Raw genomic sequence first — 72,089 nt, 5'->3', positions numbered from 1 at the left:
TCACCGAAAAGCAAAGGTCCTGAACAAATTATTATTTTCCAACTGTGTCTGAAATGTCAGAAATGTTGGGATCTACCAGAGGATTTCAGAGAGGTGGAGACACTGCGTGATGTGAAAGAGGCAGATTCGGTTATTTTGGCCCACAGGGTCAGACTTGACAAAACCACTGGAGTATGCAAGTGCATGTAAACATTCTTCATGGTTGGGAGAGAAAAAAGTTTCCTTTTGTTTTTAAAAGTGACTGCTAATCTCTGGATGCTGTGAAAATGCTTGAAGCCAAAGAGCTCTTAATGTTTTCCTGTAAATATGCAGCAAAACCTGAGGACAAAGAACTTGACATTGAAGTTAAAAGCATGAGAGAAAATATTTCATTGAAGCCAGGAGGCAGGAAAAGGCAGAAGAAAAAATGTGGAAATGGTGAGCCAGGGCAAAGTGGATGAGATGGGTATTTAGCTACATACAGTGCCTAAAAATGGTATCAGTGTGCCACTTCATGCGGTGGGTGACAATGTAAAAGGGCTTTTAGCCAGGATTTCCATGATGACTGACATTACCTAGGCTACAATGAATTATATAATTTAGTAAAAATGAACTGCTAGAAATCCTACTGTGATGGTTATGAGTCAATCTTCTTAAATCCAGTTTTTCTGAAAAAAAAAATGATTAAAATCATTCTTGTCTGTCCATAATAGAATTAACATGCAAGGAAAATTAATTATGCATTGCCATGATTGAGTTTTTGCTTTTAATCACGACAATTTCAGGCTTGACGAAGCTTAGATTGGCCAATTTAAGAAGAGGTTAATGGGTTCTTATTATGGTTAGATTTCTCATTGCAGTGAGAGTGCCTGAACAACAAGGAGAGCCCGAGTGACCATCTCTGATAGAAAGGCTACTGTAATACTTGTTTTTACTGTGAAGAACACTACATTTTCTCCCCAGAAGACTAAGAATGGGAAATGGTTTGAATGGCTAATGGATAGTGTTTAAAAAGTGCTGCTTACGTCAGAGGAAATCCATTATGCTTTGATGCAGCGTTTTTTTTTTATCTTTTGAGAGTTTTACAGACGGTAGGCTATGTTCCTTCAACCCTATGTTCCCTGAGCCCAATTATAAAGAAGGATAAAGAGGAAAAGAATAGCTTAGAAGAAGTGTTATTATTATTATTATTATTATTATTATTAACAGTTTAAAATTGTAAATGGTAAAAGGACTGCACTTACATAGCCATTTTATCCAAAGTGCTTTACACTCCAGACTGCACTCATTCACCCGTTCACACACACATTCATACTGGTGGCGAGGCTATCCTAAACGGTGCCACCTGCCACCGTTGGGAGTTCATTCACATACATGGACGCAGCATCGGGAACCATTTGGGGTTCAGTATCTTGCCCAAGGACACTTTGACATGTAGGCTGCCACGGTCGGGGATCGAACCACCGACCTTCCGATCACTTGGTGACCGCTCTACAAACTGAGCCACAGCCGATCCAGTCATCCTTTCCAAAATGGCTGCTATTCAAGGGAGCTTGACACTTGGAAACTGTGGAGGAAATATTTTGTTTGCTCAGAATTTCTCGCATGCGGCAACAGGCAAGGGGTGACAAAATTCAGTGGCATTGCCCTCACCTATAACTCTAACATACACTGTAAAAAATGTTTGTAGAAATTACAGTAAAACACTGTCAAATTGCATCAGGAATGGGGCGCAAACTTAAAAATTGTGTATCACCGTAGTAGGCACTTTTATTTACCGTAAATCAAGGAATAGCACAATTTTTACTTTAACTGTCATAAACTGTAGGAAACGCCCAGTTTTGCTGTAAAAATATAACATTTTCATGTAAAGTTAATGGAGAATTGCCATGATGTGTGAATGAATGACACAATTACCTTAAAAATAACGAAAATATTCAGTTTAAATTCGTTTTTGCTGATATTTAAATTTACAGTAGAAAACCCACTCACTGTATTTTTTACGGTGAAGTTCTGGCAACCACAGCTGCCGGTAATTTACCGTAAATTTAACAGATTATTTTTTTTACAGTGTAGGGCTGAGGAAAGATAGGATAAGATAGAAATTTGATGAGGAGGAAAACATTTTTTAATTTTATTCATTCTTCTTTTCAAACCGAAAAATAAACAACAACATAAACGACAACAGCGTAGGCTAGATGTGCATTACGTATACATTCACATACTCACATAGACACCATTATACAGATAAGTGTATAAACATATAAACATTTACACACATACAGCATATATAGCCCTATACATATACATGCATCTGCCATGTCTAAGTAATAAGATAGATATAAGAACCAGTTAACTTAATATTCACAACGCATTTCCTTATATCATTTTGGTCCGAAAAAAAGGGAGTAGGCTGAAGTAAAAATTACTTATCTAGACCCTGGTACTCAACACTTCAAATAAGAGATTTTCTCTCTATATATAGCCACTTAATGTCAAATAAATATATATTATATTATAATTTCTCTTATGAATTAGGGAACAAAGGGCTGACCAAGCTACCCTATCTCCTATAGATGTAAGTAAAACAGGAAGTATCCTACTAGAAGTACAAAAGTCACCATTAATGCGTCCACCAATAATGTACTGTAAGAAGTGTACAATTTTCTACTTTTAGAAAAGAGTCCCCAGAGTTAGGACTAAACAAGGAGAAGCAGCGTTTAGTTTTTATGCAACAAATCTCTGGAACAAACTCCCAGAGAACTTGAGGTCTGCTGCAACTCTCAGCTCTTTTAAATCAAGTCTGAAGACTTTTCTGTTTCCATTTTAACCTGTAATTTTTATTCATTCGCTCTTAAATGTTTTATTCATTCCTTTTTTTTATTTTTTTTTATTCGCTTTTAAATGTCTTCTAATGTGTTTTATGTATTTTAATCTTGCCCCTGTAAAGCACTTTGAATGTCCCTGTGTCCGAATTGTGCTATATAAATAAACTTGCCTTGCCTTTAACCTTTACAAGACAACAATGTCTAGAAGTAACATTAGTTAACACTGCTTAGTGATGGTCCTACAGAATTATATAAAACAATTTATCTGTGTGGTGTTTTTGTGGCTATGACTATGACATTTCTCGTTTTGTGCACGATAACCTTTTCTTTATTTTGAAAGTGCAGTACAGTGAGAATGATCTTTTATATACACAAGCTTTTTATTGCAATATTAAACTATTATACAATGGACACATTCTGGGTTCCTTTTGTGCACAATGAGATATTGTTTGAACAAAAAATAGGTAAGAATTGTTCCGTCGTTCATTGTTATAAATTGATCATTTAAATATTGATTTGACACATGGGCCACAGCAGGGGCCAAGGGCTTCTTCACAGGGGCAGTGGCCCCTGGAGGCCCCCCTGTGTAGAACCGCCACTGGAGCAGTCATACTGTTAACCCATTGAGGCCTGAAAAACCGCTGGGCGATTTTAAAATAAGCCTCTAATTTTCTGGAAATTCTGGAAAAATTCTGGGGAAAAAAGGGTCAACTCTTCTACTAAATAATAGATTTTTCAGCCTCTGTAGCAGATCGAAATGATATTCAAAAAGTATTTGAGAGCTTATACGAATACTACAAAACGACGTATCCGCTTTCCAGGCTTCAATGGGTTAACAGGGAAAAAACACATCTGTTACATGGCAATCAATATCTACACTTTATGCCAACAATTGTCATCAATTAGCTGAAAGAATCCATCGTCAATCCAACTTCCCATGCTGCTGTCACCATCAGCAGTCTGCAGTAATGTCTGCACTACTAGATGGCTGAACATGCAAATCAGCCAATTTTTCAGATCTGTAGCATGTTTAATTTTATCATTTTAATCAAAACCAAACTCTGCCTTCTTGTGTTAAAGTCTTATTCTTTGTAAGCCCACAATTCACTCTAACAACCTGCTTCCAACTTGTGTGCAACATAAATATAGCATTTCCTTTAAATCATTGCCACAAAACATCCACGTAGAACTTACTCTCCATTCAAAACAAATTTGGCAAAACAAGTACATTAATATAATTACTTGGAAACAGGTTGTTGTTTGTCTTGCAAGATTAACTTTACCATCTGTTCCACAAATGCAGCAGTAACAGTATTTACATTTGCAATTAAGGTTTGGTCCACTCTTTTTGGTTTGTGTTTTTGTGTGTTATTTTCAGATATAGCCATGAAAGAGCTTCAGAAAGAGTGGCAATGATAAATAACACGAACAGCCATGAGGATAATGAGAAGATTTTTATAGTGCATTCTGGGTGTTGAGTTTCTCTACTGCACGACAACAATTTTGGAATCTGGACACACTAAAATATGTTTGACTCCCTGGGTAGTTTACTTTGTACTGATTTAGGATCCGCCCTGAGGCACCCTGGGAGTCCTAAAGCTGCTAATGGCTACCAGCTGCAGATCTGCTTCCATCGCCCCACCAAGCGGTCTGAACTCAGCGACTTACATCAAAAACTTGGTGCTCTTGGGGCTTATTGCTTGATATCATTTATTTCTTTCACAGTATAAAATATGTAAATTCCCCTTTAGGTGCTTGCAGTTAAAAGATGTTTAAAGTTGCATTTCATTGTCAAATAATTCGACATCTTTTCCAACCCTAAACGCATTCACCATTTAATGCAACAATTTTATTTGCAACTTTATTTTACTTGTTTACTTGTACTTATATCTACTGGCCACACACTGTTTTACTGGTGTCAAAATAAAATGACAAATCTTTTGATACTGTTCGTGTCTTTAACTGTGATCTTGAGTCACTTTCATAGAACCTGGTCTCACAGAAATCCCTGAAATAGCCACGGATTTCGCTTAACTCAAAATCCGTGGAATAGCCACGGAATCGCTCAAATTTCCGTGAAACTGACACGGATTTCGCTACAGTCATATCCCATGGCGATCCCATTGATATTTTTTCCTATTGGTTTGTTCCAAGTCACGTGACTTTCAAGGTCCTGGCGGTCAGAACAAAAAACATGGCGGACAGTTCTCTCATTTTTAGTGAAAAAATTAATATTTTCTGCATAAAAATGGATTTTGATGTGTATATTCACTCAGTGAATGGACATAATCACTTTGTGGTGAAGATCTCGCCAGAAAAATATGACTGTCATTAACTTGCATTGTAGCGAAATCCGTGTCAGTTTCACGGAAATTTGAGCGATTCCGTGGCTATTCCACGGATTTTGAGTTAAGCGAAATCCGTGGCTATTTCACGGATTTCTGTGAGACCAGGTTGCTTTCATATCTATGTTCATTGCTGCACGCACAGAAATAAAGATGCTCGTTTTATTTATTTAATTATCACCATTTTTAAGATATTGAGCTCACATGGCCCACACAGCAAGACATCACGTGGAGTGAAATGATCACTTGTAATAAATGGAGATAACTGCACTCAAGCTATGGGTTTATCAAGATAGTTTCCGCACGCACAACTGGCAAAATATCCACATGGCTTGAATTAATCTGCTATTAAAACCTGACCACATCTGTGGCATTGAAAGCAGGTAGCCTCTCATTTTACTTTTTTAATATGACATCATAGACTTTGCTACATTGGGAAATGACAAATTCTCCAGGCAGAAAAAAAAGTTTTTTTTGCTTGTTCTTTCATTTATTTTTTTGAGAAGTCATTTATTTGTGAAAAATAATGGATGAAATGTGCTGAAGAGTATTTTATTTCTTCTTTGCCTGCTATTAGGTAGAAATTTCTTGACTTTGTCTTCATTTCTTTCTTTTGTGTGAATTTAACATTTCATGTTTAACTCAGTGTTTGTTTGTGTTTTGCACACAGCACTTTAGTCTGATGCCCTTATATGGTTTTATTGGGATTTTTTTTTGTTTTTATTTCTTATGCTCATTGCCAATTGGCTGGCACACACATCCAATTTAAGATAAATAAAGATATAATGCAATTCATCATCGTTATTTTGTGCAAGTTTAATGAATCCCACAGGATTTCATTTAATTAAATTTCCTCTTATTGCTTCATGTAAGAACAAAAAGAAAGAAATGACAAAACATTAATGCATAAAGCCTATTGTGTTCAAGTTTTTCTTAATAAAGTTTCACGTACAATGTCTACTTAAACTTTTGATTTTTAAAATGAGATCAATTTAAATAGATGTTTATTTTGTTCCACCATCAAAAACAATATTCTGTTTCATACTGTTGATTGTGTTGTACAGAAGGCACCATCTTGATGCAAGGACGAGAGAGAAAGAAGAGGAAAATGACGACAATATGCAAAAGAACTCCTATATTGAATATAATAATTTCCACTGGGTTTTCTAGGTACAACTGGCAAAGAATGAAAAGGAACATGTATAGTTTTCACATCACAAAGGTTGTCACGCTGACTACTGAGAGCTCCATAGAAACTGAAACCAAGAGGTAGGACGTCAGCTGTAAGCTTCATTTCAAGGTTCATTATTGTTGTTCAGACATGAACACTGCCGCACTTTAAAACTTGTAAGTGCAGTCATGGTCTAATTGGCAGTAAAGTATTTTGTTCATATTTATTTATCTATTTATTTGCTGACTTTTGGGGTCAGTGGAGCACAAAATTGCTGTGCAAATATATATTATTCACTACATGGCTGTGTTATTGTCTCCATAGAAACTGGTCTCCATTCTGTGTCGTTAAGGCAATTACCAGACAAAAAGGTCAAGAGCAAACATAGGATAAAAGTGTAAAAGAGTCAGGTTTAAATACAAAGACACCAAGTGGTAATGTGTAGGAACATGGCATAAAATGAATCTTCACAAAAAGAGAACGCAGTAAATTTGCCTCACAAATAATGTAAAATCCAGCATAATCCACACACACACAAACACATAATATATTCACAACTGCAGTGGAGAGTCAACACTCAACATCATTGTCTGCTTCGGACTGAACGGCCAGCTAAGCAATAAAGTAATGGGCAGCATGCGCAACTAAAGCAACCAAATAACCACGGTGACATTTCAGCTCCAGCTGTTTTTCTATCAACACAGTCCAGTCAGACAGGTGTACTCTTTTTATTTCATGACTGAGGTTGGAACACGTTGACCTGAAATGCACAACCACATCACAAATGCTTTCCAGAGGAGAGGCCTGCTGGTAACTGGTGATGATTTGTTTCCTGTTTTTGAAGCTTTAATTAAAGCATATTCCGAGAAAAAAGGCTCTGCTAACATCTTTCCGTTTTCATGCCATTTAACCCTTTGATGCACAACATGGGTCTAAAGTGACCCGACAGAGTTTTTATGTTCTATATCTTTGCAATTAATTATTTTCATCATTCAGTATTCCAGGTTTTCCTCAACTAGTTTTTTTTATCATCATACATCCTAATTTTATGTTTTCCTTTATTCATTTTTCAAGAAAATTCCTTTTTGTGTCACTACTCTTGTAATGCACAACATGGGTGAAAAATGACCCATATCCATTTTTAAGCTAAGTAGCTTGCTAAGCTAACTACTTAGCTAACTTCTTGGCTAAGTAGCTTGCTAAGCTAACTACTTAGCTAAATACTTAGCCAAGAAGTTAGCTATGTAATAATACAAAAATTAATCTTTTTTCATAAGGTATGAGAGGCAAAATGGAAATAATGATCTGTTGTTATCAAAAACAAGATATTTAAAGAATACTTGGAATATCCAATCATAAAATAAGTTGATATCAAAAGATAGAGCACAGAAACACAGCAGCATTAAATAACATGGGAAATTAATGAGGGTAATTTTTGACCCATGTCGTGCATTAGAAGGGGGGTCAATATGTTGTGCATCAAAGGGTTAATGTTTAGCTGTGCAGCTCTAACATGACTAAAATGTCTGTCAGGTTAAAAGATTTGCTCCAGACTGAAATAACTCATCATCAATTGGTATGAAAGTTAGTACGGATATTCATGGCCCCCAGAGGAAGAATCCTACTTTCTGGTGATTGTCTTACACCGTTATAAGGTTCACTTTTTTTTTTTTTGATCAAATGACAACCAATGAAGATTAACATTTAAAAATCTCTTATTAGTCCCATAATGGGAAAATTCTCTGCATTTAACCCATCCTTTTTTACACACTAGTAAATACATCATGCTTAGGAGCAGTGGGCAGCATATTTCTGCACGCCCGGGGAGCTGTGTGGCGGGGTTAGGTGCCTTGCTCAAGGGCACTTTAGTCCTTGATCTGTCAATCCAATGCACAAAGAAAAAAAATGCAAATGCAAGTTCACATAAGCAGGGACAATGGAGTTGCTTTTCATCTATTTTTGCTGAAAATTTCAAAACTACCGTCTCATCTATTCAGCTATATTTTTACAGGGTCAAAAGGAATCATTGGTCTTCAAAAATACATTTTCCATCATAATCTATGAAACATGAATATTTCATGATTTCAAAGAAAATAAACCATTTCAGTAATGAAAAAATGTTTCTATTTCATATTTCATTCAAACCCGAGAATGCATTAATTTTAGCATTACAACTTTGGAAATAAAATATATTTTATACTATACTTTGTACAGTTTTCATTTGATTATGTCACAAAGGTTAAGGAAATTATAGCCATTCTGATTTATTACATTTTAGACCATGTGGTTGTATACAGTACATTATTCGTCATTGCAGGGTGTGTGAAAAATGTGGAGATTCACATTTATTGGAATTGGAGAAAAAAATATTTGAAATGCTACCAAGTCCTACTTTTGATCTCTTGGATGCAGCTTGATGGTAAAAAGAAATTGGCAATTAATTCTAACAATAGAGCAGATTAAAAATATGCTCCTGATACTTTCAGTAAAACATAAAAAATAAAACCTGCTGTAATTAGACTTTGAAGTCCCCTTGTAAATTTCCTGTTCAGTTTTCAAGGAAAAGGCTGTTGTGAATTTGTGGATTTTTTTATTTTTTATTTAAATTGACTACAGCATTATTTGAAATATCTTGTATGTAATATAATTGGAGTTTAGTGTTCTGTGCCTCAATCAGACGAGCTTGAGTCATGATGATTGCTCTCTGTACGGGAAAAACATTTTTACAAATATTATTAATCTGTACACTCTGCCGAATGCAACAAAACATAGTTGACGTCAGAGGTGCATATCGTGGAATTACTTTAAAAGCAAAAATACCTTTCTCCAGGCAATGGGTTTCCTGTTTCCCAGAAGCAGCATGTTCAAATGAGAAAAAGTACTTTTCGAAAACTAACAAGCGGAAATCAATTTAATGTGTTCCTTGTTAGTTTCAAAATTTGGAGAAATACAAAAATGTGTTATTTAGAAACCACATATTGAGGAACTAATGGAAGAGAGGAGCAGGATGAATCCTCTTCCACCTCAGTATGTTGAGGTCAGACTCATTCGCTGATCAAGATTGTGAACAGGCAATGGACTGTAGTATATAGAGGCTGTTTTGTTGAAGTTATATTAGATGCTAAGGCCTGAAGATTTACAGAAAACATTATGGATGCATTCATTTATGCAAGGGAAAATAATATGCTTTATTAACACACTAATCTGTTTACTAACAATGGGCCTCATTCACGAACCGTTCTTAAGAACAAATTTGTTCTTAAGTCCTACTTACGAAGATTTTACGAAGATTGTGGCATTCATGAATTTTTTTTCTTATCCAGGATTTTTCTTAGGCAAGAACAAATACTACGAACACTCAGGAGTCTTAAGCACATTTCAGTGCTGACATGTTGGCATGGTTGTGTTGTCTTCTTTTGATAAGTTCAATAAAATACATTACAGTGACATTTCCGTCATATTTATGTATTTATTTATTAATTTCTTTTTTTTTTTTTTTTTTCATTTTAATTAAATTAAATGTGTCAAAGCTTTAACATGAATCAAGTAAATTGGAAATCATGCCGTCCGTTAGTGATAGGCAGTTTGGCCTCTACGGCCAGTTACATATTGTGGTTTCAAGGAATTATTCCAGAAAATAAATTGTTTGTGTTGTTGCAACCTGCACTAAGGCTGCTAATTTTTATTTTTTATTTTTAATCTTTTTACCTGTGCTCCAACGGATTTACGCTTTGCTCTAGGCATTCTGTTGCTGTTTCCTCTGTGTGGCGTCTACACACGGCCCTGCACTCCTTTTTATGGGTCCTTTTATGGGCATTAATGGGCGGTTACCTATAATAATCCTATGTTAATTAGACTCACCTGGCACGCACGCTCAACTTACGAGGAGATGGCATTCATCAATTTAAGAACACGGCTGCGAACAATTCAGCGGCTTAAGAACACGTTGATGAATCTGACGAAGGGTCTTCTTAGAAATCTTCTTAAGAAGGACTTAAGAAAGAATCTAAGAAGATTCTTAAGAAGATATTGGTGAATGAGGCCCAATGTTCTTGTTTGTAGTATGTTCTTATATACACATTTTACATTTATTTGTTTGTTATGTACATAAAAATACACTATTCTGTATTAGCCAATGTTCTATTAGCCAATGCCATTAGCATTGTAGCTTTCTTCAAGAAAACTGTATTATATTTTTTTATTATAATGTTCAGGTAAAAGTCCTATAGCTGGGGTTGTACAGACTGGTGCTTTTTATGTGGTGCAAGTTTAGTGGATTCAGATTCAAGCAAAATCTGACATTTTAGCAAAACAGTGTTCGCTTTAACAACAGCACGATAAAGTAAATTACTAAAATTGCACTTTCTCATCAGATTCCTTGAACTGTGTCTTGTATCACAAGTTAGCTCAGTTTCAAATACAGCAAAAAAAAACTGCTCTCTGTTTCACATTCAATTTCAGACAAACAAACCTTTCTGGGTAATGTTAGAATCAGCATGCTTACAGGGTTGTTGTTTTTTTTATTTCAGCTTGTGTTATTTTTTTTGGAAAATAGGATTTGTTTAATCCTTATAAATTGTTATGAGAGTGTTCTTATTTAACTTTTGGTGGTGCAGATTTTTTCTCCAAACATTTTTTTGACAGATAGTACTTTTAAAAAGGGATGAGGGGAGAAAAAAATTGTGTCCTGTGTGAAAACAAAAGTCAATGACTTTTACATAACTTACATTTTTCACATAACCGACCAACCCTGACCGCCGTAACTACTTCACTTCCAGCATTTATTTACTGTTTGAACTGTCTTTTAAAACGCCTTACCAGGAACTTTTTTGCCCTAACCTTAGGTTTAGCATTTTGCCTTTAGCCTTTTGTAGGCTGAATTCACCAAAACTGTAGCTTGTTTTACAATCGCAAACCTTAGGTGTATGTGTAATGACGTGTATGGTATTTTTTAAACGCTCTACAGCAGTAGTTCTCAACCTTTTTGAGTCGCGACCCCCACTTTAACATGCATGTTGTCCGCGACCCCCGCTCACTGAACAGAATTTCACATGCAGTTCAGATCACCCAACAAAGAAACAAAATTACCAAAAAAAGGAAACAAAATGACCAAAAAGACATAAAATGACCAAAAAAGACACAAAATGACCAGAAAAGACACAAAAAAGCCACAAAATGACCCAAAAAAGAAACAAAATGACCAAAAAAAGCCACAAAATGACCAAGAAAGGAAACAAAATGACCAAAAAAAAAGCACAAAATGACCCAAAAAAAGACACAAAATGACCCAAAAAAAGAAACAAAATGACCAAAAAAAGACACAAAATTACTAAAAAAAAGACACAAAATGACCAAAAAAAGGAAACAAAATGACCAAAAAAGACACAAATTGACCACAAAATGACCAAAAAGACTAAAACACATTAACACATGAACACTTTAACACAGTGGAGACAGAGCTGACTTCCAAAATGATTTGGCGACCCCCAGAAATCATCTCGCGACCCCGAGGTTGAGAATAGCTGCTCTACAGTACCTTGAGCAGTGAATCACTTATTCTGACAAACGCTCATACGTGTTGTTATGGGGGTATCGACAAATGGTCTATATTTCGTTTAGGTTGGATATTTGTTGCATTGTCCCCAGTATAAATGAGACCACCGTCTCACATGAAAACTTTGAAGCTGTTGAGGAATGAATGAGTTCTGTAAGCTGTTATGTCTCACTTGTGGAACACTAAACCTTGAGAAAAAAAAAAATGGAAATCAAAACTGTTGGACTTTCTTTTCTTTTTTTCCTGGAGCTCATCACCATACACGTTTCTAATCACATTATACCTCTGTAAAATGCTTCTGATTAACAGAAATGGGTTCTTGCGTGCTCACTCTTTGCACTTCCTGCTGAGACTCTTTAAACACAGAGGTCACTTTACTGTGGGATATTCATGTCTCCTTCATGTTTTGTAAATCCCATATAACCTTAATCCCTGTGCCTTGTCTTTGTCTGTTCGTCTTGGAAGAGGACATGGAAAAAATATGCCAGTAAATGAACAGTCAGACAAAGAAAAAAACACACACACCAGAAATAAAATAGTGAATGAGGACTGATGATAAAAACTGGTCAGAGAAATCTCTCTGCTCACAAGCCATTCATTTCCCAATCTCAAAACCTTCATATCTGCTCAATCTTCCTCTATTACAGACCAAATGTATTCCCCAGAGTGTGCGGCCCTGGTGTCATTTCCATCTGACACTTTGCTCTTACCTCTGGTGTCACTGGAAAATGACAAAACTGGAACCACAGCAGAACTTTCTGTTCCACACACCACAGGCAGAAAATTGCCCTCTTTTCACTCTTCTGGCTCTTTTTCATCCAGCCGTAACAAGACTGTAGTATATGTGCGTTCATTCGCCGAGATCCGTGCCAGACCTTGACCATTCTTTTCTGCGCTGTATATCCATTATTCAGAATGTGTAAGAAACATGAGGTCAAATAGTCTGCATAAGGAATATGTATATAAATCAACTTGTCCTTGTCTTAATGACACTTAACACAAGTTGTGTGTGTTTTTTTCTTTGAATCAAAATGATCTGTGGCAGGGAGGGATTAGAAATGATTCCCTGACTTTCCTTAAAAACGTCTCTAATCCCACTTAATTCTGTCCTGGCTCCTGTGCTCAGGCTGCTATCCCTGTGTTGTTTATGTAGGTCTACTTTATTCAGATATAGCACCTGCCATCCCATCACACCCACACAAATACACCCAGAAACCACTTTCAGAAATACTTTTTCCTGCTATCTCTTTCATGCAAGTGCTACTATTTATGGGCTTTGTCTTCCTGGCTTGATGTGTGTGAGTGTGTGTGTATTGGTGCACATCACTTTATGCCCGTGTGTCTCGTGTGTCTATATATAAGCTATCACGTGAGAGAGTATTATAACTTGAGTGTTACCTTACTTGGAAATTTAAAATTTATTCCAGCCTTTAAAAAATGAAGCGAGTTTATAGAAAAATAATCAACTACCTCTCAGTCTTCCTTCCAATTTTAGGACACTCTACACTGCAGATTAGTATGAAAATGAGTACCAAATATGACAATTTGGCATTTTACACCATGTGCTACAAATTATGGAACCATTACACACTCTTCTTTCCTGATCAACCACAATTATAGGCACTGTTTTACATTATCAGGTCGTAGCATCAGGAGACTCACTACACTGCAAAAAAAGAAAAGTTGGGTGAACTCAAAATTTCAAGGCAACAAACTTCGATACATTAAATATTTTAAGTTTTGTTTTTGAGTTTGCTCAACTCTGAATTCAGATTTTTGTCAACTCAACTGTAAGTTGTACTAACTTATAATTTTACATTGTAATAACTTTTAATCCTAACTTCTGCAATGTGCTGAATTGGCACGATTGTAACGCCGCTATGAAATGTCAGCTAATGTTGCGACCACAATTTTTAGTTAGCATTGATGCGCTAATGGCTACTCTTGCAGCTGTAACAAGCAGCGCCGCTAGCATCAGTTAGCCACTAGCATCAGTTAGCCGCTAGCTTAGCTAATGACCGAACTTTCCTGCATTTCACAACAAAGAAATAAGAGTTATCAGAACTATTGTCCCTTGTTGTGAACCCCAACTTAAAGATATAAGTAACAACAACTCACCAACTTGTTTTTGAGCAGACAACTGGCTTCCTTTGTTGTGCTAACTTACATTATTGCACTAAATGTCAATAATTCATATTTCCAAGTTAAACCAACTTAAATCACTGTTTTAGGCCAAAAAATACAAGTTGGCTTTTTTGCAGTGTAGTTAAGACACACAGATCCCTTGGTTACATTTCCTGCAACCAGCATCAAACTGTTAAAAAAAAAACACACACAGAGCCACTCGGGTTTATCTACACATCACAGGTGTCTTTTGGTTAATTATTTTATAAAGTCTTCCTTACACATACACAAGCGTTCTGGAGTCATTGAACACTTTACACAGCTCTAGAAAAAATTATAAGTAGCTCCACTTAGAACTCGTGCAGGACCATTTGTTCCTGTCAGTCTTTCACCTGCTGCGTGCATCATATTTTTGTAAACAAATCTGGCCAAAATTTTGCATGCAGCTCCACATTTTTAATTACAGCCTATTCATGTACATGTGTGGCTGTGATGAGCAACATTATGTCATAGAGATAGTTTGGACTCCAAAAGAAACTTTGAAAATTATTTTCTTCCCAGGTATCAATAGTTCCTCTGAGGAAAACTCTCCACAGGAATCCCAAACTGTCAGTGTGTCGTGACGGGGATAGCTCAGTGATTAAAGAGGGTAAAAGTAGTGAATCTGATAAGTCATGATTGTCAAAGCCTTTAATGCGATTATAATGCTTCTGATTCCACTCCGGGCCACAGTGCACCACAGGTGCACTGGGGGAGCCTGGCCATGAAAAGGCATCACCATCATTACCACTTCATTATCATAACACCTGAAAGTGGGACAAAAAGGACTCCTATTCTGGTGCCAGTGCCACAGGCCTTTTGATTGCAGCGTAATGCAACTCTTGAAAGTGTCCTTCAACCCTCTGAAAGGCATCTCAGAGCTGGGGCAGAGTCAAAAAAAGCAGGCCCAGGTCATCTAACCCCATCAGGCAGAAAGATTGTTAGGTCTTGCCAAAGTCTCTTGAAGCCCCAGTACATACATATCAGTGCAGACTAGAACATGTTCACTACACATTTCCCAGAGTCCAGCATCAGCGCGCTGGCTTTCTGCCTCCTTCAGGAAAGAATTCAAGATGTCCTGATTATCCAGTGCACACACTGAAAACCCAACTTACCCTCAAGAAACTTCCAACCACACAAACTTCCCATGAAAACCCTCAGGTCAAACAACATCCTGCTGCTCCGCAGGACTATAGATCCACTTCACTGGGGACTGTACTTCCTGTGTAGCTGCACTCCAACTGTGGAACAAACTACATGACCACCTGAGGATACCAGACACTGGACTCTATTAATCTAAAAAAAATCTATACTTACAGAGCACCATTTCCTGTGCATAAGTACATAGCCTGGGGATTTTCTGTTTCTGTTGTTTTTTAGGTCTGAGATTAATTAAAATAAAATCATTTTTCCTGCAGCTTAAGATGAATAAGAAGTTGTTAGTATTAGCATTATAGTATCATCTTCTTTTAGAGCCTTATAAGGCAACAACCCAGCCTAAAATCTCTCTTCCAATGCAATATCTACTCAAAGCATGATCAAACTTTTGAGAGTTGTGGCACCAAGGATTTCCACCTATCATTGCAAAAGATTTTAAGTTAAATCAACTTGGTTTGTTGTACTTCAAATAGCAATTTAAATGAACTCAAGTTTTCATTATACATTGCTTCAATTTTTTAAGGCAACGGGTTTACTCAAAGTTTTTAAGTAAATTCAACTTTTAAAAAAAATCCTAGTAGTAGTACACTGTAAAAAATGTTTGTAGAAATAACTAAAACTAATTCTGTCGAATACATCAGAAATAGGGCGTAAAATTAAAAATTGTATATCACCGTATTAGACACTTTTAATTACCGTAAATCATGGAATAGCACAAAACTTTTACTTTTTTCTGTCATAAACTTGAAGAAACACACAGTTTCGCTGTAAAAATATAACATTTTCATGCAAAATTTATGGAGAAATACCATGATGTGGGTATGAATGACACAATTACCCTAAAAATAACAGGATTATTCAGTCTCAATGACAGTTTTGATATGTATCTGATATTTACATTTAAATTGAGAATAGAAAATCCACTAACTGTATTTTTTACGGTGAAGTTCTGGTAACCACAGCTGCCGGTAATTTTCCGTAAATGAAACAGATTATTTTTTACAGTGTAGTTACGATGGTGACATGACTATGTTACGTAAAAAAAATACGTAATTTACTTACAAAGTCAATTACTTTTTTGTACGTTAATACGAGTCAAATTTTGCTGCCTGTACAAACACCCCATACTGACGTTTTTGAGGGGAGACTACTGTTCCACACCCAAATGCATCACGACACTAGAAAAGTGTTGGCAGTGAACATAATCCAAGCAGCAGTTTCCCCTCAAAGCATCAATGGTTAAACAAATAAGTAGTATATAAATATAATTTTAAGCAGAGAGTGCAAAGAGACCATGAGCCCACAAGTATAAAGTATGTCACAATGTTTGTGCAATACACTTCTGCACAGCTATTTTTAACTGAAATATTTCCACACTCTGATGATGTACATCTTGCTGTTGGTGAGCTCACCTGGAGCTACGGGGTCTTATCTGCCTCTGCTCCGATTTCAACCCACAAAAGTGAGAGTGCTGCTCAGAAGTGCCCCAGCAAAGCATGCAGTTTTGAGTTACGGCTAGGACGGTAATGGAAACTCCTTCGGGTTATATTGGACGCATGAGTTTTCTCATCAAACCAGTGAGCATGGTAATAAAGTCGGTACAGGCAACCCTGGAGGGGCTGTGGTGATTGTGGGAAATCAGGGGGATGGTCGCTAAGGTTACTTAAGGTTTGAGATGATGATGTAAGAAGCTAGAGAAAACATTATGCGACTGGATGGAGGTACTGCTGAGTCCTCAGTGCACAGTGGAAACTAGAGGCAGGAGGCAACATGGTCTCACAGAAATCTGTGAAATAGCCACGGATTTCGCTTAACTCAAAATCCGTGGAATAGCCACGGAATCGCTCAAATTTCCGTGAAACTGACACGGATTTCGCTAGAATGCAAGTTAATGACAGTCATATCCTGTGGCTATTGGTTTGTTCCAAGTCTGTGTGATTACATGCTACCCAGATACAGTGACTTCAGGGGTTCATAGCTTTAATTTCAGTGTTGACCACATTAACGACAGGTCATTTTAAGAGAGCAGATAAACTCCTTCTCCTCTGAGACAACAGCTTGTGCGAGTTTGCTGCATTTTCTTTTAAATCAAAAGACTTAAGGGGGACATATTAAGAAAAAGTTGTCTTTTTACTGCTTGTGCAGACACATTTGGGTATGTGAAGGGCCTAGCAACCCAAGATATGTGAAATATGACAGGCTGATCAGCCGTATGTCCTGTGATGACATTTTCAGAAAATGTCAAATACTGTATGTGTAACATCATGTTCTCTAACAACCATAAACTCACAAAATAACACAATTTATAATTATAAAAGGACACTTTCCAACAGGTTTCACCATAAGTGAATCTTCCAGGAGATCACAAAACTGAACATACTGTTGTTTATCAACATTATCACCATTTCTTTTCAATTATTACCATTAATAAGATTAAAGTTAAAGTTCTCTCATTTTTAGTGAAAAATCAATATTTTGACTTAGTTTCTGCATAAAAATGGATTTTGATCACATTTCTAGCGAGAAATATATGTTTTATTTTCTAAATATTCACTCAGTGAATGTACATAATCACTTTGTGGTGAAGATCTCGCCAGAAAAATATGACTGTCATTAACTTGCATTGTAGCGAAATCCGTGGCTATTTCACGGATTTCTGTGAGACCATGCTGCAGGAGGAGTTGTCACAGTGTCGTGCTGTATGTGGTGTTTTTGTGTGAATTAGATGTTGTCCAGACTTGTGAGGATTTTCTAATTTCCTGTTGAAAGAATGATGTTGTCTTATGAAATGTTCAGCGTGACACGTTCTGTAAATGCATGACATTCTTGCAAAATTAAATTCTCCCAGAGAAAAGACATGCCAAACAATGGTGTAGCATAGTTCCTATCAAAGCAAGAATAATGCAGGTGGAGATAAGCCGCAGTACATAAACTAGAACAATGGGATAGTGCTCACCTTGGTATTTGTCACGGCGGCATGACTAAAGTTTCTGAGGGGTGGTCAATTCTCACTTAAAGTAAAAAACATCTTGAATATTACTTTTCACGTCTGTATCATCGCAGGCTATTTTTCTCCTTTAACAAAACAACATTCAGCCTAATGTGGCAAAGAGACCGTCTGAGCGATCTGAAAAAGCATTTCAGAGAAAAACGACTGCAGCCTCACCAAGTGTATCAGCCAGCCAAGCATTGATAGCCTTATCAGAACACTCCACAGAGAGCTCACAGCCAAACTTTTCACATCAGTGTGCCGCTTCTGTTGTTTTTATGTTCAGTGGAGAGACAGAAAGTGTGTATGTGTCTGTGTGAAAGGAAGAGACAGACAGACAGACAGGCAGAGATAGATACTCTATAATGAGTTTCCATAAAGCACTCAGTGTGCTATCATTGTCGTGATTTTATGAATTCATCATAAAAGAGTGAGTAAATGTCACCGCTGAAGGTAATAGAACGGGATGCTGCGTTCGAAATGAAAGGTAGAAGAGTAAGAGAATGGAGAGGAAGGGGAAAAAAGGAAATTGTAGGGTCTCCTGTGATGATTCAGCTGATAACAAAAGCCGTGGCTGGTGTTGTTCATGTGTGCCGTCTTTACCCGGGGACTCGCAGAGATAGAGGGGGTTCACTGGGAGAGAGCTGGCCATGTCTCTAAATAAAACACGACATTGATTTATGAGTGTGAGCCCGCTACGAGTGCAGCAGGTCTCTACAATACTCACACACACACACACACACACACACACACAATCACAGTGCAGTTAAACCACTGACTGCACTTTTGCACTGTACATCTCAGCAATTCCACTTTACTTCTACAGACAGAGCACAGCTGTGGGCACTGCTCTTTTTTTTTTTCCTTTTTAAAAAGGTTTTATTCATTCCACAGCTACCTTCCTCTTAAACTCCAAAATACTATTCGGCCACAATAAAATGAACTTCAAAGCCGAGAATTTATTTAATTAATGAAAAGCAGTCACTCCACATTCCCCGCATTTCCATTTGAACATGAAAGGTCTGTTTGTGTAAAAAATGATTGATACTGTGACGGCTCTGTCCCGCCGCAGTGAAGTTTAAACACAGTAGTGGTGAGTAAGTTCTTTGCCCGGCCGGCAGCAAATAAACAGCGAGGAAGTAATAAATTCTCCCTGGAAGTGCCTCTTTATGAAGTCACAGTTATGAGTTGTTGATGCTGTATTAATACCACTACTGTTATCGTGCTGCGCCTGTGTCTCTCTTATGTACTGTTTTAATGAAAACCAAGGGTGACAAGGTTTTACTAGTGTAATGTTTATTGTATGTCTGAGACAAATGAACAGAAGCTATAGAGTCGCAGCAACAATGCTCATAACTTTTTTAATATGACTGTTTCTCGCTGCTGCAAACAACATCAACTGCAAAAGGTCAAAAGCGTAGGCAGGATATCAGTGTGGTCTGTGTGATTACATGCTACCCAGATACAGTGACTTCAGGGGTTCTTAGCTTTCATTTCAGTGTTGACCACATTAACCCTTTGATGCACAACATGGGTCTAAAGTGACCCGACAGAGTTTTTATGTTCTATATTTTTGCAATAAATTAATTTCATCATTCTGTATTCCAGGTTTTCCTCAATTAGTTTGTTTTTGATCATCATACATCCTAATTTTATGTTTTCCTTTATTCATTTTTGAATAAAATCCCTTTTTGCAAAAAAAACAAGACACAACATGACCAAAAATACACTGAATTACCAAAAAAAGACACAAAATTATTAGAAAATGACACAAATAAGACACAAAATGACCAAAAAAAGACAGAATTACCAAAAAAGACACAAAATTATTAGAAAATGACACAAAAAATACACAAAATGACCAAAAAATACAAAGAATTACCAAAAACAGACACAAAAAAGACACAAAATGACCAAAAAAAGACACAAAATTATATAAAAAAAAGACACAAAATGACCCAAAATTATCGGGGTTATTACATGTTGTGCATCAAAGGGTTAACGACAGGTCATTTTAAGAGAGCAGATAAACTCGTCCTTTGAGACAACAGCTTGTGCGAGTTTGCTGCATTTTTTTTTAAATCAAAAGACTTTAGGGGGACATATTGAGAAAAAGTTATCTTTTTACTGCTTGTGCAGACACATTTGGGTATGTGAAGGGCCTAGCAACCCAAGATATGTGAAATATGACAGCCTAATCAGCCGTATGTCCTGTGATGACATTTTCAGAAAATGTCAAATACTGTATGTGTAACATCATGTCCTCTGACAACCATAAACTCACAAAATAACACAATTTATAATTATAAAAGGACACTTTCCAACAGGTTTCACCAAACTGAAAATAATTTTGTTTATCAACATTATCACCATTTCTTTTCAATTATTACCATTACCCATAACCGCTTATCCGAATTGGGTAGCGGGATGCTAGAGTCAATCCAGCAAACACTGGGTGAGAGGTGGGGCACATCCTGAACAGGTCACAAGGCAATTTAGAATCACCAATTAGGAGGACGGGAAGGGAACCCACACCAACACAAGGACAACATGCAAAAACCACAAAGAAGAGCCACAAGCCAGATATGAACCCACGACCATCAGTGTCCCTCTTGCATAGTGTAAATCAGTATTATTTCTCTATTTTCACATCATGGCTTTATGCACATTAACATTACCATTTCTGATAACGCTTGCACTCTCTCAGGTTGGAATAACAGGAGATCTTCCCGTTCTTCCAATCCTGTCGACCTTGTGTAAATGCAGTGTTAGGCCAAAATAAACTGGAGCTTTTGGGAGCAGTTGGGTGAACTCAAAATTTCAAGCCATAATGAGACTTCAAGTGCAGTGCCAACTCGGAAAGTTGGCTTTCCGCATTTCACAACAAAGAAATAAGAGTTAGCAGAACTATTGCCTCTTGTTTTGAGCCCCAACGTAAAGATATAAGTAACAACAAATCACCAACTTGTTTTTGGAAAATACACCTGGCTTGCTTTGTTGTGCTAACTTACATTATTGCCCTAAATATAAATAATTTATATTTCCAAGTTTTACCAACTTAAATCACTGTTTCAGGCCAAAAAGTTGGCTTTTTTGTAGTGTGAGGATTAAACAGGACAATGAGAGGCAGCTGGACAAAGTCAGTCCACGAGGATTCAAGACTTATGAGGGACTCAGCCATGACAGATATTGCACTTTTTTTTTTTTACTTTGTGTGACCTCTGGTCTGTATCATGTGCGTAGTCACCCTGGAGCAGGACCAAGTGAAAGAAACGCAACTCCTGTTAAGAAGTATTTTTAGATTAATGATGTATGATTACTGTCTGATTTTTTTTTTTACCCAGCAGTACTTTGAAAAGCTCACTCTGCGATCCATTAAATTAACCAAAGACCTTTTAAATGAGGCAAATCAAAGAGCGAGCTAACAATTAATACAGCTCTGAGAATAGCATCAGCTGAGCTGACACAAAATCCCAAGCTCAGTAAAGAGCAGTGGTCCAGATTAACATGAAAACTTTAAAGGAAGCAAAAAGAACAGAAAGGAAACTTCAGCATGCTGGGAATGTAATTGTCTGCTCATAATATATAATATAATTATTATTATTTTTTATGATCATTATCCCTGTTAGGTTAACTCCAGTAGGTCTATGCAAATTCAATATAGTATTAGGAAGCAGTTTTATCTTATTTTAATAACAACATGCCATATCAATAATTGTGTCTTGCTTCCAACGCAGGTTTTGTTGATGCTCAGGAATCAGACACACACACACACACACACACACACCTCAGACAACAGCTTGCATGTGCTGTCTGTGATTTCTGCTTGTTTCATCCTTTTGATCAGGCACAAATAATTCCAAAATGAATATGAGGTGTTTGAATCTCTTGCTTAATGTTTGAAGAAACACCAAAATTGTACTTTAGATGGATGCTGGGTAAAAAAAAAAAAAGAAGAAAGAAAGAAAGAAAAAACAAAGCCGCCCGAGTTGTCAGCAATTCTACAATCAGTGCAAACATTATGGAAAATTAGCCAGAGTAGAAAGACGGGACAAAGCAAGGTGGATCAATTCTTTTAATGTTCTGAAAGCTGAAACGATAATTATGCTTTCATTTTTGGGATTTTCGACACCCTTATTTCTTTTTTTCCATCACTGCAATTTTCTTTTTCTTTCTGGTAGAATGTTGAATGCATGTATTAGCCCTTCAGTATAGAGCTGGTGTGATTTAATGAGCGTTATCTCTCTGTGCAAGGTTTATCTCATTTTATTCAAACTTAACAGCAACTGCACTTCTAGAATGGCATCCATTAATATGTGATATTTCAAAGCCACATTCAACAAAGGCTGCTATTATCCGGTCTTTTTCTTTCTTTCGATTTTAGATGGGAGAACTTTGTAGGATTCACGGCAGAAAACAATGGGACAGTCGACTGAAAGGTCTGCACAGCTGCAGACAGACAAAGAGCATAGATTGGAAAAAAGTCAGCGTGGTCACCTCTGAACCTGAGCCCACTACTACACGGTTCAGTTTGGTTAAAGCTGGGAAATGCTGTTATTTTCAGTTTCCTTAAAGAAACAAGGTAAGGATCACATATTAAAAGGAGAATCATGTGAGTACCCTCACCTCTCTGGACCCCAACTGAGTAGATCTGATGCATCCAATTTTCATTTATTTTATTAAGGTATTTTTTAAAATCTTTTTTTTTTATTTTTTTAATGAGCATACTTGGCATCCTGTGTTTATTTATGTATTGGTATTATTAGCATAATTGTTAATGTTTCCGTTTCTCTGCTTTTTTGCCTCCCTATATATTATTATATATTATTATAATACTATGTTTTTTGTTTTGTTTTGTATTTATTTTTCTTTTGTGGTTCTTTGTTCTAATGTACCCTTTAAAAAACAAAAATGTGGAAAACAGCTGTGGAATAAGTTATGTCTTGTACTGATGCTTATGAATGCTAATTTCCAATAAAAAAATATATAAACAAAAAAAAAAAAGAAGGAGAATCATCTATGGAAACATGTTTTTTTCTCAATGTAACATCAGATTCAAAATGAAATGTAATAATACTATTGCTTTATGTTTTAGGGCTAAATCCCAATTCGAGAACAATGATATTGTCAGGGAATTGTGTTCTTTATGATGCCAACATACACAGAACTTTTTTGACCAAATACGTTGTTATCAATATTGCAACAATATGGTAGGATTGACTATTGGTGCTTTAACAAAATACTTTAGAGATTTTTTAGCCTAGCATCACCAGACAGGTTCATAAATGTGTTGCCGCAAACGCCCAACCAATCGCAGCAACGAAGTGTTTGAATGGTGGGGTGGTGCTTGGTCCATTTTCAAAAAGGGAAAAACACATGGTGGCCTAGTGACAGACTTGATCAAATTACAGCTAAACAGATGTGAAGATACCGTTGCGCTCCTGAACGGCGCCTGGCTCTGCCCCCCGTTGGTCCAAGGCAATCCAGACTCTTTGCATTTCTTGTTCCCCGTTGGTGGAACGCACTATTAGTTCCAACCAGAGCAGGGGCGTCCCTCTCTACCTTTAAAAAACTCCTGAAGACCTTCAGCTCTTCAGAGAGCATCTTCTCTCCTAGACTACATGATAATTCTACCCCTTAAAGAATTGTCACTAGCACTTATTGCTGCACTAATAGCTCTTAATGCACTACTTCTTCCTGTAAGTCGCTTTGGATAAAAGCGTCTGCTAAATGACTAAATGTAAGTGTAAAAATATGTTACTGAAAACATTTCAGGCAACAAATACATATACAGCAACACAATAACAGAATATGAAGACTACATCTATAGTGCATTATGAGCGCATTCATAGTGAATTATAATGCTCATTATAATCAATCATAATGCATTATGACTGCACTCATAAACACATATAAAGCTTCATGATGCACTATATCAACAGTTATAAATATAGCTTATAATGACTTATAAATCCAAGTGTCTTATGAGTGCTCTTGACTGGTTATAAACTACAGGCTGACTGATGAGGCTTATAATACATTACAACTACTCATACCCCTCTATACACACACCTCAACAATCAATTGTTATAAGGACTCATAGGATGCCATAAGTATAAATAAATGATCAATGTATGCTTTAAGTAAAGTGAGGTTCATATAGACGCATCTATAATGCAGTATAGCTAATCATGCCAACAATGAAACATCATGATTAGCTATACTGCATTATAGACACTTGGATTTATAAGTCATTATAAGCTATATTTGTGTGTTATATAATGATAATGTAATGATTATGTTATATAATGATAATGTGCAAAGGCAAATAAAAAAGTCTGGTAAAGTCAGAGAACTATAATGGTCCAAAAAAGACAACACTTGGCAAATTACCATATAACAATATCTAAAATCTAAGAAGATATATCATCTCATACCACCATAGCCATATAACATTGATATATTGCCCAGCCCTATTTCATAATAAATCTTTCATTTTGTTCATTTTGCAGCCCAGCAGGCAATTAAACAAATGTTTCACCTGACTGACCTGATACTATAAATTTGAGTATAAACTGTACTGAAGCAACAGAACCTTTGTTTGCTCAATTAAGACATTGTGGTAAAAGATATAAATCAATAAAACTAAATGGAAATGTGAAGGAAAGAAGCCAAAGGGGCTTAAACACACCGAAAATCAAATTCAATCAACTGTAACCACAAGCAAAAGGACAGAGGTTGTCCTCTATATCTGCTACTGATTTTCTTTTCTGCATTTTACATGTGGAGTCATATGACTCCAGCAAAGGTTTTTCAAACAAGGACTTATGCATCCACAAAATATCTGTGAGTCACTTTTTGTGGTGTAATTCACAACTAAACATCTTGTTTCCAATGGCGCTAAAACAGGAAGATTACAAGTAAAAAATAGATCTAAACTATGAAACACTGTGCAAGGACATTCACCTTCCAATTTCTTCAGTGTCGGGTTAATCTATCATTTGGCAGACTGAGCTTTATTTAGTCATAAACACTTTGCGTATCTCATGTGAGGCATATTGAGTGTGAGAAGTGAGAAAGTCATCGACATTGTGTTCTCCCTTTCATGTCGTGTCGTTTTGCCATGCATATTTATATTGTGGAAGCTGGTGAGAGATGTGCTTATATGAATACATAAGAGAGAAACAGAAGGGTCTTGTAGGTTGTCAAAATGTGTGCTACAGCAAGTGTGATGCTGAAAGTTTCATGAGAAGGACTTGGTTCTAAATCATTTGGCTTGAATATTGGATCAGACAAGCAAAAGAAGCAACCGCTATGGGGAAAAAACTGAACAATCATAATGTGTCAAAATCAACAAGCTCATCCTATAAACATAATCACTTGGTTAGGGCTGTTATGTGGCGCTGATAAACACAGTATACCACTTAGAGACTGTTTCAGCAGGCTCAGTGCGTCCTCAGAGTCAGACTACAGCAGAGTCAGTCATTTGAACACGATGCCTATCCACAGCTCTCTGCTGCCAACATTGCTCTGTCATGCAAAGTAGTGCCAACCTCCATGAAGTATTCAAAATCCGTTTGTATACTGTCAGATTCAGGAGCGTCAACCTGCGCGGTTCAGTCATGTAAAGACTTTTTAAAATGGAAATAAACAGAGGGCTTAGAAGGTGCAAAATAATATAAACCGCAATAAAACAAGCATAAATCACCTGCGCCCTTTGGCTTTCAAAATGTAATTTATGAAAACACATTTGCATGTGTATTTTGGTTGCAGTTAGATGAGGAGTCAAATTTTCTTTTTCAACGAGGTCCAAAATGCGTTTTGAGCTGAGTGGGCACATTTAAAAAGTGTGGCAGGTTATGTATATGGCAGAATATATAGCAGTTTCATTATGTACCTGTATGCCACCAGCACAGGCTCTCACACCACCTCCTCTTTGCTGGTCTCCTTGTCTCCTGTGCACCTACTCGTATATGAACAGAGCTCTGAGGGTTCACTGAAGATCACATCTGAAAGAGAAGCCACTGGTGCATACGCTATCGGGCTGCTCCATGTGTGTGTAGATGTGGCATTTGAAAAAAGGCGAGCTCTCGTCTTAAAAAAAGACGAGGTTGAGGGCGGGGGCGGGGGGGTGGGGGGGCGTAGTCGAGCGACAAAAGTACGCCAGCGTACCGCGCGCCAACAAAGTGCCTTGCGCCTGCCTGCTGCCTGGTGTGGGGAGGGAGATGCGACCTGTCAGAGAGTGAGGGGGCTGGCTGAATGACTTCACATCACCCTTTCAGCTCCAGCAACTTCCCATTTATATTGTAATGCAAATCCATGGCCTGTCCCAGATGGTGCTTTTCCAGCATCGTGGGTGCATAGAAATATGATTATTTATCCCAAGCACTTCTAAAGTCTTTAATGCACCCTCCTCCGTCTGCTTCTATCCCCTCCTTCCACTGGAAACGGTTTAAAGTCTGTGCAATATGATGCGTCACTCCCTAATGGTAAAGCAGGAAAAGAATAGACGATAAATTTATGGAGAATTTAACAAGGGAGTACCTCAGCGATTAAAGGAAAAACAGGAGAGAAACAAATCTAAGTGCATAAGTCAAGGAAAGAAGGATAGAAAATAATTTCCTTGGCTGAGCATTAGGCTAAGAGGCATTAGCAGTGATTCTCATGACTCAAGAGTGCTTTTAATCACCTCTGCTGAGCAAAATATCATGCACAAGCCCATATCAGTGCTGAACATCATGTTCCTGAAAGCACTGGCTAAATCTACCCATCCCTGCCTGTGTAGGACAAGGAGACAGCCTTTTTTGTTTGCTGCATACATCAAACAGCTCGGAACCTGTTTAAAGATTTTATAAGATTGGACAGTATTTTGGAGCTGTTTTAAAGATATGACTGAAGTATAACAATAGATAATGGAACTTCAAGGAAAATTATATTACACCAAGCTGAGAGTTGTGAACATGCTGCTTTGCAAATATATTTTATCCCCTCCTAAAATCATTTACAAGTCCATTTCCAGGCTTTTTAACATGACAGCACTTTGTAGTCATTCTTGATGGGATCATATAAGCGAGGTTATGCTCCAGCATAAGCAGCAGAGGTTTCTGTGTGAGAAACAGGCACATCCTTAGGGACTCAGTGCTGTGTACTGCAAGTCGATATATATTGTCAGCATTTCAATGCTTTCATAATAATACCTTCACCAATCCGCCGCCCGCCTCAGAAGCATTTAAGTAGCACTTGACACTTTCCACATAGAGTAATTAAATCAGATCAACTCCTCCGACCTCTGTCACCTCATTATATTATATGTTCTGACAAGAATTTGTATCTCTAACTTCAGTTGCCTTGACACAAAGTTTGTGTGAATCGGAGAAATCACTGAATTATGAGAAATACTTGAAAATGATGGCTAGCATTAAAAATGTGCATGTGGTGCAGCAGCATGAGGCCAGTTTTTTTTCTTCACTTATGTCAGAGTCAGTCTAAACACATCTTGAAATGTTTCAATTGGGAAAAAAAGGAAATAAAACTGTATTTTTGTCTCGACTGCTTTGTCTTAAAATATTAAGGTCAGTTGACCCTAAAAGTGTAACACAAAGGTACTATGTGTGTCTGTTCATGCCACTAAAATACCTCAATAATATCTGTATTTGGATTGTACAGAAGCAAGTGTTGTTAGAAATTGTCTACTGTGCTTCATTTTCTGCATTAACTTGCTTTCTACTGCCATTTATACTCCTTATGCAAATGGCAATAAGTTTACATACCGACTAAATAATGTGCACAGTCGCCCATAAATTTGGAAGAATTTTGTTTTCAGACACTCACAATCCTTTTCATTGTGATATGTTTGGAAGAGATTGATTAATAAAGTGTTGAGAAGAGACTTTATCTGTCAATAATAAATCACATTGCCACAATCATTTCATGGAAAGAGGTAAAAAATATTTTATTCCAACTTTATGAGCAACCGTGTATTTTAACTGTGTACTTATAATAAATAACAAAATGTGATTTGTATTTGTAGAAATTGTTAAAAAATAATAATAATAATTAAAAAAATTAAAAGTATCTAACACTGTTCCACATACAAATTAGGTGAAGATGATTTCAATGTGACTGCACCACATTACTGCAAATCATTTTTGTATCATTCAGTATGCATTCTCTGTGCATTTTCACTTAATGTATTCATATCTATTTTAACCCCAAGTTACAAAAAATACATTTTCTCAGTCTTTTTTTATGTACTGAGGGTTTTTTTGTTTTGTTTTTAGATGTTTGCTGCAGAAACTTCTTCAATGACCTCAACATGAAGGAGGTGAACAGAATTTTGTTTTTGCTGCACAAAGTGTTAAAAAGAAAACCCACTTCAATTTGAAAAACTCAACTTTTAAAAAGCAACATCCTGATAACCAAGGATCATCAAAAAGAACTTGCCATCAACAGTTTTTCTTGAAGCTATTTCTTGAGCAAGAAAGTTTCTAAAACTCACATATGCTCGTCTGGCTCCTAATATTATAAATAAAGCATTATTTTAACCCTTTGATGCACAACATATGGACAACCCTCCTAATGCACAACATGGGTCAAAAATGACTCATTCATCCAAATTTGATTAAAAATTAAATGACCTAATACTATAATAATAGTAATTGGTTTCAAATAGTTACTTTCCACACTCATATATTTAATATATTTAACATGTTTATGTATAATTTTGTCACACATACACTGTATCTGGAAGGTATTAACAGAGCTTCACTTTTTCCAAATTTTTTTATGTTCCAGCCTTATTCCAAAATTGATTAAATTAATTTTTCCTTAAAATCATACACACAATACCCCATAATGACATTTTGACCCATGTTGTGCATTAGAAGCGTAGTGATAAAAAAAGGATTTTTATGCAAAAAGTAAGAAATGCAAAACAAAAAATTAGGTTATGATGATCAAAAACAAGTTGATTGAGGAAAACCTGGAATACTGAATGATGAAATGAATTTATTGCAAAGATATAGAAAATTAAAAACTCAGTCGGGTCACTTTAGACCCATGTTGTGCATCAAAGGGTTAAGAGAAGTTTTTTTTATTGTGTTCAGACAACCATTAACTGCCTGTTAGTCACAGAGTGACGTGCAGGACAGTCAGCATGTTGACCCTCCGGAGATTTTCTGTAAATCCGCATGCAGCTGGCTTATTTCAATAATAAACACATCTTTATTTTTCTCAAGCTTTCCAAATAGAGCAAATTAAAGGCAATCTAACTTTGAGCAAATGTAAATGGCTTTAATGGAGCCATCGCCTGTAATTGCTCCACTCATTCAAGCATTCATTAAGTGCTCAGGAGGTTGGCTACTGTGCACCGTTTATACATAAAGCTCAACAGATTTTCTCCTCAAAACTTCTTTTACTTCATTTCAGATTCTCACAGTTTTATTTCATCTTTCCATGAACCACACAACATACATATATACAACCTCTTTGAAGGGCAACGGACATTCCTCTTCACCACTGATCTGTCGCTCACTATTTTAACTTCCTCAGCTCAGCTTGTGAAGAGGTATTCATGGTTTCATTTACCCATGTGGAGCTGCAATCATAGAGCAATCCAAACACGGTTCAGATGCACTACAATACTCCCCGGTGTTCCCAAAGAGAGAACAAAATGAAGCCAAACTGACAGCCACGAAAACTTCCAACTTCGCATAAAGAGTGGTGAATTTCATCACTTCTAAAAGCGCAAGCAATCAAATCCATTTCAGCTCCTTTTCACATACCTGACCACAACACAATTTGCAGAATAAAACACTGCGTACTGCTTCAGCTGAAATCACAGGCTCTCTTGCCGATTAGGCTTTTGTTTTGTTTGCGGTTGTTTTTTTTTTTTATCTTCTAAAACAATTGCTTGTTTTTTTCACATGAGGCAAGACAAAAACAAACATCTTTATTCGATGATTCGGCCATCAAGAGATTGTGTTCGTCACGTCTGGCCTGTTGTCATTCCACATCACTCTCCAAACGGTTTACCTGCCCACACAAAGAGCAGTAGTTGGCCATAAGCCTGGATGGTCCCCATAGTTTCATGTTGTTCACCATCTGTGCTCAAGGCAAAACCTCACTGCGGCCATTATAGTGAAGGGCCAATGAAAGAGATGAAAGAGATGAGCCTGGGAGGTGACTGGGAGGTTAATGCAGCAACGACTGTGCACTGCACATTTAGAGAAGAAGACAGACGGAAAAAAATAAGTTTATAAGAGAGGACAACGGCAGTTAAGTGTGCGGAGGAAGCAATGGACCATTCTCTAAGCCACACCCCCTTAGTTACTGTTGCTATGCCTCCCAAGCTTTCTGTTGTGGCAGTTTACAATGGCAGATTTACCAATCGAAAAATTGTCCTCAACAATGCAAATAAAAAGAGATGAAAGTAATTCTGCTATGAATGGAATAGAAATACAGGGACGCAGACAGCAGCATCCTTACCAGCTGAAAATCGATGTTATCTATATGTGATGTGGAAATAAAGGAGCACTGGGATGAAGCCCTTGTACTTTAGGACAATATTATAAATAAAAATCCTTGGGTGGTTTGAAAATTGAATGTACAACACAATTCTTGGAAGCAGAACAGCTATAAGTTTTCCTTTCTAATAACACAGGATGTAGTGTTATCCAACCTGCAGTATGGCTGAAGCTGCTGGAGTTAAAACTTCCTCAACTTCTTTTTTCTACTGTAACATGTAACTCCATAATGCAGTTATGCTAAAGATAGCAGCCTATGTTAGAGCAGAGTGGGGCTGGGTATCGATATATTAAAAAGGTATCGAGCAAAATAACCCAGTACCACGTAGTATAGAAATGTCTCCAGACAAATAATACCTGCATTCAATCTTTTTTATTCCAATATCTAGAAAAACAATAACTATTTATGTGAAGTCGAGCGTGGTGTGTTTGTTGGAGTTGGCAGTTCAGAGCATAATGCATCGCTGTAAAAATCATTTGACTGGGAAGTGGATGGGAGTAGCGGTGGCATTTTACACAAGTGACTGCTTCCATTCAAATGATGGCTCTTAAATGAAGTAGAAAAAAAGATATCAAATGACTTCCTCTGCTGGTATCGATATCATTTTAAGGGTAATGGCATCCTAATGTTTTTAAATGACACACAGATCTAGAGCAGACAGACTCGCTGTTAAATCCAGAGTTGTGCTGAATCAAAACTTAATTTTAAAAAAAGGCTCTTTAAATGCAAACTCTTTCATACTACAGATCCATGCACACAGCTTTAAGATCCTGAGAAGTCTACAGCAAGAAAAATCAGACAATCAATTGGTCAAAATAAAAGGAACAAATGAAATTCTATAAGACGGAAGACTAATAACTAAATAAAAGGTACTCCAAACCACAACAAAACAAACTTGAATCCATAGTAGTTCGACGCCTGCAGCTTTTGACCACAGTTGTTCTTTTATTTTGGGAGGTTTAATCACCCAGAGCCTGGGCGGAGTGAGATCATGGTGCGTCCGCTGCACAACAGGAAGTGCAGCATCACCATCTATGGGCCAGAGCTGCAACGACACTCTCCGGAGCCGTATCAACAGCTGCCTTTTACACAGTGCCTGCTCTCACTGTAGACACACATTGTGCCTACAAACACCACTTTCAGAATCAATTACTCACACACCACAGGTCACAGAACAGTTCATTACTGTTCAATTACCAGTGAATGTTCAATAGCGAGCCCATTACAGGGGGAAAGTTTCAACCTCAGTGCCAAGACAACAGGAGAGAAAGTATGACATTTTAATGATACTATTAAAAGATGAGCAAGAGATGAGTGCAAACAAATAAATTAAAGCAAATCATGATGAGCTGTAGAAAATGAAATAGAGAGAGGAAAAAGCAACTTTGGCATCAATGTAGCTATGAGGCTGGCTTCTAATTGTATTGATCAACTGTATTCCATTAGCCCAACTTGCCATTTATCTCCCTGAGATCCATAATATCATTATGATCTCTGTTGAGGCCATTTTAGCAGCACAATACTTTAAAACTAAAAAATAAATGGAGAAGCTGCATGTTTTTTCCCCACTGATTCATACAGGTAGTTCAATTCTCTGTTCTCGTCGATTGTGATTCACTTGAGAGACAGTCTGCAACACTCTGCTGTACCTAATTAGGTCACACTTGACACACCTTTTCACGTCTTTCTCCCTGGCAATTATTCTAGCGGAACCCACTTCTGGTAAATAGAAAGTTTACTACTTCACTTCTTCCAGACTTGGATTTAATGTTTCTTTTTCTTCACTTTCAGTAGATTTCTTTCCTTGTTCCCCCAAATTCCCCAGATTCCTCCGTCTCCCTCCCAAGTGGTAAGCCGCAGCACTTGCTTTAAGTTTCATCAGATGGAATTTGACTAGGTGGCAAGAACATGAAAGAAAGGACTGAAATGACAAAAGCACTTCCGAACTCAACACTCATAATGCCCTCGTAGTTGATTAGGTAACATCCATGCAAATGTACTTCAACATTGAGACCTCTTGCAGTGTTTTCACAGAAACACAGAGCGGTCGATCAAAAAATCAATTAATTTCATTCAGCCTCACAAAAAGAATTCAAACAAAACAAAGAAATCTCCCTTTTTCTTGGATTTGTATTTGATGTTTCAGCAACATATTGTATTTTGTCTTTTTATGTTTTGCCATTCAACACATCTCACATCAACACATTCAAACCATCGTTGGTTGGCAGTTAATTTTCTTTGGGAAGAAAAACACAAATGTTCTCCAAGAGGTTTATTTATTTATTTCGTCTGGGTATAAAAGGATATACTGGTAAAAGGAACATTAAAATGTCCTGCATTTCAAGTCACACAGCAGTATGAACAACAAAGCATACTTAATAAGAAAAGTTACTTGTTCTGCAGGAAGATAGGCGCTGTAAATCCTATCTTTGTTTATTTTATATTATATGCAACATTATTAAATTATTATAAGTGCATTAGAAGCATTTAAAAATAGATTTGTGAAACACGTGTTAAAGGGGCTTCAACTAAACTGTGTTCTTTTATAAAGGTCACAAAGTAAAAAGATTGGGAACAATCTGCAACAATGCATTGTATTTTATAAGTTATGCCATTTTTTATGTTAGACTTTATATGTGCATTCTTTATACTTGCAACTCTTTCCACCTTGTAATGCAACTGCTGCAGAGCAATTTCACCTAGGGGAATATAAAGTTTTATATTCAATCTTTAATTCTGAAAACAACAAAGTGTAGCTGTTGGACAAATTTAGTCAAGTAAAAAACACAATTATTTTCCTCTGAAATTTAGTATCAAAGTATAAAATATCAGAAAATGGAAATACTCAAACATAGATAGAAAACTGTACCAAAGTTCAGTACTTCTGATGTCATAGTAAAAAGAAAAGGAAAGGCTGCATTGTTTCATAAATGGCTCATATACATCACACTTCATAAAAGGCCCAGTAGTGGTTGGTATTGTCATTTTTGGACACAAAGGCTGCGCTTCCAACCTGAATGGACTCCTTCAATCTTTTGACAAAATGAGCTCTCATTATAAAGAGTCATGGAAGCATGGGCTGCATTCAATAATGATCTGTAATCAGTTCTCATTATGTTAGTAATGCAAAGCGGTATTCAAATGAACACATACAGTCAATTAAATCCAAAAGTTGTTGGGTTTTTTTTAAATCCAGACAGTTATATAGACTCGGGAGTGATTTCTCCTTTAGAAATCACAGGTAAGACTTCACAGAACCAGTGTACCTAAATCACAAAACTTTCCCCTGGCAGTATCTAGTCAGCCAGGTAGTTTCCAGATATCCTCTGCTGACTTCTGTCAAACACTTCTATATATCAAGGTGGTTGAATTTTTTTTCCCCTTGGTGCTCAAAGCTTCAAATAACAGCATTTAATAATCTCAACAGCAATGTGTCTTTCCACAAGCTATGTCTCAGTTATTCTAGATAATCTGCAGATCTGGATTATTCTGTGGCTAAAAACTTTTAGCTGTTTTAGGAAACTAGGTCACCTTTTTTTTTACAATAGTGGCAATATTTAAATGATCTGTCACATATTTTAAAGTGCATGGTCCAAGTGCATTTAAGGGTGTATCTCACTCCAGTTTTGCTAGTTACACAGCGCATAATCTGGAAAAATGTAAGGCCCAAAGGTTAGTCTCTTAGGTGTGTTTTGGACGTACCATGATTGAATACAATCTCCTATTCCCTTTAAAGGTGCAATGCTATTTAAATGGCAGATTCCTCTGTACAAATGTACAAATGCACCAAAACCTTATTTAACTGTGGAGGAGGGCAACCTGGTCTCACAGAAATCCGTGAAATAGCCACGGAATCACTCAAATTTCCGTGAAACTGACACGGATTTCGCTACAATGCAAGTTAATGACAGTCATATCCTGTGGCTATTGGTTTGTTCCAAGTCACGTGACTTTCAAGGTCCCAGCGGTCAGAACAAAAAACATGGCGGACAGTTCTCTCATTTTTAGTGAAAAAATCAATATTTTGACTTAGTTTCTGCATAAAAATGGATTTTGATCACATTTCTAGCGAGAAATATATGTTTTATTTTCTAAATATTCACTCAGTGAATGTACATAATCACTTTGTATGTTGGAATAGCCACGGGATATGACTGTCATTAACTTGCATTGTAGCGAAATCCGTGCCAGTTTCACGGAAATTTGAGCGATTCCGTGGCTATTCCACGGATTTTGAGTTAAGCGAAATCCGTGGCTATTTCACGGATTTCTGTGAGACCATGTGGAGGAGGGATGCTGCAGTGTGTCACTGTGAGTATAAAAAGTGGGTTACGTATCTTACTATCTAAAAAAATATGCCCTTCAAATAGCAGGAAAATACTGCACCATTGACTTTGGACCAGGTGGGGTTTTTTTGGTCAATAATGCAACCGCTTTCTACTGCCTCATGATAGAAATGCCTTCAACAATGAACTTTTCAATAAACTTTATATTTGTGTCCCGTTTTTAAGTTGTTACATCTTTTGTAGAAACTATAGAAAATCACCAGCCTTATCTGTTCAGACTGACGTGCACCCAGTCTGCCCCGATTCAACACTGACTAATCATGAGTGGCTAAATGTTTCTATCTTTTATCTCTGTTGCCGTGCAGCGTACAGCTCTCAGAAAGTGGAAGTTTTTGATGGAGCGAAATTATCACTTCTACATTATTATGAGTGTCGTATTCCTCTGACATGCCATTAGCGGCTATTGTTGCGGTGAAGAGAAGGATGACAGATCAGGCTCATGATAAGCCTGTTATCAGAGCGATTAATGCAGTCATTATGTAAAAATGATAATGGCTTTTATTTGTCATAGCAGAAATTACTCAAACAGGTTTATTTGTTAGAAGCTTACTCATTAAGATATCTTGCATCAAAGCGTGAAATAATGCGTATTAAAAACAATCATATTTTAGAGAAGTGTGAAAAAACAGCAACATGAATATATTGTGAGGCTGAAAGCCATAAATCAAGCAGGAGACAATGAAAGTGTCAAAATGTTGAATTATTTCAGAGAACATTGCATGTTTGATCACGGCTTTGAATCTTCCATGAAAGCACATTTCCTTCTTCAAACGCTCCCTGCAGAGTTTGGCCTCACAGCGCAGAAATAAGAGAGAGAGAGCGACAAGAGAAAGTTGGCTGGCAAGTACCGGCTCCCCTGGCGTCTTTTCCAGCACACAGCCAAGATGGCCATATTGTGTCTCTAAACAAATCGAATGGTTGGCACTGTGACAAGCCAGCCTCTGTGGGGTTCAGATTCACCGAGTCAGCGCGACTGAGCTCCTTCATTCCCAGGTCACTGCATGCAGCAGCCAGCAGGGAGCCTCAGTCGTGTTTACTCAACTGCTGGATAGCGACTGCGTCATTAGTCTTTTGGCTGCTGTTTGAAAAAATAAAACAAGAAGCATTGATTACTTTGTGCTAAGTTTTTTTAAAGTCAATGCAGTCTGTCGCCAGTTCTTTCCAATTCATTAAGTTATATTCTGACTAAAGATTCCTGCTGGGTTGAAGCTGAGCCTTATTTATATCATTTAAAGAATGGACGTTTTAGCCACAGGCCCCGTTTACTGAACAGATCTCTCACAATGAACCATTATTCTGGCAGAAAATGTATTAGTAAATAGTTTAATAGTTTGGACTATTTTAAAAAAATGCCACAGTTTCCAAGAGGGCAAATTGTTGTGATCTTTGAAAGTCTTGTTTTGTCTGAAAAACAGTCCACAACCCAAATATATACAATTTACAATTATATAAATGAGACAAAAGAAGAAAACTCTCACACTTAAGAAGCTGGAACCCTAAAACATTTGCGATTATTCCTTAAAAATTAACATAAATTATTAGTTTAACCAATTATCAGAATATTTGCAGATTCATTTTCAGTCAGTTTACTTAATCAATTAAACTGCTAATAGTTTTAGCTCACCAATCAATCCACCATAATCTGCTCTTCTGTAGGCAGGTTTTGTGGCTCTATGATAAAGAAGACATCAAATAAATGTTTCTGTCACTTAAGACTAGGTATAATCACGCTGATGTAAGGTCAAGTGTTTTCTGAGTTTTGTTAGTTTGCTTTTGGTTTAATTCTGTGCTTTAAAAAGGGGCGTTTACATCATGATTGACAGCTCACGTTGTACTCTGATTGGTTCGGGCGGATGTGCTCGGTGGGAACCTCCAAATAACATCACCAGTGCAAAATTGCAATGGCCGGATCTGCAAAATTTTGGCTTCACGTTTTCACAGAGGGAGGAATTGGAGACGCATCATCCAAACCGTCATTATCACCTCTCAGCTCCAGCCCGTTCTCCCATCAAAAACTTTAAAATAGGTTGCGTCTATGGGCAGCGAAAAATTAGCTATGTCTCCGTATTTCACCGTCCGCTGTAATGCGCCCGCCGCCATCTTGCTGACGTAGTTGTGCTTGACAGCAAAGCGAAGTTTAACAGCGCGGATTCCCACACTCAGTTGGAGGCTGAGGTGGTGGATGGGTCAAACAGGACTTTCACGCAGGAGAGCTCGGTTCACGTCCCAAAAACAAAAGTAAACCATTTTTAACGCAAGTTACGTTGTTTAAGCAAGTTACGTTGTTTATGCAAGTTACGTGAATCACATTTTTTAACGTAACTTACATCAGTCACGCGACCCTTGTAACTATTTAATTTCTGGCATTTACGTGTTAATGTAATACATACATTTATTTGCTGTTTACACTGTCTTTTATAATGCCTTACCAGAAGTTTTGTGCCCTAAACCTAAGGTGTGTGGTTTTATAACATAAATCCACAGAAACTACAGCCTTTTTTTTTTTAAAAAACGAGAAGTGTACGACTGTGCTATTTTTAGAACACGCTGTTGAACTGCGAGTCACACTGCAATACGTGCCGTAATTTGTGGTACTGACGCACAAGCTCTTCTGCTGTTTCCGTTGGTAAACATGTTGTTTTGTTTACAGTATGTGGAGGAGCAACATTAGAAAGCACTTGACAAATGTATGGAATCGAGTACAACAACAACATTATAAACATTTACTTTACTTTATTAGGCATTAATATGACTATGGGGATTATATGACAATGCACTGTATGGGCTTATATATATATATATATATATATATATATATAGTATATATGAAATCTCACTTCCTGCTCCTTCCATCTCTCTGTGAAACAGAAACAACTCCTCTCTCAGGGGCGATGAATGTCTATTTTTTACGACAGCGCTGTAGAAGAAGCATCTTTGAGACACACACCTACACAAACTGCATGCGTGCCCCACATACGCACCAACACACTCGCACACACACACATACTTGACAGCCTCAGACGCACACATCCATTACCGACTTTCCAACAATAGCCCTTTACAGGCAAATAAAGGGTATTAGTGTAAGAGCTGTAAAACCTGTCACACCTCCAGTTATATGTGTCAGACAGTCAAACTCTGAGGAAAAAGAAACATGTCCAACGGAAGATAAAAGAATCAATAAAGGGAAAGAGAGAAAGTGAAAAGGCAGGAAGATTAGCCACGAACTGCTGTGTACTCACTGGGATGCAAGCAGGCTAATTGCTCAGAGACCAACATGAGGCACTAAAATGGGAAGCGTCAGCAGCTCTGATCGATCCTTAGAAGTTCTGTTGATATATGTGTGTGTGTGTGTGTGTGTGTGTGTGTGTGTGTTGGGGGAGGAGGGGGTTACATGTGGCCCACAGGAAGGATTCAGCTGATCAGATGACCCGCAGATATTCACAGTGGAGCCAGTATTATGATCCCTTTCATTAGGGCTGAACAAGTTGGAAAAACATCTAATTGCAAATGTTTTGAATGATGCAGCAATTTCCATATGATTCATAATATTGAAGGGAATGATCATTTTTGCATCATTAGTATCATTTTTATTGAAAATGTGATTTGAATGATCATGGTTTCTGCAAGGATTTGTACTAAACAAAGTCTGTGGCCAGGACATCTTGCAGCATCATAATACTTCTTTGAAATGGTATTTTGACACATATTTGTAATTGCCTTCTGCCATTTGGATATTGCACTCATCCATATGTTGATTTCGATTAAATTCTGATTCATTGTTCAGCCCTATTTTAAAAAAGTAAAAGTTGCAATGACCAGGGCTGGAAGGAGTACTACAATATTTTACTCAAGTACAAGTAAAATTATTGTGTAAAGATGTACTTCGACAAACAAAAAAGGGGATGGAGGTATGGTAAAGAACAAAAATACAGTATAGGATGGTGAGGATGATGATGATAGATAGATTGAATAAATGAAATACCAAATTCAGGCTTCAAATAGCATTAACATGTCAACATTTATAGATTACACACAGCCCGAATGTCCAAATTAACTACAGTATCCTTTAAACAGACAGCATTGGCAGCATGTCCACACAACTGATTAACAGTTATAAAAATACAACCACCTTCTTCGTTGTAGCCACATGAGAACAAACCAGTAATAAGACAATTAAACAAAAATAGCTAAGAATAAATAAAAAGAGCTGTGGACACCAAGGCGGGTGCAACAAATTATTGAGCCTCAAAAATTAAACAACCAGACACTTTTTATAGAATCACCAGCACGATAAACATCACCATAGCAGATGACACTGTTAGGCTGGGTGATATGACAAAATACATGTCATCAAAGCAGTATAATGGCAGCAGAACTGCATTATAGCTATATTTGGGTGATGCTTTGCATTCTGGAGCTTGCATGTGGGAGTAAAGCTGAAGCAAACCACAGAAAACTGACTTTGTCAAGTATTGAATTCACCAAGGAGTATCCAAAAATGTGTTTTACCTTGTGGTAATTAAATACAGAAATATAGACTATTTCTGTATTTAATTACCGGAGTTCATGCTAAATTGTGATATATATTATTATCGAGAAATTAAATGGCATGGTTTTATCAGGGTAGATCTTGGTCATATTGCCCAGCCCTACAACACAAACATGTAGCCCAGGGGTGGACAACCTTTACTAACTAAAGAGCCACTGATGGCCAAAAAAAAGAGTAAATCACGGAATGGAGCGCAAACCTTATATTGAGCCTATAATGAAAATTAAACAGCCTAATAAGTCTAAATTAGCCTACCAACATTATTAATAGTCATATTGAGCATTTATTAATATGATTTTGAAAACTAGTCTATCTAGGGGAACTCAATACTAAACTCAAAGTTGGCAAAACTTAAAGGTTAAGGTGCCGGGCCGGAGACTTTTGTAAACTATGAAGCACATTTTAGTTGACTTAAATGTCAACTTTTTTAATATGCTGTAAAAAGGCTATACAAATATACAATTGAGGAATAAAACAGCTTTTGGTCTACACCATTGATAAATGAACATTTTAATGTAAAAATATGTTTATCATTTTTTATGTCTCAGCCACGGGGAGCCCCTGCAGGCGGCCTAAAGAGCCACATGAGGCCCTGGAGCCACAGGTTGGACACCCCTGATGTAGCCTAAACTCTGCGGCCATAAACACACAGCTAACCTGCCTAGCAACATTGGTATTCTCCTCTATACATTCTTTAGTGACAACCATCACAGTAAGCGTGTTGTTGGACTCACCGGTCTGAGCGTCATGCTGTGGCTCCCGTCCACCGTCAAGTCCTCCTCCGTCAGCTCCAAGGTCCAACTTCTGAGCGCGTTTATTCCCAAAGCATCATAGAACCAGTCCACCTGGCCTCTCTGGTCCCTCTGAGCTCCTCAAAGTTTTCTAACATGGAGACCTGAATTAAGGTCTGCAGTCTGTCAGGGACTACAGGGGGTACAAGATCCAAACTGGACGCAGAAATCCCCCTGAGGATCCCCGTTGAGCATTTAGCACTTCGCACGTGAGCCTTCACCTGTTGGTGACGCAACATTGAGGGGTGTGTTTGATTTTATTCACTTAGCGTGGCGGCCGGGCGGTGCATTATATCAGTGATTAATAAGGCCTCTGTTCATTTTATTTTTTTAATTTAGTTAACTGGTAATGTTCACAAAAACATGTCATGGAATAAAAAGGTACATTAGGCAAGGCAAGTTTATTTATATAGCACAATTCAGACACAGGGACATTCAAAGTGCTTTACAGGGGCAAGATTAAAATACATAAAACACATTAGAAGACATTTAAAAGTGAATTTAAAAAAAAAGTGAATGAATAAAACATTTAAGAGTGAATGAATGAAAATGACAGGTTAAAATGGAAACAGAAAAGTCTTCAGACTTGATTTAAAAGAGCTGAGAGTTGCAGCAGACCTCAAGTTCTCTGGGAGTTTGTTCCAGAGATTTGGTGCATAAAAACTAACAATATTTACCACCAAAGTTGAAATACTTCAGTAAAGTATAGCAGTACTTGAGTAATTGTATTTTTTTTTTCACCTGTGGGCCCTCACTCCTCTGTTAGATACCAGTTTAGGATGAGAACATTGTGTAGCCTTCCAGTGATTATATAGATGATTATATCAGTTTAATTGATTATATGTCAATGGGAAGCAGAAAATGTGAGCTGTCAGTGTCATTTGTTAACCACCGTGCAGTAGACAAAAAAGCATCATTTACACTGCCACGATGAGCAATGAGTATTGGCTATAAAAGATTCCACTTGTCACCCACAGCCACCTAATTCCATTTCACACACAGATCAGTTGTATCAGTGGCAGCTCGTCCTCATTTAAAACCATTAATGACTTTCCTGCAGAGAATTGCAGCAGAATGGATGTGATTATTTTATCCTCTTCCGTGTGTGTGCATGTGTGTGTGTGTGTGTGTGTGTGTGTGTGTGTGTGTGTGTGTCCAATTTATTTGCTCACATATCAGTTTGAAGTAAGTGTTTAATTATTGTGTTGTTTGAGCGGCACTACAGCGTCCTCTGTCAACATGCTGAAATGAATGATGAAAGATTTTGCATATAAAAATCTCATATTGATATTGGCCTCTTCTTTGGTATCTGTTCAGAGAGATCCTAATTGTTATTCATCATCGTTTACCTCCATCTCATACTCACATCAGTGGAGGCAGTAGTAAAGAGGATGGGGAGTTGGGGAGGGGGAGGGGGGGGGGGGGGGGGGGTGGGTGATGATGGCAAACAAGCTACAGCTGGGCAAACATAGGAGGCACATTGTGTAAGCTACTAGTGTGTCACTGCCTCCCAGTGGCGGCTACCAATGCTGCATGACTTCTGCATCTTCTTTCAAGCCTCAACTCATTTTTAGCCGCTCTGACTCATGTGTACTTATGCTGAATTATAAGATGATTCAATAGGAAGAGACATTTTCCATTGCCAGTGAAAAAAAGCAGAACATTAGTCCAAGACCTGGTGCTTGTATTCATCAAACGTCTAAGAATTACAAATACCGAGATCATTTAGAAATAAAAAGCTTCTTCGCTGAGTCACATCTCCTTCTCCTTTGTCATGGCTACAGAGCTGAGTCAGGACTGTGCAGAATAACACACATTCATCAAGCTACTTACAGCAAAGTCTGGAAGGAAACTTTAAAAGCAACTTCTAAGTGACCTAATTATTTATTATTCGCTCATATAAATAACCATTTGGCTTACATGTTTGAAAAAACAAAGCAAAAGTGCTCTTTTGGATGCCCCTGTGGTAGTTCAAATATGGAAAAGTGCCCTCTACGATCCCCTTGCAGTGTGGAAACCTCTTTGGATATTTGCATGGTTTAAAGTCTGTAGGATTTAGGGGAATCTAATTGCAGAAGTCGAATGAAGCCCTCGGCCGTGATAGAGACACACAAGGCACTCTTTAACATGTGTATGAGACACACTGGGATTTCCACAGATTGTAATGTAAATTCATCTGTGGCAATAATAGAATGGTAATGGATGTAATATAAAAATCAGGAAGGATTGTTCAGGGGTGGGCAGGCGGGGAGGTGGATGGGTTAAACAAACCCCGGACTTTGGCCCCGTTCACACGAGGACGCTCGCGGGTGAAAACGACAAAATATTTTATCGGAAGTGCCTTTCGTTTAGACGGTGACGGCGTTTTGGGGGCTTAAAGACGCAAAAATCTGAAACCACCTTCCAAAGTGGAAAAGTTAAATCCTCTCCTCCGTAGCGTGTCGTCTACACTGACAAGACACAAAACTCTGATCTGATCTGCTCACGTCACGTATGTGTTTACGTCACATACATGCTCCAGTAAAGGAAAATAAACAAACGTGGGATTATTTCCATGGTGGGACCTTCAAGCTGCTCTGGCAGCTCTAATAAACTTACAGGAGTCTTTCCACCAAATGTACAGGATATGTAGAGATAGTATTAGTGAACAGAGAAGGATCTGGAATTACCTCCATCACATTCTGGATGCAGCAATTGGTCGGAGGCGAGCCAGACGGCTGTGAACGAGACCTGGGAGATCTAGTGATGGTGGAGAACTTTGTGGAAGGAGTAGCTGATGAAAATGTGTGGCGTGAAAACTTCTGCATGCCCAAAGATGCTCTTATGGCTTTAAGTGATGCCGCCTGGCTGCATACAATCCAATTTCACACACTTTTGCGTCACCGTATGCAGCAGATTTCCTCCCGAAAATGCTCGTCTAAACGAGGAATAAAAAGTGAAGACGAGGCGCCACTTTTGCGTCTTCTGTTTAGACCGTCCTCGTGTGAACGGGGACTTTGACCCAGGAGGTGTGTGTGTGTGTGTGTGTGTCAAATAAAGAAAAAACAATCAAAGTTGATTCCTAACTACATCTGGTAGCTAAGTGCTGAAATCCTTGTTTCAAAACCCAACCCTGCTTTTTCACCCTAACCCTAGTGAAGTGGTTTTATTAGTCGTCTCCTAAGAACACAGAAGTTTATTTTGAAAAACCATTGTACCTGTAACCAGACAAACGTGACACACTGTCCCTGAGAGGGGTTCTGTATGTGTCAGTATCACACGAGTCGAGTGAGCGTATCCGAGTTGGGATGATAAAGTGTTGCTACATTCAGTTGTTTGCAATCTACTACCTCACCACTAGATGGCACTAAATCCAACGCACTGAACATTTAAGGGTTTTCTTAAGGGGTCTTTTTTTCCGATCAAGTCATGGGCGTCACCCAAGGTCTGTGTTTATGAATAAATAAATAAAACTATCCTTCTTTTTGTCCAAAGGATCTTCAAAGATGGTTTTAATGTCATCAAGCGTTGGCCCCTAATGTGGGGGGGAAATTGTTTGTAATGTACAAGATAGCATTACAGGCAGTGGCGGTTCTACACAGGGGCCTCCAGGGGCCACTGCCCCTGTGAAGAAGCCCTTGGCCCCTGCTGTGGCCCCTGTGTCAAATGAATAATAAAATGATCAATTTATAACGATGAACAACGGAACAATTCTTACCTATTTTCTGTTCAAACAATATCTCATTGTACACAAAATGAATCCAGAACGTATACATTGTATAATAGTTAAATTGTGCAATAAAAGCTTTCAAAATAAAAGAAAGTATTTGTGCACAGAAATGAGAAATGTCATTGTCTTACAAAAATAATTGTTATTGTTGGTAAGTCTCATTGTTTCAATCAGTGTATGTGTATCTTCCAAATATATTTAAATGAGATTTTAAAATAAGCTAAAATAAAGGTTTTGAATGCTTAAATATCATCTTTGCCATTTTTTAATGTGCCCCTCTGATTAAAAACTGGCCCCTCTTTGGCCCCCCCAGTAAAACTGGTCTATAACCGCCACTGATTACAGGTCTTTTGATTTTTCACTTAGTCCAAATTTTAATCTGCACGCAGTTCGATAAATAAATAAATGAAGGCCCTGGGATATACGCTGCACACGTTTACGATCATCAGTGTCATATCTTACACTAAAGTGTTCAGACACGCATTTGTTGAACAATGTCCATAAAGATTTGGTTTTAAAGCTTTTGATGTGTGCTTTCTTGCAGCCACCAGATGCTAAATGGAGCAGACGCTTTAAAATTGACCCATTATATGTGTCACACGAGATGTCTTTGTCATCTCAAGACATATCCTTTCCTATATAAATGTTGGGAAAAATAAAACACAACCACACTCAAAACAAAAAACATCTGCTGCATGTGAAATATTATTTATTCAATTGTGCAGGAAAACATGATAACAGGAGACGTAAAATTAAATAACAGGAGGCATACTTTCTAGGAGACTATCTTTTATATTTCAGATCAATTTTCAGCAGCCCTTCAGAAAAGTTTAATTATCTCTCCACAGAATACTAGAACATGCTCCCATTCTGAGTCTCTGCTTAGTTATCCATTTCAAGATCATTCATTTCAATAGGAGATGAAGCACTCTACTTTGTTCCATGTCCTTGGGCACACAAAAAATAACCCTCACAAAGCTTAAAAAAAATACACTGATAATAAAATGACTGGAATGAGATGAAGGAATTCTTCTATGACAGGAAGGAATTTCCGTGGGTCTTTTTTATTGGGAAACAAAAATCACCTCTCTTTGTTTCAGTCGATTTTAATCAGCATGGATTTAAAACTTTTGTAAACAAAGGAAAATGTTGCAGTGATAAAAAAAACAGCACACAAAAAATTGCTGCAAGATAATGCCCTGATTTCATTGAAGCCCAAATCTTTTATGCAAGGAACATCGAAAGAGAGTAATTTGAAGCTGTTTAAGCCTCTGTGTTATAAAAGTTTGGGCATCTCTTCTGTAATCAATCAATGTAAACTAATTGTGTCCTGGTTTTGTGCCAATACTTTCTTTGTAGCACTCAGGCAGTTGGTATGATAACTGGTTCCCGGAAAATTAATCATTGAATCGATGTATTCAGTATGAACAATGTAGCCTAATTTGTATTAGAAATGATAGCTACAAATGTTGATTTGACAGACATTGATTATCTAATGAAATTATGGAAACAAGGCCAGTCAATGATTAAAATGCTCTGTAGATAATGAAAGCATACAGAGCAGCAGTGCATTGGAAAAATCATCACAAACCTGGGTTACATCTGTATTTTCCATTCACTCTCTTTGACACAGTAATACCTGACAGTCAGAGGGATGTGGATCATTGACCACCACCAATAATAAGACGTTTCAGACTAAATGACTGTATCTGAGAGAATGAATGGTTCCTTTTTGCAGGTTAGATCAATGCCTACGGTATCTATTCTCAACCTTGTTTCTAGTATCGATAACAGTGTCACTATATCAAAAAAGTTGATCGGTCTTATGTAGGATCACAAACTTCCATGTGAGAAAGATCAGGTGGTTACAATATGGTGAACCAACATTTTTCTTGGTCCTACTTCTTGGTCCATACAGCATGAATATACATGCATCAGTTGTTGTTTTTTGAAAAGTCAACTACCAACAGCAGGGTAAGGATATGCTAAAGTAGCTCAAACTAATGAAACTGTAAGAGCCTGTCAAAACAACACTGCTATCTTATAATCTTCACCTGTTGCATTGGACTATACTTTCTGTTAGAATTGGCTAAGCTAGGCTCCAGCTACACATGTCCATATGTTTTGGTCTTGTCCTTCACTACATAATTTTTGGACACAGATATTCAACTCTATTTCTGTTTGTACAGGGGTTCAATTTGATCCAACAGCATGTACCGCTTTGTTTGGGGTCTTACCTCCTACTTTGCAGCTTCCTAAATGTAAAGCAGACTTTGTAGCCTTTGTTTCCTTAATGGCTAGACGTTTGATTTTATTGAGATGGAAATCTTCTGCACCGCTTTCTCACTCCTCTTGGATCAGGGACATCCTTCAGTTTGTGAAATTGGAGAAGGTTAGGTGCTCCATACATGGTTCTCTTGCAAAGTTTGATAAAACTTGGGGTCCATTTTTTGCACATGTTGAGGGATTGATTGATTTTTACGGCTATTCCTGAGTAACCACCCTGATTGTCTACTAGTTGTGAGTTTTTCTTGTGTGATTTTGTAGCATGCTGGGAATGTTTTTTATTTATCTCTGCTTAAATGAACATATTATTAGACTTTTATTTAGCAGTGGGTGACCTATTTGTGTTTTTGTTTTGTTCTGTGTATTTGTTGTTCGCTTCCATTTTTATTTATTTAATTATTTATATATTTTATTTTATTTTATTATTTTATATTCATTTTATGTATTATTTTTATTATTATTATTATTATTATTATTTTACTTGTTACACTTGACACTGTTTTGACTCTCGTAATGTCATCTCTTGATTTTGTTATGTCACTGAAAAATCAATAAACAAATGTTTAAAAAAAAAAAAGAATTGGCTAAGCTCAACAAGAAAACTGTCACATTAAAACCATATGTCAATGCCATTTGTAATGTTTTTTTGGTACGATTTGTGTTGTCATTTTCTGCACTAAAGACACATTTTGCAAAATAGCTACCTTTGTTAATTTACCATCCAACCTCACTCGCCAAGAGCCGTGGAAAGACGGACATTTGCATCCTTTTATATCACTTTTTTTTTTTTGTCATCAAATGTGGGCCTTTGTGTTTACTGTGCCACTAACTGTTAGCTGTACCTTCAACGCTATTGATAAGTGCTCAGGGCAGCTCTACTTCTTCATCCTCCCTGGTTCATGGATATTACAGTGACTCATCGCCTTCATCGCCCCCTCAAGATACAAATGATATTACAAGGCAGGACGTTGTAGGGCTAGCTGGTTAGCTCGCTTAGTTCAATAGATATATATGCAACACAATACATCTTTTAATTCATATAAAATGTTACTTCTTCACATTTGTTGATAATGCAAGCTCTTTTTTTAAATGTTTGAAACTAAAATGCTGGCCATATCATTCACATTGCACCTTTTCTATCTATCTATCTATCTATCTATCTATCTATCTATCTATCTATCTATCTATCTATCTATCTATCTATCTATCTATCCATCCATCCATCCGTCCATCTTCCTCATCTGAACATCGTGGGTCAAATGGATGTTTTATGCTGTACAGATTGTAAAATCCCTTGATGCAAATTTGTTGTTTGTTTGTTGGCTATATAAATATGATTGACTTGACTTGTTTGTTCAGCATGTGTTAACTACTGTTTCAACAGGCCCCTGACACCACCAGGTCCCAGGTTTAGACTATTATGAAGTCTTAATTCCTACAGCTTGATGTGTCCACAGAGGGCTGCAGGCAGAAAAATAATTTCCATTAAAAATGCTAAAACTATTCTCATCCATGTTGCAATAAAACCATTCATTGTGTCTGAATTAGATCAAATCACTCTTTTACAGATGAACATCAGTGAGCTCACTGCTGCATTGTCTTATACTGCCCTCTAGTGGCCACATTAGTCTGTGTGGCTTTCCTTTTCTCACCACCTGTAGAGGGCCCTCTTGTCAAAGTTATTGTATCTTTATCTCTACTCTCCTCCCTTTTATATGTCAAGAAATCAGGCAGAATGATGAAAATCCTGTAAATCTGAAAGAAGACAAACACTTCTAATGTGACTTGTTGCACGCAGTGAAGAACGGCTGAGGATTAGAGCATGTGATGTGACAATGTAAGGAAGAGAGGAAACATTTCCATCCGCGAGCAGCCAGAGCAGATGGCATTTCATAACCAATCACCATTTCAGATTCTATTGCCCAATCAGTTTTACATTTATATGTAAAGTAGCTTACTATTCCAGCAGATCAACAGATGGCCTGAAATGTATGCTTGGGGACACTTATGTAAAGACTTCATGATTTCTGTTCCTCGTTTCAAACCAAAAACAGATTTTAAAAATAGCAATGGGAGGCAATGTGCAGATGTTAAGACGCATGATGTGAGTTTGTGTGGTGACAGTACAGAAGGTGTGATGTTTAATGACTTGAAATATTGGTTGCAGCCCTCGTGAATGGAGGTATAGTCTTCTTTTGCTTTTAATTACTTTGTAGCTCAAACAGACAAGAATACAGAATAGGAATAGGCAGAATTAGAAGAGACAAAAGAAAAGTGTTCCTGTAGCCCAGGACTACACAAGTGAATGGATTTTCAAATGGTGCAGGATGTAATCAGATCCTTTTTTATTAAGTAATAGTACTGTAGTAAGTAGTTAAGTGAGTTAGTTTATTATTATTATTATAATTACTATTATTATTATTATATATTATATTATTTTACTTGTAATTACTTTATTTATATTTTTTCATTTTACTTTTATATTGTTTATTATCTATTATATTATATATATATATATTATATACTGTACTATTATTATTATTATATACCGTCTAGTCACTATAGCATTGTTGCATCATATCACCAGTTTAATTATTACCTTCATCTTGCCAACCATCCTACCAACTGATGTTCTTTTTTTAACTTCTTCATCTTTAACTTCTAGATCTATCTATCTATCTATCTATCTATCTATCTATCTATCTATCTATCTATCTATCTATCTATCTATCTATCTATCTATCTATCTATCTATCTAATAAGCATTAAAGTAATTTTTCATGTAATAAATTGCACCCAAAAAAACCTGTTTTCAGATTGTCAAATATGGAGATTTCCAGCTTTTCTCTGTTTATTATCAAACTAATCTGGATATCTCTTTTGACTTTGAGAAGCTGTGAAGGACATTTTCCACTATTTTCTGACATTTTATAGAGCACATTTTTTTAATCAATCGACTGATAAAATAGTCAGCAGCTCTGGTTAATATACTGTTGGGTAGTTTAACAACAACAACCAATATATTTTATAAGGCCATCAATTGTTTTGGGTGTCAAATTAGAGTCTGCAAACAAACAAGTAACTAAGGATTTTAAATTAATGCAGTGAATAATAAAGTACAATATTTGCCTCTGAAGAGTTAAAAAAAAAAGAAGATGCATGAAATAGAAATACTTGAGTAAAATACAAGTATCTCAGGTTTTATTACAATATTTAAAGTGAACTAGTTTAATCCCACCTGTTATTTTCCCAGTAAACCTTAATTTGGTAATTTAATTAAAAAAGGTCAAATTTCAAGGTTAAACGTGAGCTACATTGGTTTGAAATGTGATTACAAATAGCTTTCTTAGCTGTCTTTCAACAGCATCTCAATGACTAAATTATAATGAATGCAATTCAGTATGCAGAAGGTCTTAACGACATATAGTTATAGTTATAGTTATATGTTACTTAGATGTCTTCACTTCACTTTTCAACCAGATTGCTTATTTCAGCTTCCACATCTACACGTCATTCTAATGCTTATGGGTTTGTCATCGTAACCACCTACTGTATATCAGTTAGCTACTGAAAATCCTGCTATAATATTAAAAGTAGTATTACTGGCACATTTTCCCTCTGTACCACTGAGTCAGTCCTATTTTTCTTACAAAAAAACACAAAAGAACAGAGGAAGTGAAATGAACACAAAAGCTTAACAACCTCATACAAGTGAGCTGTTCAGTCACTCAGCAAACTTTGATAATAGAATAAAAACCCTGACACTTTTGATGGTCCTTTCCTTTGGTTTAATAAAACAATACTGTAAGAGACTCACATCAAATCTGACTACAAACCAAGTCTACATGGAAACAACACCTCCCCAACTGGAAAGTGACAATTTTTCCAGGGTTTTGGGAAGTTTATTTGTTACCTGCTACATATCTGTTGTGTGCTACATCCATCAGTCATTTAATAATCATAATCTCTTTACATTAGAGTGCATTGATGCTGAACAATGCACGGAAAACTTATTCCCACCTCCTCTCCATGATAAGTAATAAAAGGATTTATTAAATTCACTGAGCTAAGAAGCCACGTCCCTCATGTGCTTGGTGAAAGTTATTTAAGGCTTTTTAGATATAAAAGTAAAATGACATCTTTGAGCTATGGCATGAAAAGTGTTGGATATTGTCTAGAGTCCACCGAGGATCATTCACGTACCTTCACTGAACAGTTATACAGTCATTAATAATCACTATATCCAAAATATTTTTGTTAAAATTGTAGATTAAAAGCCTAAATGTTGATATCTGTACATAGCACTCATGCATTCACATTGTGTGCTATACATTCTCTGTAGCATGCACTGCACTTTCGCTGACATGCGAGGAACACAGCAGAATCACTAACATAAATAATGTCATGGTAAAAAGGGGATACGCATTCTCATCCATTGCTTAACAATTAAAAAATATTCAATAGCCACAACAGACAACTTATTCGTTTAACAGAATCAGTGTCTTCTGACATGCACAAGGTGTAACACAAAATACAGTGTCATTGAAAATACTGTTTACAGTCAGTGCAAACACTCTCTCTCTCTCACTGTAGTGCTCTTCACACAGACTTTCTCCTCGAACGGGGGAACTCACGGAAGCTGTGCCCAGGTGAGAGCGTGCTTCCTGGGGAAGAAAGTCCAGTGTTGTCCCTGGAGCCTGGCGAGCAGCCCTGGATCCTATAAGAGACTGAATTGTAGTAAACAGAATTGATATGGCAGCCGTGGTGTTCACTGTGAGACATAAGAGGACTATCACAAATCCCCAAACGGTAGCACACACAGGAGCAGAGGGAGCTGAGGCTGGACTCAGGCCTGTGTCTGCCTGCCTTGATCTGAAAATGCAGCCTGTGTGTGCAGGGGCTCCTTTGTCTCTCCTGGTCCTCAGCTGGGGAAGAAATAAGGTTGGTGCGGCTGGTCCCTTCCTCCATCGGGAGTAAGAGCGTACTGTGGCTTCGACTGTGCACCACGTTGCTCCTGTTCCTCTCTCTGTGGCTGCCTCTGCTCTGTTCCCCAACACCATGCAGACCCGCAGACCCATCCAGAAGGCCTCTGTCCCTCTTCAGTGACGCCCTCTCTTGAGCATCTCTGCGCTCATCCTCAGTGTTCATGGTGAGGAAGCGAAGCACCACCAAGTTCAGGAAGGCCCCGATAACAGTCAGCCCCACCAGGATGTACATGAAGCTGAACGCCACGTAGGGCGTTTTCTCCTGCAGGTCCTCCTTTTTCTGCAGGGCCACAAAGTCCCCAAAGCCAATAGTGGTGAGTGTGATGAAGCAGTAGTAGTAAGCATGGAAGAAGCTCCATCCCTCAAAGTGGGCGAAGGCTGCAGCCCCGACACACAGAGTCCCAATGCAGGACAGGAAGCCCACCAGGACCATGTTCTCCATGGACACCTCGGTTCGTCGACAGCCGAAGCACTGCTTCACCTTATGGAGGAGATAGCGAACAAATGTGTTCATCCTTTCTCCCAGGCTCTGGAACATGACCAAAGTAAGAGGAATTCCCAGTACAGCGTAGAACATGCAGAAGACCTTTCCTGCATCTGTGCCTGGTGCTGCATGTCCATAACCTTAATGCAGAAAGATGGAAATGAGAGCAACAATGTGACGCATACTGTAGCAACACTTGCATAATTCTTTTTTTCTATTAGTCTGTTATGAAAACAAGCTTTGCTGTTGCATTGATGTAGAAAATATGAAAGCTCCAGAGTAAAACATCATCCCTCATCTAAACATAGAAGCATTACATCAACTTACCTATGGTGGTGATGACTGTTATAGCAAAGTAAAAAGAGCCAGCAAATTTCCACTGTCTCCCGGCACGATGGGGCTCAGCTTGCAGCACCACTCGCTCGATTTCGCGGTAGTCGTCCTCGGAGAAGCGGTACTTCTTCTTCATCTCGTTGCGCTTCTGCTCCAAGATGCGTCTGCGGGAGCTCTCCGTCTCGGACTCGAGCGCGTCAAACACCGCGGCACCGACCAGCAAGTAGGAGAACATGCAGAGGATGAGCGACAGGGTCCGGACGTTTTGCTTCTTCATCCTCAGTGGCGGCATGAAAGTCGGGAGCAGATCAGGCACAGTTACAGGTGGTGCTGCTCCTCAGCGTAGGCTCCACATTGGTGTTGCAGCCTGTTGCGTAAAACGTAGTAGCAGGAGAGGTGTGTAGGAAAAAATAAAAGCAGGAAATCTGTGATGCCAGGTTCAGATGTCTTGTTTATGTAAAGACATATCCTGCCGTGCGCATTTGGAGCGATCGATGCTCTCGACACTAAGCAAGTGGCTTCAGCTTGCCTCCTCGCATGCGCAAACCAATCCAAAATAAAAAATCTGTGTCTAATGTAAGACACATAGTAAGCCTTGGCACCGATGTTCAGACTTATCGCAGCTGTGTGCAACAAGTGAAGTCCCGGCTCGACCCGGCAGATACCAATCTATCAGGAGGAGGGGGGTCAGCACCATGGACAGCAACCTGCGGGGTTTCACAGCGGAGCGTCAGAGGGAGAGACAGCCAGAGGCCGAGAAACACCGACAATCAGGCTTTACACAGCAACACACGCCGCTAAATGCGATCCTAAAATATGTAAAATAGGTCTGAGGCTCAAGTCATTAAAAATACGTAGGTAGCATGTTGAAAACGAAATAAAATGGCTTTGTTAGTGCTTATTTGCACAGGTTACAAAGCCACTGGGTAAAAAAAGGATTGCGTTGGCTCTATTAAAGGGATCTCAAATAAAATAAATTAAAAATAAAAAGAAGAAGAAGAAGAAGAAGAAGCAGGAAACAAAAACCACAGTAAATTTATTTGACCAGTAAAAAAGTGCATGTAAAAAAAGGATTATGGGGTCCAATTCTGTGCTCAAGACAGAAGCAAAGACAATTGAAATTGAGACAATTATGTAAATAATTGATGTCATCCCGTTTAGATTATAATCGCTTTGCAGTTTTATAATAATAATAATAATAATAATAATAAAATTAAAAATGTAATTATCAAGTAAAAAAAATACACACATGTTTATACATACAATTGTAAACAAGTTGAAATAATAAGAAAGCCAACCGATAAAATTGAGTTTTAAGGAGCATTTTTTAAATAAAAAAAAATCATCCTTATAATAACTACATTTATTTTATCCCCCATTACAAATGAAGACAATAAAATAAAATGTGTACTCATTGTTGCTTTAATGATACATAGCTAGTTCCATATTGCCCCTCTCTCTCTCTCTCTCTCTTTTGCAGAAATAAATACGGACAGTTGGCCACATGACCTAAAAAAATGTACTCATCTAAACTAACAATTAGCTAATGTTTGAGAAAGAGCATGGATATGACTACATTTAGGGAGGGTGGGATCACTAGACCTTTTCAGGGTACCAGCAGTTGCTATTCTGCTTTCAGGGTCCTGTTTAAGGGGTTCAGACTTGGTTTTAAGGTTTGGTTCAGAACTAGGCTTAGGGTAAGGGTAAGTGTGTGTGTGTGTGTGTGTGTGTGTCTGCACATTAGAGAACTGATGCATGCTGGTACAGTGGTTAAATAAACGACATTGTTACACACTACGCTTCTGGAAACCTACTGTAGGTGATGCTGGTTGCCATGGTTACTCATACCAGAAGCACAGACTTGAACTATCAGTGAGGTTGAAGCTAATATGTTAAGCGCAATGATCCGGCCCCTCATCATGTGACTGCATCACAACATCAAAGGCTGTTTGTTTTTTTTCTCCCCTCGTCAAACATGGAAAAGAAAGAAAAGAAACGTTGCTTGTTGCCTGAGATAAAAAGTGAACAGAAGCATCCTCCTTATGTCACAGTCAGTAATAGAAGCACCAGCAGCGTACTGTAGATAGATTACTTTGTGTTCTTTTGTTCCTCTAAAACAGAGCAACCTGCTCTCAGCGGCCCTGTTTTTGTGTTAAGTGGCTAAATCAGCACACTTGCATCCCTGTTGTGATTCAAACCAGCTCTCCATAAATCAATTACATCTCAGCTGATAAGAGAGAAACCTGAAGCCCTAACAGCCGCCCATCAATCCACACAGCTTGTATCCACATCCTTTTCAAAGCCCAAGGACCTGGAACAAAGTGAGGAGGCCCATCAATCCCCATCAGGCCTGGGCTTAAGGATAAGTATTTAGACTCAAAGAGATGCTTCATTGATTTTTTTTTTTTTTTTGCTTTCTCTGTTTTCTGCTCTTCCAGTTACATTTCATTATCACACATACAGTGTTACCATGTCATCTGCATCTAACAATAACAGCTGAAGGGGATTATGGAAATGACATTTACTGTCCACTTCATAATGCCTCTTGATTTTTTTCAATTTTATATGTATTTATAATAATACATTCTGGCACATGAGCATTATTATTGCATACAATGTTACTGTCTAAATTAATTAAATAATTATTATGATTATCTTTTCCAGGGTTGCTGATTGACAGCAGGAGAGTTAGTGGAAGCTTACCTTAGAGCAGCTATTCTCAACCTTGGGGTCGGGACCCCAATTGGGGTCGCGAGATGATTTCTGGGGGTTGCCAAATCATTTTGGAAGTCAGCTCTGTCTCCACTGTGTTAAAGTGTTCATGTGTTAATGTGTTTTAGTCTTTTTGGTCACTTAATGTCTTTTTTTTGTCATTTTGTGTGTTATTTGGTCATTTTGTGTCTTTTTCGGTCATTTTGGGTCTTTTTCGATCATTTTGTGGTCAATTTGTGTCTTTTTTTGGTCATTTTGTGTCTTTTTAGATCATTTTGTGTTCAATTTGTGCCCGTTTTGGTAATTTTGTGTCTTTCTTTAGTCATTTTGTGTATTTTGGTAATTTTGTTTCTTTTTTGGGTCATTTTATGTCTTTTCTGGTCATTTTGTGTCTTTTTTGGTCAATTTGTGTCTTTTTTGTTAATTTTGTTTCTTTTTTGGGTGATCTGAACTGTGCGTGTGAGATTGTGTTCAGTGAGTGGGGGTCGCGGACAACATGCATGTTAAATTGGGGGTCGCGACTCAAAAAGGTTGAGAATAGCTGCCTTGGAGTAATATAGAAACATGTTTTGTTTTTGTTTGTTTTTTAAGCTCCTATCAGAATAATGGATTTCTCAAGAAGCAAAAAAGATTTTTAAAAAGTTACCTAATAAGAAAGGAGGCCTGTGGGCTTACTTCAGGCACACTTGCGTAAAGCCAAGGTATGAGTTATAATGCCTTTATTTGTTAGGGCATATCTTAAATTAACAATAATCAAAAGGAAAACGGCATTTGGCTACTACTTGGCTCCCTGAAAATGTGCCTGAAGTAAGCCTACAGACTTCCCTTTGTCGGTAATATATTTTTCTTATCTTCTTTTCTGGAAAATAATCCTATCAGTCCTATTTTCTATTCATTGTAATTTTGTCATATTATATCACTTTTTTCTCATGTCATGAACTCAAAAAGACCTACCCCATGTTGAGAATATGCAGATGGTGCAAAAAAAAAAACTGTCTTAAAGATGCACATGGCATCATGCGGAGAGAAGAGGACCTTGTGCCTGAAGGCGCATTTCTCTACTAAATAAAACCCATCTGCCAAGTCTGCAGGGAAAAAATGCAAATCTGGCAAAATCCTGGACGAAGGTTTATAGAAATTAAGCTCCTCTGTAAAAGCCAAACTTTTGGAATTGAAAGGTGGTCTTTAGCAAGGAACAGCAGCTGTGCTTTGACAAGGATAGGAGAAAATTACAGACAGGGACAACACAGGAGTGCAAGATGAGGTGGCAGCTTGATACAGAGAGAGGATTAGTGTGTAGATTAACCTGTTGTCAGAGCAGTGAGTGAAAAGAGGACCTGAAGACACAGAGAGATGGACGTTTGTGAATTTTACTGCAAGGGTTTTAATCAAGATACAAATCTGCTGGATTCCTTTGGATACGTATCAGATTTTGAATTCACAGGAGAGGAGAAAATGGGCTTCTGTGCTGCATCCTGTTAAATGAATACAATCAGTGAAATACTGACTAGAAGCTTCCTAATTTTTATGAGCATGTATGGAGAGATAACTTAATTATAATGATTCAGCCATAATTTAAAATTAAGGTATATGTTCATATATTAAAGGGGCAATTCACCTCAAAATAAAAATATATATATCATTTTCTCTTAACCCTTTGATGCACAACATATGGACAACCCTTCTAATACACAACATGGGTCAAAAATGACACATTCATCCATAGTTGATTTAAAATTAAATGACATAATACTATAATAATAGTAATTTGTTTCAAATAGTTACTTTCCACACTCATATATTTAATATATTTAACATGTTTATGTATCATTTTGTCACACATACAGTGTATCTTGAAGGTATCCACAGCGCTTCATTTTTTCCACATTATTTTTATGTTTCAGCCTTATTCCAAAATTGATTAAATTCATTTTTCCTTAAAATTATACACACAATACCCCATAATGAAGTTTTTGACCCATGTTGTGCATGAGAAGCGTAGTGATACAGAAAGGGTTTTTATTCAAAAAGTAAGAAATGAAAACAAAAAATTAGGATGTATGATGATCAAAAACAAGTTGATTTAGGAAAACCTGGAATATTAAATGATAAAATTAATTTATTGCAAAGATATAGAAAAATAAAAACTCAGTCGGGTCACTTTAGACCCATGTTGTGCATCAAAGGGTTAAGTGTATTGCTTTTTTTTCTCACTATATCAGTCTAGATTGTTTTGGTTTTGAGTTGCAGTGTTGGAGATATCTGCTATAGAGATATCTGCCTTCTCTCACATATAATGAAATTAGATAGCACTCCACTTGTGGTGCTTGATTGCCAAAAGATGCATTTGAAAAACCAATGTAGTTTGTTTTTTTTTGCATTCTGAGACTCTTTTCACACAAGCCTAGCCAGGAATTTTACAAATAGCTCATGCAACACATTCCTGGTGAACAGGATTCCCTGAGATGACCCTCTACTCCCGCCCACCGGGATCCTTCAGGGATAAACTCCAGGAAGCAAGAAGCTCGTAGTTACACGGGAGCAGGTAGAGAAGATTGTTCGTACTGAAATCTCTAAATTCTTGTCAGATCTCCTGCAAACACACCCAGACTGAGTTTACATATTTATTATAATCTCTTATGTATATGAACAAATCTTTCCATCTGGATTGAACTCACTGAGAACAAGGCAACAGGGAATCCATTTTATAAACTAGAGGGACTAAATAGCAAACAGCCAATACTGGATGCCTGCAGAGCCCGCTGGTTTCCACAGTAACTAAGACCAAAAATAGAAACCCACACCAGCGGCCATTCAACATTGAATCCCCCTGTGATAATACACGATTCTATTTATATCTTCTAATGGTGAAATACTCCCATGTATAAATGCATCCATCCAATTACTGTCAAAGGATGGATATCATAGTCAAATTATATGTTCATACCCTGAATCTTTCTGTGTGCTGCTGGTCCCAACAGAATGAAAACTGAATCAGTAATAATGAAGATATAACATGTGTAAAAGACACTCAGACTGGATTACTAGATAACTGGACTGTGTTTGAACTGCGTTTGTCAGAGAGAGAGAGAGAATGTGAGTGTTTGTGTGAATGGCTGCAGTGTTTCTAAAGGTTGTAATATAGAAATATCTTATATTTTAATGACACGAGGTCAGATGGTTGATCTGCTTTGATGCACTGTAAAAAAAAAAACGTTGTTTTTACGGTAAAAAACTGGCAGCTGTGGTTGCCAGAGCTTTACCGTAATAAATACGGTGCAACTTTCTTCTAATATTACAGTAAAAAGATATTGACATTGTTGATTTCACATTTAAGATTGCATTTATTCCATTTTTTTCCTGTATAAATAAAAGGTTTTTCCGTCTAAAGATTTGACATATAATTGACAAGAAAATACTTTATAAATGCCGTATAAATTAAAGATTTTACCATTAAATATTACAGTATATTTCTGTTAGATACATGGTGTTTAGTACATTTAACAGTGAGAAAAAGTATTTTTACAAAAAATAAATGCAAAAATTACAGTGAAGCTTTTTGTTACAAACACGGTGCCAATGTATTTTACAGTAATAGAGTAATGTTGTTGTTGTTGTTTTAATTTAAAACCTGTAAAAATACTGTTCTGGCTGATATATACATTTACAGTATTTAATTGTTACTAAAACTGAATTAACCTATTTATCATTTTACGGTCTTTTACTGTCATGGTTTAATAGTTTTTCACCGTAAAATCTACAGACATTTTTTACAGTGTGCTATACAAACGTTTTGTCACACTTTTATAGTCCCTTAACAAAAATATGTAATATTTATTAATATGGGTGTTTTAAATGTTAATTTCCTAATGTATGTATTTTTTTCGACCCTGCCACTCTTGAATACAAATCTTACAGTAAATAAAGCTGAAAGGGGATTAATCGACTATTCAATTTATAGAAAATGGATCAGCGGCTATTTTAACCCATAAGAACCCACAGTGACATGGGTATCACAAACATTTTTAATGTTCTAGTAATATTCATGTATGTTTCCTCAAGTACATAAGTGTGTTTTTTAGTGTTCTACAGCTACAGTAGCTTGTTGAGAAGCCGTCCAATAAGGCAGTGTTATTTATATTTATTTATTCTCGATTTATTATTATTTTGTTACTTAAAAACAAATCTGAAATGGAATTTGTTGTCTAACAGCACTATTATAGTCACACTTTTGATATATGTGGTGGAGATGCAAAGAAAAAGGCAAATTTGTGTTTCTGTAAGCAGAAAATGTGTCTAGTTTATTCATTTAAAAATAAGATATATCATAAGGTCCACTTGGTCTATGGTATATCCCCCATAATTTTCCTTTTTAAGGATTACTGGCTCTGGGTTCTTATGGGTTAAATAATTGGTTAATAGGTTTAATAATTGTTGATGTAATCTTTACAAAAAACAATGAGAGGCTATACTGTATACTGTTTGCTGCTATACTGTGTCTTATTTACAATTAGTTCAACCTCCACAATATTAAGTCATTTGTGCACATCATAGTAGCAGTTTCTCATTCCTTACAACAAATTGCAAATGCTTTTGGAGATGCATAAATTGCTTTCATACAACTCTCTGCCGTTTTATAACTTTATTATTTGCTTACGTCATGGCAGTCAAAAATAACTATACTTGTGAATGCTGGATAGTCATTCCATACAAAACGTATAGTACTTAATTTCATTGTTTGAGTCATTACATACAAAAATGTTGAACTAGTTGTCAAAATCTGTCAAGCAAATTTTAAACATTTTTGAAATCTTTTTTTTTTCCTGAAAATGTCTCCTAAATTGAACAATTTCTCTCAGGTGAACCTCAACTTTCACTGGTGAGAAGGGCTGTGTGAAGCATTAGTTGCAACCAATGATAAGCCAATTCTCTACAATCACTCAGAGCTGAATCCCATAAACCAGGGGTGTCAAACTCTGGCCCGCGGGCCAAATTTGGCCCGCAGTGTAATTTTATTTGGCCCGTGAGGCAATACCAAATTATTATATTATTATTGTAAAATAATGACATTGATGTGTTTTTTATTTGAAATTTGATTTTACATGTCTGCACTATTTAGTTATATATTGTATGTTTATAAGCGTTGCTGGTTCCATATTTAATGTTAAAGCAAAAAATGTTTGGTATATATTAAAAGGTTTATTTGTTCAATGTTGGCCCGCGATTTTATTCAAGTTTTTAATTTTGGCCCATTGTGTATTTGAGTTTGACACCCCTGCCATAAACCCATAAACACTTTACAAGCATATATGAACCAAGCAGGACACAGTGTGGACCATTTCTACAATACTGTGACACAGAAATGAAAGGTCAGCCTGGTGGAAGAGGGGTGAGGGTGCGGGGAGGAAGGGGATGACATCACAGCAGAGTCCTGCAGAGGAGATACTTTCCTCGTTGCATTGCAAGAGATGATATTGTCTGTGATGTAGAGCAGCTATCCTCAACCTTGGGGTCGGGACCCCAATTGGGGTCGCGAGATGATTTCTGGGGGTCGCCAAATCATTTTGGAAGTCAGCTCTGTCTCCACTGTGTTAAAGTGTTCATGTGTTTTTGGTCACTTAATGTCTTTTTTTGGTCATTTTGTGTCTTTTTCTGGTCATTTTGTGTATTTTTTGGTCATTTTGTGTCTTTTTAGGCCATTTTGTGTCTTTTTTTTGGTCATTTTGATTCCTTTTTTGGTCATTTTCTGTCTTTTTTGGTCATTTTCTGTCTTTTTTGGTCATTTTGTTTCCTTTTTTTGGTCATCTTGTTTCTTTTTTGGGTGATCCGAGTGGGGGGTCGCGGACCACATGCATGTTAAATTGGGGGTCGCGACTCAAAAAGGTTGAGAACAAAACTGACCCATACTTCGTCTATTTGTGCCAGGCACGCTCTATTACAGTGGAAGGTGCTTCACAGAGCCCATTTCACCAACGCTAAATTGGCAGAAATATATCCAAGTCACAGTGATGCCTGTAACCGTTGTAAACAGTCCCCAGCCGACCATGTGCACATGTTCTGGTCATGTCCGAGGCTGACCAACTTTTGGTCCAGTATATTCCAAACTCTCAAACAGGCTTTCAATGTAAATTTAGAACCAAATTCCCTGACTGCTCTTTTTGGTCTTCCTCTGTCTAAGAATCTCCCTGTTTCTGTACAGCGTGTCATGGCCTTTACCACCCTGCTGGCCAGGCGTGCCATTCTACTCAAATGGAAGCATGTTTCTCCACCGACCCATAACAGTTGGATACGGGAAATTTTACAATGTCTAAAGTTAGAGAAGTTAAGGTTCTCACAGAAGGGATCTCTGACAGCATTCCATAAAACTTGGGACCCACTGCTGGCCTATATTAGCAACAGTCTTATTGTGACTCCTGATGATGCCGAGGACGCTTCTTAATTCTTGGAAAGAGAGAGTGCCCCCCCCCCCCCCCCCATATTTTTTTTTTTTTTTTTTTTGTTTATTTTATTTATTTATTTTTTTGTCTTAACCATACTTCAGTATTTACTTATGTTGCTGTATGTTGTGTAATAATTTAGTTGTGATTACATCTGACGTGGGTTGTTGGGAGGGATAGTGGGATTCATGTTGGGGTTCTCTTTTTGTCTTGTTCTCTTTTATTTTAGTACTTCACTCTAAGGCAGACGCTTTCCAACACAATGTGTAACTGAGATTTTATTCTGTACTGTCTGCAAAAACTCAATAAAGAAATTGGGAAAAAAAAAAAAAGGTTGAGAACTACTGATATAGAGGAAACTATGTGGCCAGACAGAGAGGAACATCTTGATGTGCATGAATGATTTACATCACTATGTATGTTGTATGTTCAGTTCCAATATGTACTGCAATATTGTTTACAATTGTGCACAGCTCTACCCAAAGGGAGTTTATTTTTGCTATAAATAAGGGTGTATTTTTTCATACACTAAATACAGTAATGTGTAACTTTACTGTAGTTTTCAAATGGCTGTGCTAATAGTATAAAGTGCTGTCTTGAGCATTTTCAGGTAATGTTACCAAGATCTGACTTTTTTGCATTGGAAAACATTTAAACTGTCATAACGAAAACATGACAAAGCCATTTGACTATCTTGGTGGTCAGGACTTTTTATGTTGATGACACTGACACTTTCATTGACATGAATACTTGCTTTTGAGTAATGAGCTATCCAATTTGAGCAAGTGACACACTTATGCAGGTTATCAACCAGGTTTTGCAGTTTGTACTAATTGCTTTGAGAAATGTATTTACCGTTGTGCAAATGTAAATAGTGATGTGAGAAATGCACCAAAGTGACTAGGAAAACTGTAATTTGGGATTTGGGGCTGTTGAGAACACTACCTTGTGGAAATGATGGACAATTTTGAAGGACTTTTTTGCTGTAGTTGATCAATTTAGAAAAAATAAGCACATTAAAATGTTGATTTATTATCATCCCCAGATATTAAGCTACATTTTGAATACATAAAAATATATTAAATAAAGACCTGTCACTTTGAGGATATAAAAGCAGCAAATCATAAGATTTTCTCTTAAATAGGATGTAGATATATAGATAGATCTATCTAGGATAGATAGATAGATAGATAGATAGATAGATAGATAGATAGATAGATAGATAGATATACAGTTGTTGTTGGTTATATAACAGACAAGTGAAATAGTTTTCCTACCTAAGATTGGGTGCCTGACTCATATCAGATGGTTTGCAGTTTTATTACCATCAACCAACACAGCAAGTGTGCTGCCTTCCGGTTTTGTTGGAAAATATAATTATTCATTAGAAAGCACATTAAGAACCGTATTACGTACCAAATAACACCGCGATTGAGTACAATTTAATAAAACAACAGTTCACAGGAGAATACATTCAAGCCAAGAGGGAAATAATTAGCTTCCTGAGGTCAATTGATGATGAACTCCAGTAGCATCAATAAACTTTCCTTCCCTTCCTTATCTTAAACTCTAGCTATGGTTTTACCGTAAGACAGCAACATTCCTGGTGTATAATGTTTCTACTCTTGAACACACAAAATATTTCTTTCAAAGGCTACCTTACTTCTGCATTTTTTATATAATCCATACCTGTATATACCGCATTTTTATATAATTCATATATTGCACTATGATTCACTTAATTACTGCTTAAGCACTCCTGGTTGGATGCTATCTGCATTTCGTTGCTTTGTACTTGTGACATGTGCAATGACGATAAAGTTGAATCTAATCTAATCTAAAACTAGGACTGCGCGCAGTACTGAACGGGCCCTCGCAGAGTGGAGCCGTCGGGGGAGGCGCCGTCAGGGGAGGGCACATCGGACGCGGCGCTGTTGGCTCAGTCCCTATGCGTACCAAATTGCGTGTCTCCTACCACTGTGCTTGTGGTAGGTGTAAAACATGTTACTTCCTGTAGCAGCAGGGGGCGCTATGACTGTGTGTGACTATTGACCCGTGGGTGTGTCCCGGGCTGGACCCCAATCACGTGTGTTAAATTTGGGACAGATTGGACAATGTATGGTCAAGTTATTCAGTCTGGTGTTAGATGGCGAGACGCCATATTTTGCTGCCATGCCACGCCCACATAGTGTGACCGTCGGGTAAGATTTATACAACTTTTGATCCCAAAGGCCTTGTGATGGTACTGACCAAGTTTGAAGTCAATTGGATAAAATCTGTAGGAGGAGTTCGTTAAAGTATGCGACCTGGAAATGGGCAAAAACAGCAGGAAACGCCATTTTCGATCCAAGATGGCCGTCTTCCTGTTCGTTTTACGGTATGGGTTCTTGAGACTTTTTGGTGCATCTTGCCATGATACATATATGTACCAAATTTCGTGTCTCTACGACATTCCTGTGCGAGGGGCTGAATTTTCTTGACTTTCAAGGGGGCGCTGTTGAGTCATTTTGCCACGCCCATTCCCGCGAATACCAGAATACGAAATTTTCATGGGAGATTGACGTATATTCCAAATATGGGGGCGTTTTTGAATATGATAAAGCCCCCAAAAAGGCTATCAATACCCGGAAAAAAAATAATAATAATAAGAATAGACGGACCAATTACAATAGGGTCCTCGCACCGTTAGTGCTCGGTCCCTAATTACTTTCCGGTTATATTTACCGCAAAAGCGCGTCAAGATATGTGAAGTTTGATATTTTCTACTCGCAAGGGGAGCACTTGAAGGCAGCACACAGACTACTGCAGCCGCCAACGGTGCTGCTGTCTTGACTATGGTAGACTGAAGACGGATGGTCAGGGCCGTCCTCGTCTAACCTGATCATGCAAGTGTAACTTGATTCATGCTCGTTTGCAGTGCTGAACCAGGTTACACGATTATTTAGCCGCAGCTAGTCATAAAGCGCTTGTTCTGACCATGGAGGACGACTGTGTTTGCGAGTACGACTCGACCTGGGACACCGAGAGTGATGGAGACGACCCGGCCGGAGAGAGCCAGACCCGCCGGTCAAGTCAAGACAAAAACAAATCCGGCTGGTCTTTAGCTGTACGCGCTTTAAATATTACTCAACCGAACCGTAACGTACTTATTGCTTGCCATGGCATGGGATATGTGCACTTGTAACTCATTGCTTCTGCAGCCGGCTAGGCGTTTGCTAATGCTGCCATGGCTGCAAAGCTAATGATAGCTTTCTGCCTTTCTGCTGCAGGCTGGCTAACTAGCCTAGCTAGCCGCTGACGTTAGCTTACTCTGAGGGGTTATAAATCGCTGGCGTTACGCTTAAATATGCATGATGTGCTGCTTACAGTGATTATTATGCATATTGTGTAATATGTAAATATTAGATGGGTGTTAATGCATTTTTGTGGGAGTGGGAAATGGATTAGCTTGGCCTTACATGTCGTCAAACTGTTAAAATAATAAGTCATTTTTGTCAAAATTGTTTTTTCCCCTAAATCATCTCCTCATAGCCACCTATGGTAAAATCTCCTACATCCTCATGTGATTTTACCCCTTTAAGATAATGGCCTATGTTAAGTGTGTGACTTAAGCAGATTTATTATGCCTAAATCAAAATAAAATATGACTTAGGCAATTTTTTGAACATGCCTTTGTGACTTACGCAAGGTATGGTAACACTTTATTTTGAAGGTGTCTACATAAGAGTGGCATGAGTGTGTCATTAACATGACATGGGATGTGTCATGAACATTAATGACACTTTGAAGTAACATTAATGCTCATGATGCTTAATGATGGCACGACTTGTCATAGTAGTTTCCACCAACATTGAAAACACGCACTATTTCTTATACGTGGAGATGCAGGTTAATTTCACTTTCACTTTTACTTGCAGTGGCATCACACCCCCCGAAACATGAGAGCAGCAAAAGACATGCAGAACTACAGAAGAGGATATCCTGTAAGTAGCAGCAACGTTATCTAACCAAAGCTATTCTGTCCACCGCAACTGAACGAGCTCATAGGGTTTTTTTTCTCCTTTTGACAGAATCTTACAGATGAGGAGTGCTCAGAAGACAAAATGAACAATTTGCAGTTTTATCTCAATAAATTCCCCTCTGCTCCTGATGGTAACATATGAAGAGATATTCATACAATATATTTTCAGTGTTTGGGAATGTCTGTGTGCAGTGATGTGATGTTTTCCTTATCATGTGGTGCAGATGTCTACATTGAATCATTTCATAAGGAATGGAAAAATGACTACAAAAGACTGGAGAGAGTTCACTCCTACATTCAGTGGTATGTATTGTCTACTTCTTGGGATGTGTGTTTTGGCTGTGTCCAGTCTGATGTCACAAAGCTAGTGCCATTTTATTGTGATGACCTTGCAATCAGAAGCACTTTACACACACTTTTAGCAAGGAGTGTGCTACTAAAACACAAAGAAACAAGGTGTACTTGTCTTAATTAGCAAAATGCTTGCCCCGTAACCATTGTCTGTTACAGGTAGGGTGGGGTTCTATTGATGATGATAATAATAATTATAATAGCGCTTTATCTACAATAAAAACCCAAAAGCATCAGCAATAAAAAGTAGAAATAAAACCTAATATATAATGAAACCGTTACAAAAATACTCCAACATACAGAGTGCTAAATGGAAAGGGTGATACAAGGACAGACAGGAAAAACAAAGTGGCCTCAGTGAGGAGAGAAGAATTTAATAGGTCAGCAGTGTAGGTAGGGGTTAGGCCTTTTTATGCGTTAAAGGTTATTTGTAAAAATCAATTCTGAATTTTACTGGTTGCCAGTGCAGATGGGTTAATACTTTTAGAATTCTAGCTGCAGCATTTTGCTTTTTGACTGAGACAGGCAAAGAGAGAGTTGCAATATTTTAGATGTAATGAAATAAAAGCATGAATTACCGTCTCTGAATCAGAACGAGACACGATACATCTCTAGGTTGAATGAGTAAAATGAAAAGTGCTGCAAAATAAGAAACTGCCAGTAAGAAAAGTCAGGAGATTATGACTTGCTTTTAAAGCACTTTTAGTGATAGAAAAGCAGTTATTCATTTATTTGGGCCAGATTGAAAAGATCAAGGTAAAAAACTACCCTTTTTAGTTATTACATTAACATTAATTTCCAGTGGTATCCAGGAGGATGCCATGATGATGATGATGGTGTTTCAGGATGATCCAAGATGTTTTATCAGAAGAAATCATGAGGCTTCAGAGTTGTTTGTCATATGTTTTATGGGATACGGCACAATGACTAGATTCTACATTAAGGTTATGAAAAATTGCAGGGACAGCTGATGTCATCCTCACTGAACAACTGTTAGTTTCATTAGATGTTAATTATTTTTTTGTTGTTTCTCTCTTGAAAAGGCTGTTTCCACTGCGAGAGCCGGGGGTCAATTACATGGCTTCAGAACTCACCAAGAAGGAAATTGAGGTAAGTGTATCAGAGGAAACAATGTGTCTAAATGAATACTTTACCAAACAGTTAATTGTGCATAATTTGGTTGTCAACAGTGACTTACAGTTTTTTAACATCAACAAAGAAAATGTGTTTAACCATTTATATATATGCAACAAAGTCATATCTGACGAGTGCAAAGCCAGAATCGAATCTCTGAGAACTAATATAAGAACTCCTGAGACCCAAGCTTTTGTTTGGTATGTATTGTTAGTTTCTCCTAGATATTTGATATTATGGATTTGTAGGACATAAGTACAAAAACTAAGCAATGTCTTTGAACAGGAAGTAGTTTTTGAAAAAAAAAGAAATCGGTTAATGTTACTGTATAACATAATTAATTCACCAGTGTATACAACATTTACTCCCTCTCTTTGGAAGAACGATAGTAAAAGTCTATTCGTTCTCAAATGTGTACTTCCTGATTAGCAGAGTCGTAGCTTGTTGCTATCGCTAAAAATAGTCAAACTTGCACAGAATATCAAGCTACAAACATTATTAAGCACAAATGAACAAGTTTTAACCATAAATGAGATCAGATTTTGTACCTGGTCCACTTTTGTCTGGGGATAAGCTGTTGATTGACTTTAGCAAGGTGCTGCCATCTGGTTTTTACACTAATTGATTTATTGTGCTTTTTCTAGAGTGTGTACTACTGAGGACAACATGTTATAGTTAAGCAGAATTAAGTATAAGGTCCTTAAAACCTAAAATGTAATGTCCACATATGAGGACGCAGGGTCACAGGAGGTTATGTCTAATGTGCAGATAAAAAACCTCTTCTGTCTGTTACTTTCGTGTGATTACAAAAGTTATGGAAATGCCCTACATTTAGTTTTTTATACTCTATTATGCTTCCACTGTTTCTGCTCACAGGCGTTCAAGAAGAATGAGGATGCTAAAAAGAGACTAGTGGAGTCCTATGAACTCATGTTAGGCTTCTATGGTATGCGTTTGGTCAACAAAGAGACGGGTGAAGTGAAACGAGCAGATAATTGGAAGGAGCGATTTGGAAACCTGGAGCGGTAAATATTAAAAGTTCCTCATAGAAAAGAAAACATCAACAATGTCGCTTCTGTTTTTGTGAGTTTAGCTGTAACTGTTTGATCTCTTGCAGGAATATGCACAACAACCTGCGCATCACTCGCATCCTGAAGAGCCTCGGGGAGCTGGGCTTTGAACACTACCAGGCCCCACTTGTGCGCTTCTTTCTGGAAGAGACCTTAGTCAAAAAGACCCTTAGCAGTGTTAAACGCAGCGTGCTGGACTACTTCCTGTTTGCTGTTTTGGACAAGCAGAAGCGTCAGGAGCTTGTGCGCTTCGCCTACCTTCACTTTGAGCCAAAGGATAAGTTTGTGTGGTGTCCCAGAAAGATTCAGAAACAATTCAGGAAGGCAGAGAAGCGATCTGATGCTGTAGGGAACGGAGATGGAAAAGATGAAGCTTATTCATGGAGTAAAAGCAAAGATGGAGAAGCAGTTGTGCAGCAAAAAGAGGACGGACTGGATAACAACACAAAGACTCAGAAAGGAACTGATAAAACGACAAGTAAGGATAAAAATAAACTCTCTGAGGCATCCCCGGAGTCAAAACCGGAAACTGAGACTGTTGGAAATGGAAACGCTGAGGCTGAGTCTAATAATGAAATTTTGGGGAATGGAAATGACTCGACAGATGACGTTGATGAAATGGATCAGTCATCCAGTCCTGAGTCAGGGACAGAAAAAGCTGAGCCCTGTGTGAACAGTGAGGACACATTAACCAACGAGTCGAAGGACGCCATCCAGGAACCAGACAACAATATGCAAACAGAGGGAGACACAGACACTGAAAAACCTCCGAAGAAGAAGAGAGAAGATAACAAGGTGCTGCCAAGCAACGGCTCTGCTGGGGACGCCGCCAGTGGGCCGATGGAGGAGAAAACTGGTGTTAATAAAGCTACCGGTCAAATGAGCCCATCGGCACAAACCCCCCATAAGACTTCAAAACATTCACCTTCTCTTTCTTCTGGAAGAGAGGAAAAAATCCCAAGGACTGATTTTAATCAAGTGCCAGATAAAAAGGAAGAAGAAGAAACGCCGCAGGCAAATGTTTCTGCTACAAATGGGTCAGTGACGAGCACCGATAAAGGTGCTGATGAACAGACGAACGGGAAGGAGGCGGAGGATATTGATATGGAATCAAACCCTTCAAGCTCAGACCAAAATGTGAGCAGTTCATGAATAAACTGGATGATTGGAGAAAATACATTAAGATGAGCTTAAATGAAATGTAATATAGGGACAGAGTATGAGTTAAAAAGACTTCCTGGGCCTTATTTCTACTATATTTGATGTTTAGATATTGATTCTTTTCATTATGAAGGAGTATATGAATTCATTAATTTGCTAAATGTGGGATTGGTTGTGACTCAGTTTCCACATGGCTATCAGACAATATTAAAGGAGGAGGCTGGTGATATTCTATATTTTTGGTGTTGTCAGCAAGTCCCATGAAAATGTCAAACTAGCAGGAGACTCAACACACTGCACTGACAGTAAACATGTTAGAATAATTGGAATTAGCCCTCTAGAGTCACCAAAAAACCAACAGTGCATTACTCCATTTCTAAATACTTTGTGACTACCTTATCTTCTCTTACCCCATTTCCAACAACATGGAATCGGGCCTATTCTAATTAGCGCACCCAATTTTAAACCATTTAGAGCAGTTTGATCCCCCAAAAAACAGTTTGGAACTTGTAAAGTTGGTTTCATGCTGGAACAAAAAAATAGCAAGTGCGAACCTAAGTGGCAATGCCATATTCTACAGGTTGGAAATAGAGGATGGAGTCTTGCATGTAATAGTCTTGTACATCTTCCTATCAATAATAGTTGGTTCATTCTTGTTTTTTTGATAAAAAGAAATACTTGGAATAATTGAAAAAAAAGCACCAAGGTTCCAAGAATCCTGATTGTAAATGTTCAAATACCAGGGCTAATTTGGTGAAAAAGGGTTATTAGTGACTCGCTGTTCCAAGCACTTGAAACCTTAAAAATCGACCATATATATGTATTTATTTATATTTAAAAGCCTAAATAATTTCACTGCGGATAGCTTTTTTTTTTTTTTTTTTCAAATGTGATTGTGTTTTTGTTGGGGGCTATTCAGGGTTTTGGGAGTATTTACAGCAGCAGGATATTGCATGTGGTATTGACTGAGAATGAACTGTTGTGCCCCTGTTCATTCTAATGAAGGAACATGTGAGTCGGTGCAAGTGTGGCTCATTGATGTGTTTTTAATAGTTTTTGGGCAACAATGAGAGAATATTGACAAAGGCATAAGCTACTGTATGTGAGGCTTTGAATACACAGATAAATTGTTTTTCTTTGGTCTGTTCATGGGATTTGTCAACAATAAGAAAAATATTGAATATTACCAGACTTGTCCTTTTGAAGTAGTAATGACTAAGGCTGATATTTAATATCTCTACAGAATACATAAAGCACTATTATTAATGTATATCAATGAAATGATGTTTTCAGCATTTTTAATTTTTAACACCTTAATACTTTCACAATTGAACAATTGTTTTGCACTGAAAAATAATTAATTTTTTCTTCTCTTTGGGCTGTTTTTGTGTGAGTAAAAATAATCTGTACTGGTTTGTGTTTCTGCTGGACCCCACTGTTCAAATAGATTTGAAGACTGAATGTCACTTAAGTTTCAATAATGTTGCACAATCTGTATTTTTATATGCAGATTTGGGAAGCGGAAGTTGAACAATTGAGAGCCTTGCCAAAAAATGTGATAAAGACTGGTTGATTGTACAATATGTATGTCTTCTCGGCAGAACTGATAAAGCTTTGGCTATAATTTAAAGTCCGCTGTATGTTTATCTGATATGAGTGAAAATTTGCAAGCCAGGTTAAGTATATTGATGCATCTTTTTATATTTGCACTTCATTTTCACTATTAATTATTGAAGTTATGGTATTTACAAATGAACTGGTAATAACTACAAAAGTGCTGAATTGTTTCTATATGACTTTTTTTCCCTCCCAAACTAAATCCCTGGCTGTTGACAAAGCAGAATAAAGTTATACTATTTTTTGAAGCTTTTATGAAATTAATCTGTGCTTAGCAAAAGTCTGAGTCCTGTTATAGTTTATTTAATTGCAATTCTCAGGATAACACTGTGGTAGATGTCAGCTAAGCTCCTATTACTGAGCCTCTTTCCAAGTGCAGCAGCATATTGTCAGAAATATCCGTTTTCCCCAGAAAACAGACCACGTCTTAGTGAGGCTGCATGACTCACAACAGAGGGAAGAAGAAAGATGTTGAATTTAGAGATCGATGCAGCACAACTTGTTCGGATCAGTGTTGAGTTGAGGGTGTGAGGAAGGACAGTAAAAAATACATACCTACTGTTAGAGTTTGAGCTTGCTGTTTGTTGCATTGTCCATGCCAACCTCTATCTATAGCTCTACCTGTTTGGAATATCATAAATAAACTTTTAACACTTTTTGTTGACTTATTTTAAGGTTAGATTAAGTGCTCAGATTCCTTTATGGCAAAGGAAGCAAATGTAGGCCTTTTAAAATCTCTTCAGGGCTTTTTAAAGTCTCAAAATAATGAAGGCTGCTCCTTTTTTGTGCTTTCTGTTTGGTTGAATAGGGCTAAAAATGCACAATTGTTTTCATTAGTGATTAATCTGCTTATTCTTGCTTAATCCTTTTCAATATAAAATGTCAAATAGCGAGAAATGTTCATCCCACTTTCCAAAGTTCAAGGTGACGTCTTTAAATGTCTTGCTTTGTCATTCCTGACATATTCAGAATAATATGATACAAAACAGAGGAAACCATCTCTATCTTTGAGAGGCTGATAACATTTTCTTTTGACTTGAACAATTATGTGATTATCAAAATATTAGATTTTCTGTTGATGCGATCAGAGTAATTAGTTGAGCAACAGAAAGTTAATCTGCAATCATTTTGATAATGGAGTTAAATATTTCAAGCACAAATACGGGACATTAATTTGTTAAAGCAGCTGTTCTTTTAGTCTTATGTGATAATAAAAATGACTATCTTCAGGTTTTGGACTCGTTATTAGACATCACCTTGGGTTTAAGGAAATTAGAATTGGGATTTTCATTCATTTATTTCAGTGTTTTTTGATATTCTATAGAGCAAACTGTCCATTGATGGAGAAAATAATCTGCACTGGGCACTTGACAGGGGGATCTAAGAAA

General features: G+C 37.5%; 2 protein-coding genes across 2 annotated transcripts; one reads left to right on the top strand and one right to left on the bottom strand.

Annotated features, from left to right (window-relative positions):
* Window positions 1–50,578: 50,578 nt before the first annotated feature.
* Window positions 50,579–53,087, bottom strand: kcnk15 (potassium channel, subfamily K, member 15). Its single transcript, XM_059333435.1, has 2 exons — window positions 52,193–53,087; window positions 50,579–52,005 (listed from the first exon to the last, which is right to left on the bottom strand). The coding sequence occupies exons 1-2, from the start codon at window positions 52,488–52,490 to the stop codon at window positions 50,996–50,998; spliced, it is 1,308 nt and encodes a 435-aa protein (XP_059189418.1). The 5' UTR covers window positions 52,491–53,087; the 3' UTR covers window positions 50,579–50,995.
* An 11,032-nt stretch (window positions 53,088–64,119) lies between these two features.
* ogfr (opioid growth factor receptor) lies at window positions 64,120–71,387 on the top strand. The gene is made up of 7 exons (XM_059333710.1): window positions 64,120–64,453; window positions 65,265–65,330; window positions 65,418–65,499; window positions 65,593–65,671; window positions 66,763–66,829; window positions 67,730–67,878; window positions 67,971–71,387. The coding sequence occupies exons 1-7, from the start codon at window positions 64,325–64,327 to the stop codon at window positions 69,073–69,075; spliced, it is 1,677 nt and encodes a 558-aa protein (XP_059189693.1). The 5' UTR covers window positions 64,120–64,324; the 3' UTR covers window positions 69,076–71,387.
* The last annotated feature ends 702 nt before the right edge of the window (window positions 71,388–72,089 follow it).

The sequence above is a fragment of the Centropristis striata genome, chromosome 5, assembly GCF_030273125.1.
Source record: "Centropristis striata isolate RG_2023a ecotype Rhode Island chromosome 5, C.striata_1.0, whole genome shotgun sequence".
In the NCBI taxonomy this organism is placed as follows: domain Eukaryota; kingdom Metazoa; phylum Chordata; class Actinopteri; order Perciformes; family Serranidae; genus Centropristis; species Centropristis striata.
The sequence above is the reverse complement of the archived record's forward strand: the minus strand, read 5'-3'. Positions and strand labels throughout refer to the sequence as shown.

Bases quoted from the DNA above. Each gene is read 5' to 3' on its own strand.
- kcnk15 (XM_059333435.1), bottom strand. From the start codon at position 52,490: ATGCCGCCACTGAGGATGAAGAAGCAAAACGTCCGGACCCTGTCGCTC. The intron at 52,006-52,192 runs GTAAGTTGATGT...TTCTGCATTAAG, and splicing joins AACAGTCATCACCACCATAG to GTTATGGACATGCAGCACCA.
- ogfr (XM_059333710.1), top strand. From the start codon at position 64,325: ATGGAGGACGACTGTGTTTGCGAGTACGACTCGACCTGGGACACCGAG. The intron at 65,672-66,762 runs GTATGTATTGTC...TCTCTTGAAAAG, and splicing joins GTTCACTCCTACATTCAGTG to GCTGTTTCCACTGCGAGAGC. The intron at 66,830-67,729 runs GTAAGTGTATCA...TTCTGCTCACAG, and splicing joins TCACCAAGAAGGAAATTGAG to GCGTTCAAGAAGAATGAGGA.